The sequence below is a fragment of the Petaurus breviceps genome, unplaced genomic scaffold (genome assembly GCF_028583685.1).
Source record: "Petaurus breviceps papuanus isolate PSGF00001 unplaced genomic scaffold, PetGlider_PUasm1.0 90849, whole genome shotgun sequence".
NCBI classification, from domain to species: domain Eukaryota; kingdom Metazoa; phylum Chordata; class Mammalia; order Diprotodontia; family Petauridae; genus Petaurus; species Petaurus breviceps.
The window spans coordinates 13,024,569-13,091,576 of NW_027187361.1; the positions used below are offsets into that span (position 1 = coordinate 13,024,569).

General features: G+C 36.1%; 1 long non-coding RNA gene and 1 pseudogene across 1 annotated transcript; one reads left to right on the forward strand and one right to left on the reverse strand.

Moving 5' to 3' along the window:
• The first annotated feature begins 28,993 nt into the window (after positions 1-28,993).
• On the forward strand, positions 28,994-30,093 carry LOC138149801 (cellular tumor antigen p53-like; annotated as a pseudogene).
• A 2,839-nt stretch (positions 30,094-32,932) lies between these two features.
• Positions 32,933-44,917, reverse strand: LOC138149845 (uncharacterized). The gene is made up of 4 exons (XR_011165435.1): positions 44,802-44,917; positions 38,572-38,719; positions 35,612-35,708; positions 32,933-33,279 (listed from the first exon to the last, which is right to left on the reverse strand). It is a non-coding gene; the product is annotated as an uncharacterized lncRNA (long non-coding RNA).
• Positions 44,918-67,008: the final 22,091 nt, after the last annotated feature.

The window sequence follows — 67,008 nt, forward strand, 5'->3', positions numbered from 1 at the left end:
TCTATCTATCTATCTATCTATCTATCTATCTATCTATCTATCTATCTGCTTGTCTGTCTGTGTATCTGTCATCTATCTATCTAGTTTGAGGGGGCTAGGTATCACTGTAATGCTAGACTTATAGTCAAGTATTGGTTTTCAGACACTAACTGGGTGACACTGGGCAAATTGCTTCATAATAAATCCCTCATATGTAAAAAAAAATAATAATGATAGCACCCATATCAGAAAGTTGTTATGAAGATCAAGTAAGAAAATATAGTAAAATATTTTGCAAGCCTTACATCTCTATGAAAATATTAGTTATTTTTATTGATTTCTTCTAACTAGGTCTGTATATTTCAAAATATTGTAATGTTGTCTAATTTTGATAATGAGAATGTTTAGTATAAGCATCTCATTTCACATAAAAGAGGTACACAAGGAAAAATTTTTACAGTGGAGGAGAAAAATGACAGTGGTGAGACAGACGGAGCTTGAAGCTTACACACTTGCAAATTGGTTCAAAAAGGGAAAAATTATACACACACATTTATATATACATATCTACACACATATATGATTGATAATAGCAATCTATCTTCCCCAACAGAGAAGTAGGAAGGGAAGGTGACAAAAGAAAAGAGGGGAGTGATAAAATGGAGGGCAGATAAAAGAAGACTGTGGTCAGAAGCAAAAGAGACTTGAGAGGAGGGATAGGAGAGAAAGGAAGAGAAGGGATAAGCAGAATAAAATAGGAGGGAGAGAAATGCACAATTAGTAATCACGAATATGAATAGGATGAACTCACGCACAAAATGGAAGTAGAAAGAAATCAGAATTCAATAATATGTTGTTTACAAGAAACACACTTGAAACACACATATGCACACAATTAAAATAAAGGACTTAAACAGAAACTATTATGCTTCAACTGAATTAAAAAAAACGATGGGTAAGCAATCATGATTGCAGACAAATAAAAAGATTTAATTAAAAGTAATAAAGAGGAAGCTACCACATAGACAATAAAGTAATATTTATCCTAAACATATCATATATGCATTAAATGAAGTAGTATTCAAATTCTTACAAAAAAAATTAAATGTATTACCAGAAGAAATAGACAATAAAACTATATTAGTGAGAGATCTCAAATTTCCCCTCTCTAACCTAGATAAGTCTGACCATAGTATAAATTAGAAAGAAGTCAAAGAGATGAATCAGTTCTTAGAAAAATTAGCTATGATAAACTTCTGGAGAAAATGGATTGATAATAGAAAGGAATATACCTTTTCCTTGGCTGTTCAAGACACCTTCACAAAAATGAACCATGTATTAAGGCATAAACATCTCATAACTAATTGCAGAAAGGCAGAAATATTAAATGCACCCTTTACCAAATTGCAATAAAAATTAAATATAATAAAGAGCCATGGAAACACAGGTTAAAAGTTAATTGGAAACTAAATAATCTAATCCTAAAGAATTGAGTGAGTCAAAGAACACATCATAGAAGTAACCAATTATTTCATTAAAGGGAATGACAATAATGAGACAACTTACTCAAATTTATATGATGCTGCTGAAGAATTTCTTAGTGGAAAATTTATATCTCTTAATACATATATCAATAAAAAAGCAAAAAAGCAGGCCAATGAATTGGGATTGCAATAAAAACAAGCCTTGAAATAGAATAAATTAAAAATTTCCAAATAAATACCAAAATGAAAATCCTTAAAGTCAAAGGAGAGATGAATGAAATTGAAGGTAAGAAAGTCATTGAACTAACAAGTAAAGCTATGAACTGGTTTTATGGAGGAAAAACACAGCAAAATAGATAAACCATTGGCTAATTTGGTTTAAAAAAGGTGACAATGAAATTACCAGTAACAAACCTGAAAAGAGTAAATACACCACCAATGAAGAAGTTAAAGCAATTATTAAGAGTTATTTTGCCCAATTACCTGCCAATAAAACTCACAATCTAAGTGAAATGGATATGTATTTACAAAAATATAAACCACCCAGTTTAATAGAAGAGGAAATAGAATACTTATGTATCCCTATATTAGAAAAAGAAATTGAAGAAGTCATCAGTGATCTCCCTAAGGAAAAAAAATCTCAAGGACCAGATGGATTTATAAGTGAACTCTACTAAACATTTAAAGAATAATTAATCTCAGCCCTATACAAACTATTTGGAAAAATATGTAAAGAAGGAGTTCTGTCAAATTCCTTTTATAACATAAATATGGCTTTGATACCTAAACCAGAGAGAGCAAAAATGGATAAATTATAGACCTATTTCCCTAAGGAATATTGATGCAAATATTTAAAATGAAATACTAGCAATGAGATTACTGCAATATATCACAAAGATCATATACTGTGACCAGATGGGATTCATACCAGGAGTGTAGGGCTGGTTCAATATTAGGAAATGTATCAACATAATCAACTGCATCGATAACAAAAGTTTTATAATTATTTCATTAGAAGAAGAATAAACATTTGACAAAATATAACAGCAATCACTATGAAAGAACATTAGAAAGCATAGGAATAAAGAGAGCCTTCCTTAAAATGATAAGTACTATCTATCTAAAACAATTATAACCATTATTTGTAACTTAGATAAACTTAAAGCCTTCCCAATAAGCTCAGAAATGAAACAAGGATGTCATTATCATGATAATTATTCAATATTGTAGTAGAGTTGCTAGTTTTCATAATAATACAAGAAAAAGAAATTAAAGGAAAAAATAGGCAATGAGAAACCAAAACTATCACTCTTCAAAGATGACAGGATGATATAGTTAGAAAACCCTAAAGAATCAACTTAAAAAACCAATCTAAGCAATTTACAACTTTGGCAAAGTTGCAAGACATAAAATAAACTCACATAAATCAGCATTTCTATATAGTACCAATGTAACAGTAAGCTATGGGAAGAAAAATTTTATTTAAAATTAATCCAGACAAAATAAAATATTTTGGAGTCTATCTGCCAAAACAAACCCAGGTATTATATGAATACAATATAAAAAAAAAACTTGTCATACAAATAAAGGCAGATCAAAACAATTAGAGAAATGTTAATTTCGCATGGAAAGGCTGGCCTGATATAATAAAAATGAAAATCCTACCTAATTTGCTTTCCTTATTCAGTGTCATTCTGATCAAACCACTAAATAATTATTATATAGAGCTAGAAATATTACTGACAAAATTCATCTGAAGGAACAAAAGTTCAGGAACATCAAGGGAATCAATGGGGGAAAAACGGCTAAGGAATGTAGCCTAATAGTTCCAGATTTTAAACTATATTACAAAGTGACATCAAAACAATCTTTTACTGGTAAAGAAATAGAGTAGTGGATCAGCAGAATAAAGTAGGTAGTACTTAGTAGTAAATGAACATAGTTATCTAGTATTTGATAAATGCAAAGATCCAAGTTTTTGAGGTAAGAACTCACTATTTGAAAAAAAAATTGCTTGGAAAACTGGAAAGCAGTTTGGCAGAACCTAGGCATACACCTCTGACACCATATACCAAGATAAAGTCCAAATGGGTAAATGATTTAGACATAAAGTGTTAAAGCATGAGTAAATTAGGGGAGCACAGAAAAATGTACTTGTTTAATCTATACATAAGGGGAAAGTTTATGACCAAACAAAAGACAGAAAGGATTATGGAAAGTGAAATATATAATTTTAATTACATGAAATTAAAAAGCTTTTTGCCTAAGCAAAACTCATTTCGGCAAAATTAGAAAGAAATCAGGAAACTAAGGAAAAATTACAGCAAATGTCTCAAATATATACTGAGTATAGAACTGAGTCAAATTTATAAAGAATAAAAGCCATCCCCAGTTTATAAATAGTTAAATTATATGAATAGGCAGTTTTCAGAAAAAGAAATCAAAGCTATCAACAGTCATATTAAAGAATTCTCTAAATCTCTCCTGATTTGAGAAATGCAAATTAAAGCAACACTGAGATACCACCTCACACCTATCTGACTGATTAATGGGACAGAAAAGAAAAACAAACAAACAAACAAATACTGCAGAGTGGGGAAGGATAAATAAAAATTGGGACACAAATTCATGGCTCGTGGCATGGCATCAAGAACTAATCCATCAATTCTGGAGAACAATTTGGAACCACACCCAAAGGGCTATAAGGCTTTGTATACATTTTGACTCAGCAATCCAAATATGGAGCCTGTATCTCAAAGATATCCAAAGAGGGACAAGGACTTATTTGCACAAAAATATCTGTAGCAGCTCTTTTATCTTGGGAAAGAATTTGAAACTGATGGGACACCCATCGGAACAAGTTTTGGTATGATTGTGACTAAAATATTATTGAACTATAAGACATGATGAGCAATATGGTTTCAGGAAGACCTTGGAAAACTTATATATATAGTCTTCCAAGTCTATATATATATATAAACTGAGGCAAAGTGAAATGAGCTGAAGAACCAAGGGACCACTGTACAGAGTAAGCAATATTGTAAGGATGAATAACTTTGAAAGACTTAGTTACTCAGATCAAAACAATGATCCAAGATAATTCCAAAGTACTTATGATGAAAGATGCTATCTACCTCTAGAGAACTGACAATCTTTGAATGCAGTGCAAAACATACTTTTATTTTCACTTTCTTAACTTTTATTGTTTTATTTTGTTTGTGTTTTCTTTTGCAACATTGCTAGTATGGACATGTATTTTCATGACATCCCATGTATAATAGGTGTCAAAATGTTTGTCTTCTTGTTGAGAGGAGAAAGTAGGGAGGAATAGAGATAATTTGGAACCCAATATTAAAAAAACCAGAATTTTAAATGTTTACATGTAATTGGGAAATATTTAATGAAATAAAAAAAACTAAAATATTCTTATCTTTAATTTGGGTCTAAGTTATGTCTAGGTGACTATGGTCAACAGTTTTATTTGCAGTAATGTTCCAATTTTGGCACGATTAATTTGTAAAATTCTCAAGAGTATTTCAAGGTTTTTTTTTGTAGTGTGGGGAATTTGTTATTTGTCAGTATATGAAAACTATAAATATAGCTACCAAGTTATATCATATAAGGTATTTGATAAATCCTAAATTTTTACAATTTATGAGTGATATTGTTATTATCATTACCATTATTATAGAAAAATTCTTCACATTTTCTTCAATGGAATTCATGTTATCTGAGTTTTCGTTATAATACTTTCCCAGCTTGTAATGGTTCATTTTGTTTTTCCAAAAGTGAATATTTATTATAGATATTAATTATGTTAAATGAGTTCTTCTTATTTAATTTTGATTTCAAAATACCAATAAGTTATTTGTTATATTCCATCTCAACCCTCTCTTTAATATTTTTGCATGATAGATATCCATAGACATCTACAGGTATCACCCTCATCCATTGGTTCAATGTGGTCATGAGAATTAAGCTTACAGCCTTCAACCTCTAGCTTTCTTTGGCATGCATCAAAATTTTATACTTAATGAGTCTAAATGAAATTCTGATATCATTGGAGAAATGCCCCCATTAAGTGCAGAAGCTTTTGAATGTATTTCTTGAAGGGACTCACATATCTTTATGTTACCTGAGTATAATATTCAGTCCAATTTTCCCTTTAATTTGATAGCCACATTGAGTTCTATTTTGGAAACAACAGTGGATTTAAAGCTTGAAAAAAAAAACAAAAATAAACAAACCATATTCATGAAAAATGGTACATTTTATGACAGCTGTTTTTGACATAATTTGTTGGTAGTGTGTTTTAGATAGAAAATAGTGGTCTATGTGTTCATCACATTGTCTAGTATTTTCACTATAAATGCTTCTATTTTAAGAATTTGAGTTCATTAATTAATCAAGAGTGCAGAACTGTCAAAGACTTTACAATAATAAACAAAGGCAATATAAATGCTTTGGTGAGCTTATTTAATAATTACCAAATGAATAACGGGGTAGGCTAGACAGTGCATTGGGCAGAGTGCTGGGCCTGGAGTCAGAAAGATTCATCTTCCAGAGTTCAAATATGGCATCAGACACTTACTAGCCATGTGACCTTGGGCAAGTCATTTAATATTGTTTGCCTCAATTCCTTATCTGTAAAATGAGCTAGAGAAGGAAATTGGAAACCACTCCAGTATTTTTGCCAAGAAAACACCTTATAAGGTCATGAAGATTTGGACATGACTGAAATGACTCAACAAGAAAGAATGGATGATGATTTAATCTTTATAGCTCTGAAACTTTCTGCAATGCTCTTATTGATCTTAAACTAATATATTGTTTTCTTATGAATGTCTATCTATTCACATAAACATACATATGCATATATGTATATACTCCTTGAAATAGGGTATATGTATGTCTATTCTATTCTATTTATATATCCATTGATCTATGTATACAAATGAAAGATGAAAACTTCAACAACTACTTTACATATATTATGAACATAGTAATGTAATTACATTAATATGTTAATGTGTAAATATGTATTATATATATTCAATGAAAACTATTAATGATTTCTATAAAGTACATTAACATGTAATGCGCTTATTTTTGAAGAGATCACTGACATTCTAACCTTTTGGTAAAGTAAGATAAAGCTGGCATCTGAGAGGAAGCTAGTCAAGTTCCTTGTTAGTAATTGATGAATATGAATTAGTAATGTAACTTAGTAATACAACTATGAAGTATTTGTACCAAATATTGATGACCTTTTCTGATCCTACTAAATTTCTGGTTTTTCAGAGCAACCAGAATTTCAGGCACCTCCCTTCATGTATCTATCGTTGCACAAGTTCTCTGCTTTTCATTTAATACAACTTCAGTTTTTTCATGCTGCATTTCATGCTACCATATGACAACAAATATATAGATGACAACAAATTTTTTCATCCTTATTCTTTAGAGTTTCTCTCTTGATATTGATTTATTTACTTCTCAAGACTATGTAGAAATGCATTTAATCAACAATTTATTTATTTGCATTGCTTAGACTGTTTTATAAATTTCTGACTTTTTTTTTTTTACTTAGTGATCTAGTGCAGGGCTTCTTAAACTTTTTCCACTCATGATTAATCCCTTTTCCTGTTTTGGCAGTATTTAGCAGTGTCCCTTGGAGTATGGCCTGAGGGCATGTGCAATGTAAAGTGCACATGCTTTGTGTTCAAAACCAAGGCTGCCAGGGGCAGCCAGGTAGCACAGCAAGTAAGAGCACCGGCTCCAGTGTTGGGATGACCTGGGGATCGAATCTGGGCTCAGATACTTAGCACCACACCCAGAAATAACTGGCCATGTAACCTTGAGCAAGTTACTTAACCCCAATTGCTTAAAAATAAAAAAAAAAAAACAAGGCTGCCAGAAACACCTTGGATTCATTATGCATTTGATTTTGAATTAATTTTTAATCATTGCACATTCAGAAACCTTTTACTGTTGTCATTTTTTTGTGTGACCCCTGTGGGATCAAGACCTACAGTTTTTGTTTTTGTTTTTTTTTGCCTTTTGGAGGGCATTTGGGGTTAAGTAACTTGCCCAAGGTTACATGGCTAGTTTTGTGTGTGTGTGTGTGTGTGTGTGTATGGGGGGGGGGTGTTGTGTCTGAGGCCGGAACCGATCCCGGGTCCTTCCAACTCCAGAGCCAGGGCTTTACTCACTGCACCACCTAGCCACCCCAAGACCTACAGTTTAAGAAGCTCTGATCTAGTGAATATAGAATTTCTAATGTGCTTTCATTATCTGTTATTATCTATTATGCTTTTCATTATTCTTTCAATTTAATTCAATTTCATATATATTTATTAATTGCCTATTATGTGACAGGCACTACGTTAATCACTGAAGATACAGATAAGAAAAAGAAAGATTTTTTTTTGTTCACAATTTAATGAGGGCAGCAACATACAAAATAAAACTGAAAAGTGGGGTAGAAAAGGAGGCCATAGGTGGTACCTGCCTGGGGGCTTGACATTCCCTGGAGGGGAAACCAAGCATAGCTGATGGTGGTGAAAGAATTCTGGAGCTTTGGGAAGTGTTTACTGCTCTACCCTTCTCCAATTGAAGGGAAGAAAGAAAGGCAGCCAAGTGGTATAGCTGATAGAGATCTGGGCCTGGAGTCAGGAAGACTTGAGTTTAAATCCAGCCTCAGACATTGCTTGATGTTTATCCTTCTATTTTGAAGAGGACCAATGACATCATTTAGAGATATTTTGACTTATGCGTGAATTGGATTTAAGTGAGACAGAGGTGAATGAAGTCATTAGCCTTACTACATCTTCCAGAATCATCGAAGTCCAGTGGCAAGACAAAGTTAAGATGATTGGTGATGGTCCAGGATGCAGTGGATGACCTTGATGTCTTCTGTTCCTGGCCAAGTTCTAAGTGCTCTATAGAGCCTGTTTCAAATACTTTCATGACTGTGGAAACAAATTGTTCTCATTGGCCCATTTGACTAGAAAAAGTCTTCTCAAGCTTGGGGTAGACATCCCTCTAACTCACAAATAGATTTGAGGTCTGTTAGTTACCTTCAACCTGGTTTAGCCTGTCTGTCAAGATTATTTTGTGAGTGTATGGTCATTGTGCAAACTGCAGCTTTTGGAGCTATAGATGAGAGTTCAGTGACAGCTGGACACTGTAGCACCAACACAATATTCACAACACCTACGATGGCTACGAATATGCTGGTGTAATTCTGAATTGCAAAATGTAACAGACTCTCCACATGGAAGACAGAACAAAAATACTTAGTCAAACACCAGAAAGCCAAATCCATCATAGCAACAAAGAAATCTATACACAATAACAATGCAGAGGGCACCACCATCCCCAAGCTTTCCCCCTGCTAGAGCCTTCTCACAAATGAACACTCAAAACTTGCTGCCTGCTTCCTCTCTCTCCCTCAGCTCTAAGGGCTCTGACTAACTTCCTTTGGGTTCTTCTCCACCCTTCCTGCTCCACCCATTTGGCAAGTTCCTCCCACCACAGGCTTCATGTGACTCAAACTCATGTGTTGTAGGCTTCCATATGACTTAAGCAGGTCATATGGGTCTATTTTTTGGGGGGGGAAGGGAGACAGACAGGGCAGTTGGGGTTAAGTGACTTGCCCAATGTCACATGGCTAGTAAGTGTTAAGAGTCTGAGGATGGATTTGAACTCAGGTCCTTCTGATTCTAGGGCCGGTGCTCTATTCACTGTGCCACCTAGCTGCCCTGACATGGTTCTATTAATGGATGGGAATGATCTTCCTATTTACATTACCATTACAGATAGTAAAGTTTGAGGAGCAGCCCTGAAGAGGATCTCTCACACCAGAGATGCTAATCCTCACTGAACACTCCATACAACCCCCTCAGACACTTACTACCTATATTATCATTAAAAAATCAAGTAACCCTGTTGACCTCAGTGCCTCAGTTTCCTAATCTGTAAAATGATCTGGAGAAGGAAACGTCAAAGCACCCTAGTATCTTTGGCAAGAAAACTACAAATGGAGTCATGAAGAGTTGGACAGGACTAAACAATAACAAAAATTGAAAGAATTGAGAAGGTTCTAAGTATCATACAATAAATCAATCAGCATGATGATGAGATTGCATGTGGTCAGCTTATCCTGGGAAAAGGCATGATGTACTGCATGTTTCCTTTCTGCTTCTAAATGGTTTATATGGTCTTTCAATTTTCTACTTCATATAGCAGCTACCTCTACTTAGATCTTTCATCGTTATTTCAAGTCACTTCTGCCATGGTGCTGTTTGCTACTTTTCTTTATGGTTTTCACTGACAGTTGTGCCTTCCTTCCCATAGCTCTTATCATTGCAGGTACAAAGGATCCAAAACAACTTTACACTTTCTGACAAATGTTTCAGGAAAATGCATTAATTCTTGAAGGTTAGAGTAGATACCAATTTTTTTTTAATTAATGTGATATTACTTTGCTACTCATGTCTAATTGTCCTTCTAGGTGAATTCATGCTATCACACTTAAAAATGGCTTTTCTAATGGTAATCTGAGATGGAGTCTCCACTGTTCATCCAGTTAAGTTGATTATCATGATAGTTAAATGTAGGGTTGCAACTTTATGTGATTCATTTCCCTTTCAAAATACTTTGAAGATATCCATGCTGTCTTTTTCACCCCTTTAAAAATAATTATTGTTAGGTACAATTTCCAGAGTTTACATTAAGTGAAGATTTTCAATGACTTCAAGGTCTTCCTTTAACTTTTTCCTTTTCAGCTTTTAAAAGTCCCTTGATTTTTATCTTTTTTCATCTAATCTAGGCTTAGGGATATTTTAAAAAACATTTCTCTACACTGCTTTATCTTTGACAAAATATAATAGAAAGCATAAAGCAGCATGATATCTATTTCCAATTTTACTAAAATGTAGTGTCAATGTATAATGAAAGTAATACTGTTATCTATCCATTTCCTGTGCCTTTGAGGTCTGCTTACACCAATTGTTAGAGCCATCTGCACTGCAATACTTATAGCAAGAAGGTATTGGCATTTCTAATTTGTATTTTGTGGCACCAGAATATAATGGAGTACAATTCACTCCATTGTACTCCATGTCAAACTGATTATGGTTTCAAGGAGGAATAACATATGTCATTCCTTTTATTTCTTACATTCATAGAAGCAATTTTATCATGTTGACTAGGATACTATTTCAATTGGCCATCATTTCAAGCTGAAGTCTTTCACCAAAACAATTGCTCTCTGGACACCCATGTCCAGGCTGGTGTTTCCTTATGGAGCCCTCTTTTATGTCACTAGAGACTTTATTAGAAATTTGCAGGTTTTCTCTGCTGCTGAAATGGCCTACATTCACTTTGCCTTTGCTCCTTTTTTCTCCTAGACATGGACACTAGGTTGACTTTTGAGGGCACCATCATCATCAATATCATAATCAATATTCTGAATAATAATGATGATGTTATATACTATATAATATGATATATTAGTATGGGTGATTAATAAAGCTACTGCTGCTGTTGAAGCTCTTGGGACTTACTACACTCTTTCTGTGATCTCCTGAGCTTTTTGTTTGCTTTGTTTTCAGTCCTTAGCTCATCTAGTTTCAGACAAATGAAACATTTGGCTGAGATAAAGAATAAAGATCTTGGAAGAAAGAACTTGGATGACAGTTCTTTTGGAGCTGACATTCAGTTATGACACTGTAGAGGATGGAAGTGACTTTTTATTGAGACTAGAAATAAAACACCATGGGCTTTCCCTCCCTCTATTCGTGTTCTTTCAATATTTATTCATACTGGTTTTCTTTTTCCTCCATGATAATTACAGAAACTGTGAATTACTGGGTTTTATCACCGAAACTCAACAGCACAATTCTAATAATGAGGATGAAGCAGGAAGGAAACTTCCCCAGATCCCCAGATCATTCATGGTATTATTTTAAAGCAGATAATCAATTATAAGCCTGTCTGCCAATTTCTCTTACTTAAGAGGCTGTTATTGTCATGTGATGATCAATTATAGCAAGTTAGAATTTCAGATTCAAAATTCAAATTCAAAATGTTTGAATGAACTTTCAATGTTTTCTATCAAAAATCTAGCTGCTAATTAGAGAAATCATTTCTTACATTTCAGGCTTGAGTATCTCATCTATGATAGGAGGCCAGAACAGAAGACATCACAGCCCCGTGTTTTATACTTTCTCCTAAAGTAGAATTCTTTTCTACATTTGCTGTACTTCTTGTGGGATTAGAAAATTGCTGCATATGTTTGGTTTGGCTTTTTTTTAGGGGGAAAGGGTGTAGGATGGCAGTGGTGGGAAAAATGAGAAGGGCATGAGAGCTGAGTGAAATGCCACTTAAAAAGGTTTTTTTAAAAAAATATAATTTTTATTCCACTTTTGTGCAACAAAGAATTCAACTTTATCTGCTTGGCATTTTAAAACCCTACATGATATGGTCCCCCCTTGATTTCCAGTCTTTTATTATATTCTCCCCTTAGCACACTCATCATTCCATTCAAACTGGCCTTTGGTGTACTAAAATACCACAGGAAAGGACATTCTGTCTACCACCTCCTTGTCTTTGCCCAGATGGTTGGTCATGTCTGTAATGGACTTACTCTTCACTTCTACCTTGTGAAATTTCTCACTTCTTTAAAAGCATAGGTCAAGTGCCTTCCACGCATAGATTGATTTTTTTAACTCAGCTAAAAGAAGCTATTCTCAGGGGGTTGGCTAGGTGGTGCAGTAAATAGAGCACTGGCCCTGGAGTCAGGAGGAGCTAAGTTCAAATCCGGCCTCAGACACAACACAAAAACTAGCTATGTGACCTTAGCTAGTCACTTAACCCCAATTGCCTTCCAAAAAAAAGCAAAGAAGAAGAAGAAGAAGAAGAAGAAGAAGAAGAAGAAGAAGAAGAAGGAGAAGGAGGAGGAGGAGGAGGAGGAGGAGGAGGAGGAGGAGGAAGAGGAGGAGAAGGAGAAGAAGAAGAAGCTATTCTCTGCCTCATTTCTTCCCTAGCCTTTATCACTGAATGGGTGCTGCCTGAGTCAAACTGAGACCTGTTAAAGACCTTAGATTAATAAGGCCAAGGTCTCCCACTGCATCCAGGGCCACCTCCAGTCATCTCGATCTATATTTCACCTCTGGCTTGGGAGGAGAAAGTGAGGCTGGTGGCTTTTCACAGCCTTTCCTCACTTAAATCCATTTCACTTGCACGTTATGGCATCACCTCCTTGATGTCATAGTGCTCTTCAAGAACAACAGACAAACAACAGCAAAGCTTCAGTGCCAACACCTGCACTAAAGTTTTTCTGATTCCCCACTCAGTGTAATTCTTTCCTTTTAGAAATTATTTTAACACCAAAATCTTTAGAATTTTTTTTCTATTTCTACGACCACTTCTGTTTCCTTCTCTGACTTCTCTTCCTCTTGCAGCCCCCAAGAGTAAGTTAATATTACCACTGATACTGCTGAGTACAAATATAGGCACATGGATGTGTTCTAAGCCTCCTTCTAAGGCTCTCTTGTTTCTCTACATTCTTTCCCTTTACAATCTTAACTATTTCCATTATTTAAATGATAGCCACTACACAGCTGACTCTTAAATTTATTGAAACAGTCATAATCTTGTTCCTGAGCTCAAGAACTGAATCTCTATTTGTATGGATATGTGGCCTGTATATCCCACTAATAACCCAAATATACCTGTTGAAAAATAAATTTATTACCTTTTCTCCAAAATCTTTTCCTCTTCTTGATTTGCCTATATATGTTCGTGGTAGAAAGATTATCTGGGTTATTCACTGACTCCTCCTTCACTCTTCCCTTTTTTACATTATCAGTTACACAATTTTGATTTTTATTTAATTTATCCCTCTTATATTTACTCTTTCCAATCCTATTATCATCCCTCTATTCACAGCCCAAATCACTTCTCAATTGCATTATTATAATAACTTTCCAAGTATTCTCCCCATTTCCAGTTCTTTTTGATTCATCCTCTACATTGCTACTGGGATAATCTTTCTCAAAACACAACTGGTCACATCAGTCCACTGCTAAAATATATCCCCATTGTGTGCCATAGAAAGTCTAAATTCTAGTAGAAAATAAGATCCCTTGTGGGCAGGAACTGTTTCATTTTTGGTCTTTATATCTTCTGTTGCATATGTTGAGTGCTTAATAAATCCTCACTGAATTGAACTTAACTGAATTCTTGATTAGGAAAGAAAAAAAAATTTCCCCCCTGTGGGATTAGTCATTTATAGATACATTTGTATACACACACACACACACACACACACATTTTTGAAGGTATTTCTGTATCTGTGTATATGTGGATGGACAGACTGTGTTCACTTGAATTCAATGCAAGTCTACATTGTAGCCTCATCTATATACTCTGTGGCAAGTAATATGGAATTGTCACCAGTTTTCCACAAAAATACCACCTCTGCTTGCTGTCTCCATGTCTTTTCCTATACTATTAATTGTAGAATTCCTGCCTCTCTTTCTTAACCAGTTGAAATCGTATTGACCCTATAATGCCCTTTATGAATGCTATATCCTCAATGAAACTACACCTGCCCCTGCCCCATTTGGATGGGGGAAAGTAGGGCAATTAGGGTTAAGTGACTTGCCCAAGGTCACACAGCTAGTTTTTGTGTTGTGTCTAAGGCCACATTTGAACTCAGGTCCTCCTGACTCCAGGCCAGTGCACCACCTAGCTGCCCCAGGAGTGTAGATTTAAAGCCAAAAAGATACCCTAAAGGCTATCTCATCCAAGGAGGGTTGTCTCACTTTACAGATGAGTAAATGAGACCTAGAGATGCTGTGATTCACTCAAGGTCACATAAGTAATATATATAAGAGCCTGGACCCAAGCTCTTGCTCTCTGACTCTAAATCCATATACTTTCCATTATACCATGAAAGCAAGTTGTGTGTGTATGTGCATGTGTGTATGTGTATATACTATAATATACACATGATCGCTTAACATCCAGTTAATGCCGTGGGGGATAAAACAAAACAAAAGACCACAAACTGAAACAATAATAAACAAAAAAACCTAGTCAAACTGTTTCTGGATATCATGTAAGATCAAGGTTTTAGTGCTGAAACACGTGTGTGTGTGTGTATAATTTTAGAGATCATTTGGCTCAAACCGCTCATTTTAGTGATGGCTGTCTAAGGCCCAGAGATGTGAAATGATTTGCCTGTGGTCATGCAGGATACTTTGCTTTCTTACAAACCTATGAGAAATTATTTTATGTAAAAGATATTTGTGTATAGGTCGTCTCCCATTTAAATGATCAATTCCTTCAGGGCACCATGTATTTAACCTCCCAGTGCCTAGCATGGTGCTTTAAACATAATAGACATTTAATAAATGCCTGTTGAAGCAAATTGCAGACAGGTAACCATCCCATTTCCTACTAGTATTTCATGGATTTACAAATTAGGAAATTCACCCACACTAAATGAATCATGGATTTGTGAGTTACAATCTTTGTCAAGTGGCTCTTTATATAGCAGTACTACCTCAAACCTAGCAATTTTTTTCCCGGCCTATTGAAGTAATTGTGATAAGAAATTAGCAGGACCTATATTTTTCAAGTATTTTTTTAAAGGAAAATTAAGTGTTAGCTGTGTGGTGAGAGTCTTGTGTTGATATTCTGTACTTCTCCAAAGGATGAATTCTATTCTGTGCTGGATCAGAATGAGTTCAGTGTTTTTGCTTCCTGACCCTTAGTTTTTCCAGGTCTTTCTTAGTGACCACATCTTGAATCATGTAAAAGGCAATCATGGTGATCACATCATGAAATGAAGGTTTTGTTTTGTTTTGTTTTCACTCTGAATTATCTGCAATTTTAAATGGAAGAAAATTTATGAGGCTACATCCCTCTTTTCCTTAATATGAAGAGGCTGCAGCTGTATCAGAGACCAAAGAGAACCATAGGGATGGTTGTTGACTAAATAACAGACAAAAATTCATATAGAAAATCAGAAAGAGACTAATGAGATGAAATTATTCTGTAAGCAGTAAAGTAAACAAGCATACATTTCATAATAAGATGTCACCTAAGTCCTGCTTTCAGGGACTCCGTTCACTTCTAAAACACATGCTGAATTTGGAAGATGGCTAGCTGCCAGCTGCTTGACCAAAAGACACTGATTTTTCTGATAATCCTGGACTCCCTGTCTTTGAGGATTGTGAACAGTACTGGAAGATATGGCCTGATATTGACTTAAGTGATGCTTTGTGAAAATGTTGTGAATTATAGCATGTGGGAAACGGTGGACCAGCTATCCCAAGTCTTATAGAAAATCTTTTGTTGGTTTCAATTTTGGACTCTCAGCTGTAATTCCATTGGTATATAAAACTTCTGATGTACAAATCTATGCTTCTCCCCCTCCCCTTCCTTCACTGTCAAAGTTCTGCACTATAGTTTGAGACAATTGCCTCAGGCATTGAGAGGTTGTGACTTACCCAGGATCACATAGGCAGTTTATGTTAAGGGCAAGACTTGAACCTAGGTCTTCCTGATTCAAAGTCACAATAGCTATGTATTTATTAAATCATAGTATTAAAGGCAAATCGGAGGTAACAGATGTGGGCAATCACTTGTAAAGACTTATTCCACCAATACTGATCTTATTTTGGAGGGGGAACCAGACTTGTGAGTTCACTGCTATGGCTTCCCCACCCCAATAATACCTATTAAGTAGATGCAAAAGAAAGTTAATGAATGATCAATTTTGGTAAAATTCAATGAGTAGCTACTATCCTATCCTATCCTATCTATCCTTATTCCAACAGGATCATCTGCATAGTAAGAATTATGCTATCACAGCTTTTAAAATCTATGCAAAAAGAACACACACATATGTATCTGTATAGGCACACACACATATACATATAGTCCATATACACAAGAACATAAAGACATGTGTGTGTTTGAATATGTGTGTAGACACACACACAACCTGAATATATAGGTATATACATGTGTATATGCATATATGCCTACATACATGTACCTGTGAATATATGTATCAGACCATTTACTTTGACTTTTTTCATGTTAAAAATTCTGACTTGGAATCAGGAGACTTCGGCTGTAGTCTTAACTTGGTAACTAACTAGCTATGCAACCTTGTGCAAGTTGCTTCCTCTCTACAGCCTCTTTTCTGGAGCTTTAAAATGATGGAACGGTACCCTTTCAACTCTTTAGTCTGGTATTCAATGAAATGAGAGATGAAAAGAGCAGCTTCTTCCTCAGGGTTTGAAAGGATGGTTCCCTCATCTAGCTGCCTTACAGATGAATGTTCTTCTCTATTGGGCAATGCCTAAGGATTCATTACATCCTACTTTCCCCTTTCAGGCCGACTCTTCTCTTGTTATTCAATCATTTCAGTGGGGTCTGACTCTGTGACTCCATTTGGGGTTTTCTCGGCAAAGAAACCACTATGGTTTGCCATTTCTTTCTCCAGCTCATTTTACAAATGAAAACCTGAGGCAAACAGAGTTAAATGACTTGCCCAGGGTCTCACAGTTAGAAGTGTCTGAGGCCATCTGGTCTTCCTGACTGTAGGCTCGACATCCTGTTCTCTGTGCCACCCCCTTGCTGCCCCCTCTGTTCTTCTCTAGAAGTCCAAAGAGAGAGTTGTGAGCATCTGTTTAAACAGGAATTTCTCAGGCAAGCTCTCAAGGCTGTAAGATACTGAGTAGAGAAAGATCTGACTTACTTAATTGCAGGTTAGTCTTGCAGAAGAGATAAATGCTGGGAGACTAATCCCTGGCAATGTGGACAAGACTCAAAAATAGAAAAACCTTTTCTAAAATCCTGAGAAATGAATCAGTGGCTAACAGTATTGAGAATAATATTGATTCCTCCACTAAAAAGAAATTATTAAATACCTGATACAGTGCCTGCCATTTAAGTGACTCTGTCCCTGCCTCCCCACCAAACCAGCTTATATTATAACCAGGAACAAAGCCTGAGAAAATATAGGTGTTACAGAAATGCATGTATTTTTAGAAGATTAAAAGATGTATTATTCACTTGATTCTGGACTGGTGACTTTATTCTATAGGACAAGCTAACATGTTGTTGGGTATTCACTTCAAGCTCATTCTTCTGAGTGTTAAAATCTGAAGCCAGCTAGTAGGGTGTAATGGATGGAGAAGTCTAGTGTCAGGAAGGTTTGGGCTGAAGTCTTGCCTTTGTCACATCTGGCTGTGTCAACCAGAGTAAATTGTTTAATCTCTCTCTGCCCCAGGCAACTCAAAGGCTATAAGCTATAGAGTGTCTGATTTACATTAGTGGTAGGATTTTTGCTCTAGGAATTTCCTACACTGAAGAAATCACATCACTCAACTCCCCCCTACCTAAACTATGAATCTCTGTACTTTCAACACATTTTCTGTGACTTGCTCTCCTCCCTCATCATCTTCCCATTTTAAGCCATCCTTTCTCAGTAGTTGATTGCATTATCCTTAGTGCTGATTTTATTTCATTTCTGGATCCTGTTTGTAATCTTTCCTAAGCATTATCAATCTTTGCTGTTCCTTATTTCTTGTGTTCATCATTTGCATTCCTCTTATTTTTTTTCAATAATGACTGGCATTCATACAAAACCTTAAAGTTTGCAAATCACTTTACATGTGCTATTTCATAAGGAGGAGAGGGAGATAATAAGCATTTATTAATCACTTATCATGTCCCAGGCACTTTATTAATATTATCTCATTTGATGCTCACAACAATTCTGTGAGGTAGGTGCTATTATTATTGCAATTTTTCAGTTAAGGAAACTAAGGCAGATGGAGGTTAAGTGGCTTTCCCATGGTCATATAATTAGCTTCTAGTAAGAGATTGGATTTGAACTCAGCTCTTCCTGCCTTTAGGTCCACTGGTCTCTCTACTCTGCAACTTAGCATTTGGGACATTGAGCCAGTCCTTTTAGTCAGTTACTTACAGAGATTGCTAATTCCATTTCTGTTCATGAAGAAACTGAGGGTCAGAGATATTGAGTCACTTGCCCATGATCAGAAAGCTGGAAAAGGCCAGAGACAGGGTTTGGAGCTGAGCATTCCTGAATTGAAGGCTAACATTATTCTAGGTTTCTTTTTTGGCCCTCTTTGTTTCTCTTCAGTGGATTAGGTCTAGGGACAAGGGTGAGCAGAGGCAAGTCTATCCTTTCTTTGCTGGAAGTACTGATGAAGAATAAAGGGGAACAAGGTAGACTCTAATGGCTAATATGAAAACTAGAGATTACCAATAATTATTCTAAGATCGAGGCAGCTAGATGGCACAGTAGTTGGATAACTGAGCCTGGAGTCAGAAGGATCTGAGTTCAAAGCCAGCCTCAGACACTTGTTGCCTGACCCTGGACAAGTCACTTTACCCTGTTTCCCTCAGTTTCCTCATTTGTAAAATTATCTGGAGAAGAAAATGGCAAAACCACTCCAATATCTTTGCTAAGAAAACCCCATATGGGGTCCCAAAGAGTCAGACATGACTGAAATGACTCAAGGACAAATTCTGAGATAAGCAAAATCGATATGTCTTAGATGTTTTTTATAGAATCAAAAAGCGAACTCGGTCATATTCCTGCTAATGGTAATGACAATAATAAACAATGTTTTGGCTCTCCAGTCTATGTATAGACATCTTCTTTTCAAAATTCTTTGAGTTGTCATTATTTTTGTTATTAGGTATAATTTTTGGAGTTTACATCAAGGTGGATATGTTCAATGACCTCACATTCTTTATTATCCCTCTTCAGTTTAAAGTAACTAATCAAGCCTATATCTGTTGTCTAATCTAGGTTTAGGAAAGAAGCCATTTTTTTAGTGATTTGAATGCTCTTGTGTGCAATACATCGTTGTGTGACTTGGCAAAAAAAAAAAGTGTATGATAACCATGAGACCTGATTCTAATTTTTTTTTTTAAGAATATTTTACTGGTACCTAAGGAGTCACTCTGTCTTCAGTCTATCTCATGCACACATGAGACGTGTCCACTACCCCAACACACTTCCTTCAGACATATTGGCAAATTTGTTCTCTAAATTTTGCCTCTTTGTGTAACCCAGTAAAAAGGCATGTCACTTATTGTGCTTGACTTAGTGTCGAATTGATTTGCATCAGTGTTCCGAGTAGGACCAATGTGCAGCCTATGCCCTCCTTTCTGTATCTTTGATCTGTAAGAGCAGTTTAATTACATTGGCCCAGGTCCTCCGAAGTTAATCAGCATTCTGCCAGAGCCAAAGTGGCTGAAGTTGAAAGGTTCTTGCCAGAACGTCACAGCTATTTGCAATAGTTTCAGGGCATACAGAATCCTTGTGATTTCTCATCCTGGTCTGCATTCACTGGGGCTTGAGAGGCTAATGTTCTTTGTTGTTGTTCGACACCCTTTGTGGTCTTCTTTGCAAAGAGAGTGGAGTGGTTTGCCATTTCCTTCTCCAGTTTCTTTTACAGATGAGGAAATGGAGGGACGCAGGGTTAAGTGTCCCCCCCAGGGTCACGCGGCTCATAAGTGTCTGAGACTGGATTTGAACTCAAGTCCTCCTGACTCCAGGCTCAGTGCTTCTTCCGCTGGGCCAGCTAACTGTCCTGGGTATATTATTATCCTATCGAAATCGTAACTTTAAAGCTCCAGATTGTTAGCACTGAGCAATATTGATGTAGTGAGATATGAACAAAAGGAGTCAATCATTTCCATAAAGCATTCGGTAACTATCTTTCCAAATCTCTTAATGTTACCCCCTCACACTCGGAAGAACATCAACTATATGTTGATATTATAAGGAAAAGAGTTATCAATGGCATCTTTTTTCTGGTGTAATGCATCTGGCTGTTGAATTGAGAGTTTTTTTCTGACAGGATTTTTTTATCAGTTCTTTTAACAGACATTTATATATAATTCATCAAACTGCCTATGCAGTAATACAAACAAGTTCAGAAGACAGTTGAAATGATTGTTTTGTAGTCTAGTTTTAGAGGGAATAGGTATAGCCACATAAATATTGAAAAGACAGCCTTACATTCTATCTTTCCAGTATATAATGAGAAATGAAGCTATGACAAATAACCAAGGAATTTAATCAATACAGATGTTTTTGCAAATAAGATCTTCAATAAATATATAACTAATAAATAAATGGACAAAAGAGGAACTTTGTCCACACAGCCTGAACCTCTATGGGTTTTCCTGACAATGTTTTCTCTTTGTTCTCCTTCTTCCTGTCATTCTCAGTCTCTGTTGTAACATGATCTTTATCCTTTCTCCTAATTGTGCATATGCCACAGGGTTCAGTACTGGCCTCTCTTCTCTTTTCTCTCTATACTCTTCCAGGGACCTTATCAGCTCCTATGGATTTAATTTTCATATCTATCCTGATAACTATCAGATTTCTATATCCAGCAAGCCCAGTTGCATTTTCACCTTGGAAACATTTCTGCCCTTCTAGCCCCTACCTCCCAAATGATCTTGTATCCATTTTATATGTATATAATATATATGTATGCACATATACATATATATTATATGGATACATGTATAGGCTCATATTACTTCCCCTAGATTTATGTTTATGTTACCTCTCCAAGATGAAATATAAACTCTCAAGAACTGGTGTAAATTTACAATTATTTTTATATATACCTCCTAACACAGTTCCTGGTACTTAAGAAATGTTTGTAGATTAATTGACACAGGTTTGGTTTTCTAATCAATCATTTATTCAAAAAACATTAAGTACTTGCCACGTGCCAGATATTGATGATTTGGAGACCAAAATTAAAGCAGTTTCTGCCTTCATAGAACTTACATTCTACTGAAGGAAACAATACATAAGAATTTATGATGTTCAAAATGAGTTATCATATAATTAATTAATTAATAAGACTTTGTTAAGCATTTGCTCTGCACCATAGTATTATGTTAGTGTAAGCTGAGTCTCAAAGCTCATTTGCATTAGACTCTCCTTATTGATGAAATTGAATTATTAGATGCTTCTTACATATATAAGGGACAAAGTTGAATACAGGAGAAGTGAGATATTGAGTCTTTGAACTTTGAAAGAGAAGACACATAATTTTAAATAATCTTTAGGCAAAAGACCCTGAAGAGAGAGAAAGACTCTGGGAAGCAGTCGATATGCAAAGAAGTTGGCACTTTGATTACAACCTCAGTGTCCACTTATTACACTACAGGCACTGGGCAGTTTTCCCCTTGGGTGAGGTCTTGTTCTCTTTTTCTTTGTTCCCTTCCCTTCCCTTCCCTTCCCTTCCCTTCCCTTCCCTTCCCTTCCCATACCTATAACTCTCAGAACTATATGCTGAAACACAGTCTCCTCCCTTTTGGATGTGCCAAAAGAATATTAGAAGTATTGGGATTGTTGCATTAGTTAAAAAGGAGAGACAGCTTCTAAATTTTTTCCCTTCTCTCTTTAATTAGCTGATCATATCAAAATTTTTGAGGCACCCTTTAGAAGGATGAGAGCTTGGGTGGTGCTCCTATCCAAATGATAGCTATGGAACATATAACCACAGGCACATATCCATATCCAGCTAAGGCAAGATTGAGCCTTGGTCTTTGGATACCTCTTCTGTTTGCTTATTTACTTTGTTTATTGACCAGTGATCCTGGGATTGTTTTTATTTTCTGGATAAGAAGGCAGAATTGTGAGTTCAAGTGATCAGGAGTTCTGGAATTTTCACTTAGTGCCAGCTGAGCTATAAGAGAAACCCCCTTCAATTGCTATAGAATTTCTTTGAGAAGATAGCTACCTTCAGGAAGATGAGTCTAACCCCTGGCCTGACTTTTTAGGAACTATGGAAATGGTGATATTTGTATGGATAGTACAAAGCATAGGTGAACATAAAACATTGAGTTAACAATCTCATGAAATAGTTAATTCTTTGACGCTTTAAATTTCATCTCCCTGGAAAGTATAAAAGTAGTTATATTACTGCTTATGCTTGTGTCAGACAAACTTAGTTCAGTGACTCCCAAGAGTCTCTCATGTTAAGCATTTCCTTTGTGTGACAGAAATGAATGGCTGACCTATACCATTAATTACACTGTACAATGAGTATCTGTCTACTCTCTCTTAGGAAACCAAAAATGAATTTTCCTAGGGATTTGGGGTGGAGGTATTAAAACCCAGAAAGTCTGAGAAAGAGCTCGAGCTGTTTCTTTAGAAATCAGATCTCCCCAGAGCCAAACCCTTCTGTGATAATGGGTCCAAAGTCAAGGGGACCTCATAGTAAAGAGGGAAAGTACAAGTACTCCAGTATAAACAGGCCTAATGGTTGAGTTCTTATTGTTATGCAAATGATCTTTTAAAATTCTTGTAAATTTTTTATTTACTTATGGCTTTGGTCCTTATCTATATAAGTGACTTAGAAATATATAGCACTTTTTAGGTTTTGAATGAAACCTCAAATGGGTTATAAACCTTTTTCTCTTATAAATCTTGACTATAGAATTTAGAATTTTCCTTTCAGTAGCAGCAGTTTGGGGAACAAATTTCTCATGCTTTGATTTTGAACCTCAAAATGTACTTAATTGTATTAAAGAGAAAGTTAGATTTTGACAAGGAAGTGAAACCCATCCTCTGGTTTAAAATACATAGCAAATGTTATTAGTGGTTAGATTTCACAAACATTTATTTTCTGAAAGCTTTCACAATATTCATCTCTGAGGCATATATAAAATTTTGTATCATAATTGTGGGGGGGTTATAAAATGTTTTTATTATGATAATATGAAATACTTAGGATTTTATAATTGATGCTTCAGTTTTTCTGTGGTAACCCTAGATAAAGTGGCCAGGTGTCCTAGTTTCTACAGTGACAAAGCTGGTTTAGTAATCACCCCCTAATTTGTCTATGGCAACCTAGTTTTTATGCCACTAGGGCTTTCTTTTTCTACATGTGTGCTAATTTTTGAAATACTATCTTGAGAAAAAGGAGGAAGGTTATGAGAGGGAGTGGCACACTGATATTTATGGAAAAATCTTTTCCATCACTTGTTAGAATGGAAAATTTCAAAGAGGAATTCACCAGTAATCCAGCTGACCTCTAGATTCATATGGAAGCATTTTCTCTCCACTTCCCTATTTTCTCATGTGCAATAGAAAGGATTACCTCTTCTCAAAAATCAGATTCAAAGACTTTTTTTAAAATCCTGCTTGGCAATCAATGTAAGGGATTAACCTAACCTAAAGCTTTCCAGAAAACAGACAAATTTGAAGAGGGCAGTTGAGTGATGACTGACTAGGAGCCATGGAGGATCTTTGATGTACATATATAGGGAAATTTCAAAACTTGGGGAACTTGGGTTTTATTATAGTTCATTTCTCCTTAGGGTTTGTGGAGAAGGAGGTGGAAAAGAGAAGATTTGGATGGGAACCAAGACATCATATACAAGGTATTAGAAATAAGTAGAGCACAGTAATAGGTAAAGTTGATGCAACCATAAATTAGGTTTATGGTATGGAAATGAAAGGACTGAGCCCAAGTGGAAAAGATGAGAGGAAAAGTGAGGACCAGGGAACTTTTTAATCATGGGGTCTTGGGATCCAGGTAGACTTCTTAGTTCCAACTTCTACATAGCTCCTGTGACTTTTGATAATTGACAGAGACCCCAAATGAGTTTTAGACAAGATGTTTAAATAAGGTATGATCTCTTTCCAAGGATTTTTATCACTTAGTAAAGAAATGAAACTGAAACAATTATAAAGCATAACATTAAATGACAAATGCCTTAGAGACAAGGTGCTACTTGAGGTATTACTGAAAGAACTCTAAATCCCAAGGTTATGATTTGTTTGAGAAAGGGTTTCCAAACATCAATTTCATTTTCATTTAAATTCATGAAAACTAAAAAATGCTATGTATTTAAAAATAAGTTATATGGATTAGCAAAAATCAAAATCATAAGTAAGTAAAACATCCTCAAAAGCTTGAAAATATTACTTGTGTAATTTTGGGTTCAAGGGAGGTGGAGTACCTGTACTCTTTTTCTGTACTGAAGCCCCATTCAGCTCTGTAATAACACTTGATTTGATCCTGGAGAAGCCTGGTGTGTAATGAGAGATGTTAGGACCTTTTTGAAACTCTCTGGTTTTTTTACACTTCCCCCTTGAAACCCTAGGGAAAGTCACTTTTGGTCTCCCTAAAAAGAAGTAGAGCTGGTTCAATATCAGAAAAATTGCATAATTGGGCATATCAATAACAAAACTAAGAGAAATCATATGATTATCTGAATAGATGCAGAAAATCTTTTGGTAAAATACAGCATCCATTCCTATTGAAAACACTGGAGAACATAGGAATGAATGGAGCTTTCCTTAAAATGATAAGTAGTATGTATCTAAAACCATCAGCAAAAAATTATCTGTAATGGGGATAAGCTAGAAGCCTTCCCAGTAAGATCAGGATTAAAGCAGAGATGCCGATTATTACCACTATTATCCAATATTGTACTAGAAATGTTAGCTTTAGCAGTAAGAGAGGAAAAAGAAATTGAAGGAATTAGAATAGTCATTGAAGAAACAAAAATATCACTCTTCGCAGATGCTATATGGTATACCTAGAGAATCCTAGAGAATCAACTGGAAAACTACTTGAAATAACTAACAATTTTATCTTGGTTGCAGGATATAAAATAAACATATATACACTATATATATATAGTCAACAAAGTCCAGCAGGAAGAGATAGAGAAATTCCATTTAAAATAACTGTAGATAATATAAACTTGGGAGTCTACCTGCCAAAACAAACCCAGGACTTAAATTAACACAAATTCAAATCACTTTTCACACAAATAAAGTAAAATCTGAACAATTGGAAAATTTTCAGTTGCCCTTGGGAAGGCTAAGCCAATATAGCAAAAATAAGAATTCCACCTAAATTAATTAATTTACTCAGTGCCATACCAATCAAATTACCAAAAAGATTACTTTATAGAGCTAGAAAAAATAATAAAATTCATTTAGAAGAAGAAAGTTCCAAAATTTCAAGGGAATTAATGAAAAAAGATGCAAAGGAAGGTAACCTACATATACCAGATCTCAAACTATATTATAAAGCAATAATAAGCAAAATTATCTGGTACTTGCTAAGAAATAGAGTGGTAGATCTGTGGAATAGATTAGGTAAAGAAGATACAGTAGTAAATGACCATAGTTATCTAGTGTTTGATAAACACAAGAAATCACTATTTGGCAAAAATTGTTGAGAAAACTGGAAAACATTATGACAGAAACTAGGTATACACCAACATCTTACACTGTATACCAAGATAAGGTCAAAATAGGTACATGATTAAGACTTAAAGGATGGTACCATAAACAAATTAGGAGAGCAAAGAATAGTTTCCCTGTCACATCTACAGAGAAGGGAAGAAATTATGACCATAAAAGAGAAGAAAATGGGGGGATATAAAGTGGACAATTTTGATTATATTAAATTAAAAAGTATTTCCATAAACAAAACCAATGCACCCTAGATTAGAAGGAAAGCAGAAAGCTGTGAAACAATTTTACAGCAAATGTCTCTGATAAAGTACTCATGTCTCAAATATATAGAGAACTGAATCAATTTTATAAGAATACCTGTCATTCCCCAATTGATAAATCGTCAGGTATGAACAGGCAGTCTCCAGATGAAGAAATTAAAGCTATCTATAGTCATATAAAAATGCTCTAAATCATTATTGAGTAAAGAAATGCAAATTAAAACAGTTCACACTTACATAAGATTGGCTCGCATGACAGAGAGAGAAAAATGATAAATGTTGGAGATGATTAGGAAAATTGGGACACTGATGCACTGTTGTTGGAGTTGTGAACTGATCTAAACATTCAAAGGATCAATTTGGAATTATGCCCAAAGGGCAAGAAAACTATTCTACCTTTTGATCTTGCAATATCACTGCTAAGTCTGTATCCCAAAAAGATCATTAAAAAGGGGAAAGGACCTACATGTACAAAAATATTTAGAACAGTTTTTTATGTAGTGGTAAAGAATTGGAAATTGCAGGGATGCCCATCAATTGGAGAATGGCTGAACAGGTTGTGGTATATGAATGTAATACAATACTATTGTCCTATATGAAATGACAAACAAGCAAATTTCAGAAAAACCTGCAAAGACAAATATGAACTGATACTGAGTGGAGTGAGCAGAACCACAATAACATTGTAATAGCAACATTGTGAAACGATCAATTATGATTGACTTAGCTATTCTCAGCAATACAATGATCCAAGATAATTCCAGAAGACTCATGATGGAAAATGCTATCCACATCTGGAGAAAGAACTGATGGAATCTGAATGCAGATTGAAGCATGCTATTTTCACTTTCTTTCTTTTTTCTTTTGGCCTGTTTCTTCTTTTATAGCATGACTAATATGGCAATATGTTTTACATGCATGTACATATATAATCTATATCAAATTGCTTACCATCTTAGAGAGGGACTTGAGAAGGGAGAGAGGGAGAAAACCTAAAACTCAAAATTTTATTTAAAAAATTAATGTTAAAATTGTTTTTACATGCAATTGGAAAAAATAAAATGCTATTATATTATATATAAAATGCTAAAAAAAAATTCTCAGCATCTAAAAATAAATAAATGAATGAATGAAAAAGAAGTAGAAAGGTGAATGTTTATATTACATATATTAATATATTAAATGTAATTTACACATAAAAATCATGCAGAACATGATTAGAATTAGAGAAGAAATGATTAATTAGGGAAAATCTTACCAGTACATTTCTGATATAAAGATTTAATAGCTAAGATAAAAAGAATTGATACAGATATATATATGTATATATATATACATACACACACATATATATATATACATACATATATAAAATAAAAGCATATCGAACAGAAAAAGGTTTAAAAATGGACAAGTAGTTTTTTTTTTAATTTTATAAAGCAATTGGGGTTAAGTAACTTGCTCAAGGTTACACGGCCAGGTGTTTCTGGGTGGGTACTAAGTGTCTGAGCCCAGATTCGATCCCAGGTCATCCCGACTCTGGGGCTGGTGCTCTTACTCGCTGTGCTACCTGGCCACCCCAACAAGTAGTTTTCAAAGCATTAAATACAAGCCATCAGGAGCTGTATTTTTTTAAATGCTCTGAATTACTTAAAAGAAGAGAAAAAATACTTTAAAAAAGTTGATGTTCCACTCTACCATGATCGAATTCACAAATATAATACAAATGATTTTACAAAATTTTAATTGTTGGGGAGTGTGCAGGAAGGCAGAATTACTAATGCACTGTTGGTAAAGATATATTTTACCATTCATTCTGTAAAGCAGAATATTTTGCTTTGTTTTACTTGCTTTTAAGAGGGGAGAACTCTTTCTTTGAGGAATGGTATGTGTGTGTGTATATGTGTGCATATGTGACATAATAAAAGAAGAAATATTGTCCATGAAACACTAATCATACATATGTTAATACATACACATGTGTACTATATAATAGATTTCATATACATAATACAACATGATGCATGTATTCATAATACAATATGTATGAATACACACAAAATACATTCAACATACACAAATATGGGTGTATACATATATGATGTATTATGTGCATGTGTGTATTCAGAAAGGACATAGAAGCTCAGCAACGTTGGTAATATTTTAAATTGAATTTTATCTTAACTAACTGTTCATAATAGATTGGTTTTTTTTTTTTACTATTCTTTGTACATGAAAATGATCACATTTATTGATGTTAAGTTCACAATTAAGATTTTTAAATAAAAATGTAAAATTATTTTGGAGAGAGTAGTATCAGCTGAGTGGTGAGGTTGTAAGCTTTATTTTATTTATTTATTTTTAAAGCAATTGGTATCAAGTAACTTGCTCAAGGTTACCCGGCCAGTTATTTTTTGTGTAGGTGCCAAGTATCTGAGGCCAGGACTGATCCTGGATATCCCCACCCTGGGCTGGTGCTCTTACTCACTGCGCCACCTGGACACCTGGGTAGTAAGCTTTATTGACAAGTGAATTAGAGGAGAAGAATTGGAAGCAGTAAGTAGACATTTTTCAAGGAGTTCTACTATGAATGGATGATAACTTCAGGGGACAGTGGAGGGGAGTGAAGGACTTTTTAAATAGTGGGGAACACGTGGTTGTGCATTTAGGATATAGTGTAGGAAGCAGTAGATAAAGATAGATTGAAGGGGGAATAGTTGTGGGGTTACAATATGCCTGAGGACACAGGAAGTCATGGGACTAAGGCTACATATAGAGAGTTTGCTTAGAAATTATTTCAGGGGATGGCATTGAGGGTGTAGGTAGAGAGTTTGATGCATCTACAAGAAGAATAGGGAAGTAAGAAGCAGCTTAAGAGTCACATGTGCACAGGATGGTGCCCTTGCCCCTTCTGTCACCACCTTGCCAGTCACAAAACTTGCCAGTCACAAAACAAGCCAACCATGGAGGAATCACTGTCAGATCTGGAGAACTGGCTGGGCCAGGAAATCTTCTCAGACCTATGGAATTTACAATGGAACAATTTGCCAGATGATTTATCGAAAATAGATATACAGTTGGCCTCAGCAGACAATGTGAGCTGGCTAAAAAATGAGAAAGAAAACCCTGGATTTCAGGCATCTGTACCCCCAGTTAATGTGCTCACATCATCCACCAGTCCATTCCAAAAGGACTGTCCTGGGGAGTATGACTCCTGGCTTGGTTTTCCACAATCTGGAACAGCCAAGTCTGTCACCCGCACATACTCCCCTGAGCTGAACAAGCTGTTTTTCCAGCTGGTCAAGACCTGCCCTGTCCAGCTCTGGGTCACCTCACCACCACCTGCTGGTGCCCAAGTCTGCACTATGGCTATTTATAAGAAGTCAGAACACATGACCGAGGTGGTTAAGCTCTGTCCCCACCATGGGTGATGCACTGAGCACATAGATGCCCTGGCACCCCCATGGCCCCTGATCCGGGTGGAAGGAAACCTAAGGGCAGAATACCTCAGTGATATTACCACCATGTGACAGTGGGTCCATGCCTTGTGAGTCCCCAGAGGTTGGATGTGATTGTACTACAACTCATTGCAATTCTATGTGCAACAGTTACTGCACACGGGGCATAAGCTGGCACCAGATTCTCACCTTCATAACCCTGGAAGACACCAGCGGTCAGCTCCTTGGACATATGGCTTTGAAGTATGCGTTTGTGCCTGTCCTGGAAGAGACTGTGAACTGAGGAGGAAAATTTCCTCAAGAAGGGAGGTCACAACCCACAGTCACCCTCTGAGAGCAATAAGTCTGCATTGCCCAGCACTCCTGGCAGCACCCACAAGGCTAAAAAGAAGCTAATGGAGAGAGAATATTTCACCCTCCAGATCCGAGCCTCTCTGGGGAAAAAAAAAAATGAAGCCTTAGAACTGAAAGATGCTCACAGTGGAAAAGAAGCTGAGGGGAGCTGTCCCCTCAGCACTCAGCTGAAGCCCGAGAAAGGAGATTCTATGCCATGTCAAGGCAAAAGACTCCTGGGGAAAAGTGAAGCTCCCGACTCCCACTGAACATATGTACCCCCAGCCTAGAGAACCTCTGTTTTTTTTTTTTATTTCCCACAGGCAACCTCTCCTCTAAAGGCTTACCTTGAGAGAGTCCCCATCTTCAGCCCTCATGCCCCTTCCAGCGTTGTGTCTAAGTCTCAAACAATATTTAAGGTGTTCTTTGCTAAAACAGATAAAATAAGGGGGAAGGGGGGGCTTTCTCTACTAGGCCATGCTCTTTGACATTGTTGTTCAGTTGTCCACCTCTTCATGGTCCCATGGACCATAGTGCTCCAATACTATCCATGGGGTTTTGTTGGCTAAGATACTAGAGTGGTTTGCTGTTTCCGTCTCCAGTAGGTTAAGGCAAGCAGAAGTTAAGTGACTTGGTCACACAACTACTGAGGCCAGTTTGAACTCTGGTCTTCCTTATTCCAGGTACCATTTTATATCTACTGAGCCTTCCCTCACTTTAGTGTCCCTGTAAAGGAGAGAAAAGTTATCTGAATAAATCTGATAAGAGTGTTCTGAATAAAAATATTAGGGGCATTGGAATCATAGACTTAGAACTGAGGGAAGGGACCTCAAGGGCCCTATAGGTGAGGAAACTAAGGCCTGGAGAACAATCTAATTTCTCACAGTGAGAAATAGGATTTAAACCCAGAACTGTAAAGCGATACTTCCATTCTACCTTTCTAGACTAGAGGTTTTGCTTAGAGTCGTGATGGTTTCTTGAAACTGCTACATGTATTTCTGCCATTTTGGGAAGTATATTCATTCAGGTATGTGATCCTGGTAAGGTGGGGGAAGGTGGCAGAAGGATGTCAGGAAAGTGGGTGTTCACAAATAGTTGTGAATGGGTGATAAAAAGAACTGCCCCACCCCCAGGATGTAGTCTCTGAAATGTGGAATGTGCTTCTACCAAAATGTTTTGTACCCTCTAGGCTAAGCGAGACTCTGACATTTGATTTTCACTCATCTCTACTTAGCATTTACTTTCATGATGAATGTAGGCAACAGCCATTTTGAGAAGGGAGTCATAAGTTTCACCAGACTGCCAAAGGGGTTTGACATAAAAATGGTTAAGAACCCCAGCTTTAACCACAAATTCACACTTTAGTGTAAGGTGAACTTTATTCATTCCCAGAGATTCCACCTTTCTCATTTTCTCCCTGTTTCTCCCCTTTTCTGTTCCTTTTTTTTTTGCAATTTTTATGGAATTTATTTTCAAATAGAGTTAATACTGATTTAAAAAAAAGAAGTAGGCACAGTGAATAGAGCACCTGCCCTGGAGTCAGGAGTACTTGAGTTTGAATCTGGCCTCAGACACTTAACAAACACACAAAAAAGTCCTAGCTGTGTGACCTTGGGCAAGTCACTTAACTAATGTAAAATAGAGATAATAAAAACTGAAATACCTACTACACAGGGTTTATTGTAACTGAAATACCATATGTTAAATGCCTTCAAATCTCAGATAGTGTGTAAATGTCTCTTATTGTTATTGTCTCTTTGTTGACCAGACAAAAATCTGAGATTATACAATGATGCTGAAAAATTATGAGGAATGAAATGGGAGAGCTGAAGTAGCATATGACCAGAGATCATCTTTTTCCTCCCCTTTTCCAGTGATTTAGGAAACTACAGTACCTACAAAATTAGTTGGGGACTGGAGGAGGGATATCCCAGGGATTTGAAGAGAAATAAAAATTTTTAGAACAGTCACTGTTATGAATAAACTAGTAAGTGTAGACTTAGGGCTATTGAGTAGTAATAAGAGAATAACTGAGGTCCTTTAGAGGGAGCTACAATGATGAAGTGATAAGAATGCCAGTCCTGGAGTCAGGAAGACCCGAGTTCAAATCTGGTCTCAGATACATTAGTTGAACGATTTTGGGCAAATTCATTAAACTCTGTTTTCTTAGTTTCTTCATCTATAAAAATGGGAATAATAATAGTACTTATCTCCAGGGGTTGGTGTAAGGATCAAATAAAATAACATGACTAAAGCATTTGATATAGTACCTGACACATAGTAGGTGCTATAGAAATGTCAGCTATAATATAACATATTATGTGATATATAATAGCCAATAGAACATTAGAATCTACTTCAGCCTCCTCAGGAAGTGGAGAAAAGGAATCTGAAAAGAAGACACCCTAACGAGTCATAAGTTTTGGATCTTGGTTGGAATCTAACAAATCCAAACATCATTCAACAATATTTCAGACAAAATAGGCAGCGAGAAATACCAAATACATAAGTGATGCAAACCCCTTTTAATAAGAGGAAATGTACTGAGAACAATCCACTTTACTAATACACTAAACCTGATAATGAGAAAAAATGTGTTAGCTCTAGTTGGGGGCAATTATTTAACCTCCCTGGGTTATTCATAAGTAATCCTTGACTGCAGAGAAATGATGAGGTATTTAAGCTTCAGCAAGAAGTCTCAGCCTCTGCCTGTTGGTGTAAGAATATTTCACAGCAGATGAAAACCAGAGAAGTTCTGCAGTGTCTACTGCATGCAAAACAAACCCAGCTATTTCTGGTAAATAGCATTCCAATTTGTTGAGCTCCCAAGGGGCAATGGGTCTCAGCCGCTAGTTATTTGACATTAAAAAAATGACAATCTAAATACAGGCTGTTCACAAGATGTACCCAGATTGCAATTAAGAACCTTCAACAAGTCTTCCATGTTTCCCACCTGTTTCAGCATGTTAGAGCAAATCACTGTCAGATTCCTCAGAAGCTCTGTCAGCTTTGCCTTTTCAGTAAAGCCCTTCTGTCTTGGTTTGTTTCAGGTGATGATGAGAGACAGTTTAAATGGAAAATGCCCACTATCAGCCTGAAAGCCAACTCTTTCATTGTAATCAGTGTAGACATATTTTATTGGAATAAAATACTGGCATAAGAGTTGAGGAGTTATCTATACAGATTCTATTGGTGTAATCCAAAGACAGAAGAAACATGGCACAGTGTGTAGAAGGCTAGGATTTTAGTGAAGAAGACTAGAGTTCAAAATCTGTCCCTGACATCTACTGAGTGACCCTGGTCAGGATACATAACTTCAAGCAATGCCCTGGAACATAGCTACTGATAATAGGGTGCAATCTGGTATGGTAAAGAGAGCTCCCATATTGGAGATTCCTTATGCTGATGAAAGCATGGATCCTTCAGTTTTTCTTTTCACACTGTGGAGAGTGAGGCTGAAAATAAAAAAAGATATGGATTTAACCCATAGTTCTGCCAGTGACCTAATTAGTTAACTTTCAGTGAAATTACATGTCTCTTCCTTTTTTCCATTTCACCTTTGAACAGGAAAGTTTTGCACCTGTTGGAGTGCAGGCCTCACTAATATGGTGCTTGAATAATGTAAATTTCTGATATATGGATTGCCCATTCCACCTCTATATCTGGGATTAAATAAAGTAGAAGGAGTTTTTCCCACGCATATATCCAATGGTGTACTGCTAAATGTTTAACAATTGAGTCTGTGAAGGAAAAAAAAAACATGTTTGCATGACAGACTTTTAAGTTTGATCAATTTTTTCACGTTTTCTCCACCACTTTCTTAAGTCTGGAGACTGAGTCTCTAGAGGGGGAGAACCTGCAACCTTGAGGCCACCTGTGGCCCTCCAGGTCCTCAAGTGTGGCCCTTATGAGGTGTATTTGCCTTCATTCAAAGGGTTGCACTTGAAGACCTAGAGGGCCACATGTGGCCTTGAAGCTGCAGGTTCCCCAGCCCTGGAGACAATCAACAAAACAAATCAAGCCCTAATTTGTAACCTTTTCCAATTAACAAGATATACATACGTACACTGAAAACTTAATAACTGGCTATCACAAGTTGCCCAGAGTGACTCCAATTCACCCCAGCTTACATCATAATTAAGGCAGGCCATAGCATTCAGGCCCAGGTGTAACACATTAAGTTTTACTTCCACAATATATGTCTATGTCTATATATTCCTCTTATGGTGGCAAGAAACACTCAGAGGCCTTATGATGAATTTTAATGTCACTTTTACCAGGTATTGCTGGGTCCATGATGAGAGATATGACTGGGAAAAATACTAATACTTTAATTTCTACTGCTTTGATTTTTATATGCCTAAATGTTGTTGGCAGGAGCCTGATACTCCATCCTGGGGAACTGGAAGCTATCAGAGTCCTTTGTTCAAGGGCGCAGATTGCAGCAAAAAGGGATTCTGTTGAAGAGTTGTTTTTTTTAAGGGGGGGAGGCAAGGTAATTGGTGTTAAGGTAATTGTGCCCAAGGTCACACAGCTAGTGCCAAGTGTCTGAGGCTGAATTTGAACTCAGGTCCTCCTGACTCCAGGGCTGGTGCTCTATTCACTGTGCCACCTAGCTGCCCCTGAAGAGTTTGTTTATGTAAAGACAGGTTGAATTGAAAGGTGGCTCCTGGTTTCAAACGGGCTGCTGGACTTAGTCACCATAATCCCCTTATTTGTCCTTATGTGTCATATAAAACCCAAGTGCTTTACCATTGGTTAAGACCATTGTTGTGCAAGATCCAATTTGTCTGTTAGATAAAAAACTCAATTTCATTTTTAAAAAGTATATATATATATATATATATATATATATATATACAGATATATATATATATATATATATGTCCTAGGTAAAAAGCTCCATTTCATATAAAAAATATATTTCTGGTCCAGCACAGGAAGGTAAATATTACCCAGATAAAAACCATGATATTGGGAGCTTCCTGTAAAGCTAGTGTGTTCCATAGGGAAGTGATCCCTGTTTCCTATTCCACTCCCCATCACATTAGAAATATAGATTTTCCCCCTCACTTCTCTTTTATCATTTTTCTATTTAAAAATTTTTTTTCCAATACTTGAAATCTGATGCCTCCCTCCTCCTTATAGACAATATATAGGCATTCATAAAGGGTACACAGTCTCACAAGAGCTTCCTTCCTCACTGCCTCTTTCCATATTCTATGCTTTCTTTACCTTTCACAACATGAAAGTGGCCTCATCCCAAGTTTACTCCCCTGCCCTCCCACACATACTTTTACTGAGCTTCTATTCTCTGCTTGTCTTCCTCTTCTCAGCATTGGCCATTCCTTCTGGAAAAAAAATCACTAATTTTCCCCTGGTCCCTTTATAGTTAAATATAACTGCACCCATGCACCAGACAATAGATATTTAGAAATACACTAAAATTCCCCCTAGAATCTGTCAACTCACTTGTTTTATGAACGGTGCAATTTAATTTACAGAAGAAATTTTAGAGATTATTCCTATATCTGCTGAAATATTCAATTTCAGTATTTTTAGAATTAAAAAGAAATAGATTTGCTTACTGATCTGTAACTTAAATTTAGACCAAGGAAGCCTTGACTTCTGAGGTTATCTAGGTGTTGAGGTGGTTCTATATGTTAGCAGTTTGAAATTCAAATAGAATCAATCAAACTTACATAAACATGTTGACTTAGAAAACCACATATTAGCATTATCTATATGATATTATATTTTTATTTATCTTAAATATTTCCCACTTACATTTTGGTCTGGTTTGGGCCACTTAGGAATGTCTGCATATTTCTTCCCACCTGTTTGGTACCTTTGTTCTGGGTGACCTCCATTTTGCTTAAGGGCACTTCAAAAACAAACCACAATGAAAAATAAAGTGTGGTTATTTCCTGAGGTTGTAAAGCACAAGCAAATGCCACCAGTTTAACTAGGGAAAGGACATTAAGATAATTATTGGATAGAGCATTGGACTTGGAGTCAGGAAGACCAGAGTTTGAATTTTGCCTTAGATATGACAGGCTGTGTGGATCTGGGTGTAGCACCAATGCAATATATTCACAGTGCCAATGGTCACTATAAATATACCTGCGTGGTACTCAATCACAAAATATAACAGACTCTCCATACAGAAGACAGAAGCAAAGCATTTATTTGGACACCAGAAAACCAAATCCCCAAACCAGTAAGCCAGTTCCATCACAATAGCAAACAAGTTGATAAGCCATAACAGCACAGAGTCACATCATCCTTTAGCCTTCCCATAAACCAACACAAGACAAATATTTGCTCATAAGTCTATCTGTCGTTGAAAGCATCTTCTCTCAATAGTCTAGCTTGCTCTGACTCCCAGCTTCCTGTGGACTCTGCTCCACCCTTCTCCAAACTTCTCCCACCACAGTCTCCATGTGATTACATTGAGCCTTTTAGGGGGTCAAATATATTTTCAAAGCAAGGAAGGTCTTCAAATTCCCTTAGGCTTATTAAAGGGAAGAGAAGATCTTCAAATTCCCATTACTATAACACTGGGTAAGTCACTTAAGTTCTCTCAATTATAGTTTCTATATAATTACAGATTCTATAACTGGAGCATAAAGGTACCAACCTTCCAGGCTTGCTTTGAGGATCAGTTGAGATTAGAAAACAAAAAAATGGGCTTTTCAAATGTTAACTGTTATTATAATTATTATTAAACTTTAGGGTTGGAATAGAATTTAGATGGGAACAAATCTCAAAATCAGAACAAAGAGTAAATAAATCTGGCTGCCACCCAGGATGTACTTCTAAGGAGATATAACAAAGTATACTTTTAAAATTTTATGTTTTATCAATCTATATACTTTTAACACCATGAAATTCTATTTTCTGAAGAACATAGGAATGAATTTTGTGATGTCAAATACATGTGATAGTGAAAACTGAAGGCTGCAGTGGGGAGTAACACGTAATGATCCATTCTGCTTCCTACTTCCATTTTATGGGGGAGTTTATTCCATTCACATTCACAATTATGATTACTACTTGTGTATTTCCCTACATCCTATTCTTCCTCCTGTTTTTCCTCTCTCTCCTTTCACCCTTTCCCACCTCACCAGTGTTTTGCTTCTGTTTACTACCTCCCCTGATCTGTCCTCCCTTCTGTCAGTCTCCATCCCCTTCATCTTCTCCCCTCCTCCTTCCCTGTTGGGTAAGATAGATTTCTGTATTCAACTGATTGTGTATATCATTCTCTGTTTGAGCTAATAATGAGGAAAATAAGGTTCAAGCATTATCCCTTGCTCCCCTTCCCATCTTCCCCTTCACTGTAGTAGGTCTTTTGTACCTCTTCAAGTAAAATAAATGTACTCCATTCTACCTCTCTCTTCATTCTGCACCCGTTGTACTACTCTTTCTCATCCCTTGATTTTTATTATCATACCCTCAAATTCACCTTATGCCCATACCTTCTGTCTGTGTATATTCCTTCTATTTTTACTCTTAGTGATACAATTTTTGAGTTACAAATATGGTCTTCCCATGTAGGGATCTAAACAGTTTAGCTCTATTGAATCTCTCTTGTTTTCTTTTCTCTTTTTACCTGTTTATGCTACTCTTGGGTCTTGATACTACAGGTCAAATTTTTGGCTTAGTTCTGGTCTTCTCCTTATGATGGCTTGAAATCCTTTTTCATTGAATGACCATTTTCCCCCTTGATATATTATGCTTAATTTTGATGAGTAAGTGATTCTTGTTTGTAGTCTTTTCTCCTTTGACCTCTAGAGTATCATGTTCCATAATCTCTTATTCTTTAATTCTGCAGATGCCAAGTCCTGTGTGATCCTGACTGTGACTCCCCAATATTTGAATTGTTACTTTCTGTCCACTTGTAGTATTTTTCCCTGACCTGGTAGCTTTGAAATTTGACTGTAAATTTCCCTGGGGTTTTTATTTTGGGATCTCTTTCCTGAGGTGATGGTGGATTATTTCAATGCCTATTATGTCCCCTAGGTCCAGGATATCATGGCAGTTTCCCTTGATAATTTCTTGAAAGATGCCATCCAGATCCTCTTTTTGATTATGATTTTCAGATAGTCTAATGATTTTGTAATTGTCTCTCTGGGATCTATTTACAGGACAGGTTTTTTTTCCATGAGGCATTTTACATATTCTTCCATTTTTTTCATTCTTTTGAATTTGTTTGATTGAGTCACGATGTCTCATAGAGTCATTATCTTTCACTTGAACATTTCTAACTTTAAGAAGCTGTTTTCCTTAATTAACTTTTGTACTTTCTTTTCCATTTGGCCAATTGTACTCTTTAAGGAATAGTTTTCTTCAATGGATTTTTGAATCTCCTTTCCTATTTAGCCATTTCTACCTTTTTATTTTAATTCAAAAGCTTTATTAGGCACTTACAAAATATGCAAAGCACTGTGTAAAGTAATTCTCTACTCTGGAAAATTGCCATTTTTTTTAGCTGAAATATTTACTTAAGAGTAAAGTAGACTTTCTGAGCCACCATTTGTTAAATACATAATATTTTATCTACAGCACATTTTCAAACTATAACCTTACTACTAATATTTCAGTATTACACATGGTATGTAGAAATCTCACATGATATATATACAGTACTATGTCACCTTTCAAAACAAGATACTCATTAAAATAATGTTAATAATTTATGTTAAACTTATAATGATGAATGATTAAGTATAGTACCCACACCTTACCATAAAGTATACATATTTTTGTTTGTACATTTAATGGGCCTTGCACTGGACTCATATTTCCCATATTACTCAGGTTCATTGCAGGTGACATATATTATTCGATCCACCATCCAGAGCAGACTCTATTTCACAGACCAGGCAGAAACCACTAATAGAATAGTAAAAATTTGATTGAAACACATTAGAAAAGAGACTATGAGAAAAAACACAAGCTCATTTGTAGCAAAACCCATCCCCATCTACTCCTACTCCTTTAATTAGTTGTGAACAATTTTCCATTAATACACACCAATGTGGAAGAGAAAAAAAATATTCTTTCTGCAAAAATTCATATTCTGAGGTGAGGAAAGACTGCCTTGCATAGAGGCTTTTGCTAGTGATTAGGCTCTGATGCAGTCATTCTCAAAAGCCTTTTCTACATTGATGCTCACAATCTCTAAAGATACTTCTTGGCCTATACTTTCCAATGCTTATTTACAACCATTTATCTTACTTCTTGGTCACTGCTACTTTTAGTAAGTGTTATTTCTCTTATATTCTCTCCCAAGGGATTTAGGCAACACAGTAGGGGAAAAGCACTTGGTCTAGAGTCAGAATCTTCACAAGCCCTCCTAAGTAGGTACCATTATTATCACCATCCCAAAGTCAATGAATCAGAGGCAAACAGAGATAAAGCAACTTGCCTAGGGTCCCAAAGTAGCAAGGATGTGAGTCCAAATTTTAACCCAGATCTTCCTGACTCCAGATACAGGACTCTACTGTACAACTTAGCTGCTCCAGATTATTAGATTATAAGATCCTTAAGGGCAGGGACTGTACTGCTTTTCATCTTTGTAACATATTCTAGTGTTCAGCATAATATTTTGGTCTTAATAAACTCTTATTGTTGGATTCAATTGCCTTAATTTTGCACCAATTACACATATTGCTATATGATAATATTTATAAAGCTCTTAGTAGCATGTCTGTCACATAGTAGGTGCTTAATAAATAATTATTCCCTTCCTTTACTTGAGCTAGATAAGACATATACATAGATGGGTATCATATAAGGTAGAATGTGATATGGGCAAAGGACAAATCAAGACAAAATACTGTAAGGAATATGAAGAGAGATCATATTAAGCTAGGTAATGTCTATAGTAAAAAAAACATCTTGAAAGAGGTGGCACTACAACTGTCCTTCAAGGAAAAGTAGGAAGGAGAAAAATATAAATAGGGGAGAGTTACTAGCTGTGTGACCCTGGGCAAGTCACCCAACCTCTGTTTGCTTCAGCCTCCTAAACCATAAACTACAGATATCATCTATACCCATCTGAGAGATTGTTGAGAGAAGCAAATAACTTAACATTTGTAAAGTGTCTACCACAATGCCTGGTCCGTAGTAGGTGCAATACAATGCTTATTCCTCTCCTTTCTCTGATTGACAGTTTCATTCAGATACTTAGAATTTGGGAATGAACTCAGGTGAGTGCCAGTCTTTACTGCACCATCTTGGATCCACCCTCCCATTTCTGCTTTTTAAGCAGTTTTCCAAACTATTGAATCTTTTTTTCATAATTCTCTTGCATCACCCTCATTCTTTTCCCATTTTTTCTTTTGCTTCTCTTATATGATTTTTAAGCTCCTTTTTGAGCTCTTCCATGAGTTCTTTCTGGGCTTGAGACTACTTTGTTTTTCTCTTTGGGGTTTGCTCATAGGTGTTTTCACATTGTTGTAGTCTTCTGAGTTTCTGCCTTGGTCTTCCCCGTCACCATCATAACTTTCTACAGTCAGATTCTTTTTGTTGTTGTTGTTATTGTTGTTTTTTCCTCGTGGTTTTTTAGGCCTTTTTACTTTCTTTTAAATTTGATCTTTCCTTCCAGGGTGAAAGAGGCACTGACCCAGGGTTTTGTGCCAGTGGCTGCAGGCCATGGCTATTTACCTGGTGCTGTGCTGATGTTGCCCTGAGGCTCATGGGGAGAAAGGAAGGAAGGAAGGAAGGAAGGAAGGAAGGAAGGAAGGAAGGAAGGAAGGAAGGAAGGAAGGAAGGAAGGAACAAAGGAAGGAAGGAAGGAAGGAAGGAAAGAAAAGGAAAAAAACTAATATATGCCCCCTAAATTTCTAACGCTTGATAACTTGCTTTAAGGATCAAGATAAAAATGATTTTAAATGTCTCAATTTGTCTGATTGCTTCTGAAGGACTTATGCGGAACATATTGTAGAACTTTCCTCTCCAATTTTATTTACCAGGCTTTGTTTTTATCTTCCTAAAGCTTTTTGAAGCTACTGAAATTGGAGAGGGGAAAGGGAAGAGGATCTTTTTTTTTAATTAAAAAAAATTAACAGTAAGAAATAGAATTCAAACCTGAAGCTGGGAAAATTCAAATCCAAAATCAAATTCTTATATAACTTGACTCCAAGTCCTACTCATTACTTGGCACTGTGCCGTGGTTATCCTGCCCTTCAATTTTTTTTACACTATTTATTTATAATTACGAAATAGTAACTAAGTAAATGGAGGGAAGTCAAGCAATCCTTGGTAAATTGAGCAAAGATTCAGAATTTGTGGAATTCAAATAACTGAGATTTTACTGAGTGGTTTTGCTTTCCATTAGGAAAATTCACTGCAAGAAAAAAAATTAAATTCAATCAAGGAGGAATGGAATTTTTATAATTCAAAATGACTATTTTTACAAAAGTATTTCCCACAGGGTTCTTCTTATGAATTTAAAAAATATATTTTTCTTGTGCATTTCAAAGGTTGTATTCATAAAGATCTGATTTATACACAATTCTCCCAAAACATGTCCACTGCTTGCTTTCAGATGTCCATGAAAGATGCTGAACTAGCAAAAACAAGGCAGGCATTTAACCATAAAATCCAAATTTGGGGGAAAAAAATGTTTCTTTCTCAGAAATAAATTTCAATGAATCTTTGTCTTACAGGCTCAAAATAAAAAGGCTCTGTATCCACAAACAACTCTACATGCATGAGGAGATATGGTAAGTTGGGGTAAAGGATGCAGCTAGAACCGGTGATTGATTGTGTAAGTGATGCCATTACTCAATTCTCAGACGATTACAGTTGCTTTAACTGAGTTAATATTATGCTGAAGCATGAAACAATATGACGGTCTCTAAGATCTTGCTCATTTACTCCCTGTTGCTTTGCTATCGTGTTCCCTGCATAGCGTTTGGCAATCTTGATCATTTTGTCTGGCATGCTTCAACTTGTCAAGGTTTTGTTTGTTTTATGCTGTGTGTTTGGTAAGCCTGATTTATGATGGAATGTATCTCTTTCTCTCTCAATGTTGTAGATTGCTCTTAGGATCTGTATTGTGGAGCCAGTAGGATAGCATAGGCTTACAGAATGTTAGACCTGGAAAAGTTTTTGCTGTGACCTAGATCTAGGCCAAACCCATCATAGAAAAGATGAGGACACAGAACCGTAGAGAAAAAGGGACTTACCTAAGATCATTTAGATATAGCACAAAACTTTTTATCTCCATTTATAAGCTCTTTTGTTGATAATTTTAAAAAATTGAGTCTGAGTAGACATTTTTTGAGGGAGGGGTAAGAAGGGAATATTAGAATGTTATTTTCTAAATGAATATTTTGTTAAAATTTACTTTAAGTATCTCTGCTACATAGGTTTGCTCATTCTTTGGTGCTAACACTGAGTTTGTGTCTTTCCTTTTAGACATTAGGAAAGTGAGTAAACTAGATATGTGGAATTTGTGTTGTGTAGTAGTCAAAAAGGAGTTTTGTGGCTTCAGAACTCTTTGGAATATGGTTTGTATGACCTTTGAAATTTAAATAATAATCATGGCTAACAGATATTGATAGAACAACACATACACATGTAGGTCATTGTATCATTCATTATGTGTAAATTTGATGTGCTCCTGCATGAGGTGATTCATTTATAATTTGGCACATATGTTAGCTTAAATAAATTCTTCTTAACCAGAGTTCCTTTTCCAGCTTCTCAGACTGCAACCATAAATCTGAGGACAAAGTAGTGAAAAACCTTCTATTTCTTCTGTGTGAAGGCCTTTAGAAGGCTCCCTTTGAGGTTCTATAGGTTTGAATCCTTGACTTCTAACTCTTCCCTAGCATACATAGTAAATCTTGCCATTTCCACTTCTACAACATCTTTCCTGGACTTAGATTTAGAGTCTCTAAAAGAGTTTGCTGGTAATCACAGCCATGTGTAAGGGTTATGGGATTTAAAGATCTCCCATGCCCCATGGACGTGCTGACATAGCAGAGCAAGAGAAAGTGAAAAGCCGAGCTAACGGTCCTGCGGTTGGCAGTTGGTGGCAGTTGCCCTTTTTTTTTTTTTTTTGAGTTAGGATTCCGGCTGAGCACTGCCAGGGGCCGGAGCTGCTGGGAGCGCTCTTCCAGGACACTGGGTGGTTGCTGTGAGTGGGGAGAGGAGGACCTTTGCCTGAGGTAGCCTGTTCTGTTTTAAAGGCTTGAAAATGTGGGTGCTTTCTACTTTATCTACCTGTGCCAATATCATAACTACTCTGATGGCTTTCACTTTCTGGTTTTGGGACTCAGTCTTTTGGTATCTTAATAAATTTTCTAGTTTATTTCCCCAAATAGCAAACCTGATGTATTTTGTGATGGATAATTATATCAGCATATTAGTAATCTCTATAGGCATTGTGAATATGGCATTGCTGATACACCATGTCTGATGAGGAGCCTTCCTAGATAAGCAAACTGTGTGACACAGATCATCTGCGACATGGCTAGAGAACTGATATATCACATCCTGCCAGGAAGGGAGTCACTTTGATCAGGAATACTGAACTAAGAAATTACCTCAATGGGTGGGGGAGAAGGTGGGGATTTTTTATAGCAACCACTCTAAGCTTGAGGTTACTATCTCCAAGTACCAAGATGGTAGAAGAGAATATAGTTCTGGTTTGTAGTGTTATTATACTTTGGCTTCTGCTGTACCTTCTATGACAGCATCCCCATGTAAAATAATATGTAAAAACTGATAAATTTTATATTGGCCATCTATTAACCAGGTGATTGATAACTGTGTGGTAAGAAACAGGATAAGAGTTACTGAATAATACTAGTAGAACATCCCCATCTCCAGTCCCTGAGGGTTACTTCTAGAACCTTGAGGGAAGATGTAGCCATCTACACTCTGGGGGTTCTACCTGTTGGTCTAAATGATGTTGGGAGGGCCACACTCAGAGTCTACACCCAATTTCCCTCTTCTCTGCTTCTAGTTGATCCTAGAAACATTCTACTTACATCAGGTCCCCTTTTTTCCTAGCAATTGAATTCTGAATCATTGAATCACCAGGGTCCAAATTTTTTTTTATTTTTTAAGGCTACTACTGTGTAGCTTGAGTTACAGACTCAACTTTGCTATTGCCATTGCTAACTGAAGTCTTTCTTTAAATGAGTCCCACTAACCAAGTAAGTCAGTTTGGAATTGGATTATTTTGTTTATCAGCAAGATTTGCCCTGATCAAAATTGTGAATTAGATAGAGTTTGTCATTGGGACTTTCCATCCCCCTCATTCTTTATGATTCTTTGTCTTTTGTCACAACAATAATATGCAAGAGTGCATGTATGTGTGTATGTATATATGTATGTGTACACATAAGTATATATATATATATACATATATATATATATAACTGAGGCAAAAAATATTTTTGACCATCAACCTAAACTTTGTTCACATTTTCCAAGACTTACTAATTTGCTATTCAAGTCAAATTACTATCTTCTTATGTTAAAAAATTGAGGGAATATTGTTATTGAGGTTTTTTTTTCCCTCCATCACTTCGCAAGATTCAGTCTCTCTAGCATATGTATAGAAAGTTCATGAAAACTAGAGATATGCTCACCCAGATAAAGGTGGTCAGATGGCTAAGTACTTTGAAAAAGGGAATATTGACTTTTGCAGAATTGAGATCTCCCCCGCAAACACACACACATTCTAAATCAATTTAATGTCACAAATTTCAAATAAAAAAAAATTAGTATTTCCCAGTCCTGCTGCAGCAAAGTTTTCTGTCATTCTTAGGTCTTTTACTCAAGTCCAATTCCACACCTTCTCCACACACACACACACACACACACACACACACACACCTTTGCCAATATTTATTTAATTTTTATTTATTTAATTTATTTATTTAAATTATTTATTTATTTATTTAAATATTTTATTTAATATTTATAAGGACTAGGATCTCTAGTTACTCACAATCTCCTGCAAAATATAACTCAGGAAGGAAGGCTAGAATTGTCTCAGAGTTCCCAGGAACTACAATATGGCAAGCCCCAAATAGTACTGAGTTTTTGTACTTCATGTATCATCATGATGAATCAAGAAACTAGTAAATTTGACTGGTGTCACTAAACTGACAGATCTGAGCCTGGGGCCAGTGCCTAGATATACCACTAAATAGGACACTCCCAAACATCAAAGCAAATAATATCTCAATGATGACTTTAGAAAAGTTACCCAATAGACAATTTTTTTTAAGTCATGGAGGAGCTAAAGCATTTCACAAGTACATGTAATACTTTGTCATTTTATCATTTGTCCTAAATTATCCTTTATGAAATTTGGTTGCATAAGTCCTGATTTTCTGAATTAAATGGAAGGGTAGGGTAGATCCTTACCTCTTTAGAATCTTCTTTTCAGAATAAAAAAAAATAAAAAGACCAAAGTCTGTTGTTTTATGCATTTGCTTTAGAAAGTAATTTCTTAGACTAGGGCAAAACCTGCATCTTTTTCCGCTAGAGCAGAAAGCAAATATTACTTGAGAAGCAGGAGGTAGCTCCTTCTCTGATGTCCCATTATAGTATGAAGGTGACCCTGAGTTCTTATCATTATGGTCAAGTATTTACTTTGCATGATATTTATATATTTATGTGTGCACATATTCTACTCTCTATATAATGCAAGTTCTACCTTACATTCTATCTTAAAAAGAGTAATAAATTCTTGGAAGGGGGAGGACCCCTTCATTTTTGTCTTTGTATCTCCAGTATATAGCTGTAGTTCCAGTGCAATATTTACAGCACCAACCATAACTATAAATAGACCCATACAGTGCTTGATTGCAAAATATAACAAACTTTCCATATAGAGGACAAAACCAAAGCTTTAATTTGAGCACCAGAAAACCGAATTCCAAAACCAGTAAGCCGATTCCATCATAGTAACAAAGAAGCTAATAAAGCATAAGGACACAGAGAGCCACAGCATCCTTTAGCCTTCCCACAAACCAATGTAAAGGTCAATATTTACTCACACACTTCTCTGTCTCCTTGCCTGAGCTCCTCTCCCTCCCACCCTCTCTCTAGCTTGCTCTGACTCCCAGCTTCCTATGGCTCTGCTCTACCCTGCAGCAAACTTCTCCTACCACAGGCTCCATGTAACTACATTCAACCTATTAGGGGGCAGAGTTTACTTTCAAAGTAGGGAAGGTCTTCAAATTCCTCCCTAGGCCTATTAAGGGGCAGGGGAAGGGGCAGCTAGGTGGTGCAGTGAGTAGAGCACTGGCCCTGAAGTCAGGAAGACCTGAGTTCAAATCGGCCTCAGACACTTAATTACTAGCTGTGTGACTTTGGGCAAGTCACTTAACCCCAATTGCCCTCCAAAAAGCAAAAAAAAAAAAAAAAAAGGGACAGGGAAGAGCTTCAAATTCCCATTCCCATTACACTAGAACAGTGACTATCATATAGTGGGTGCCTAAAAAATATTTATTGTATGATTGGTTGAAGCCTTGTCGCTAGAACTTGTGTTCTGATGATTCTGCCAAGTTAGAAAGGCTTCAAATATTGACTTGTTTTGATGGATGCTATATTGGTTGTCTGAGGACCAATCTAGCTAAGTCTGGATAGGCTTAGCCCCAGACTGGCTAGGGGATGACTTTTTTGACTCTGACAACTCATGAAGACCATCTACTAAGTACAATGGCAGGAATTTTCAACTTTTTTATGTCATGGCCTGCTCTTGCAAGTCTGATGAATGTTATTGACCCCCTTTTAAATATGAGGATTTTTCAAAATCATAATTGAATGAAATGTTACATTTCAGTTAAAAGTTAGTGAAAATAAATGTTTTAAAAAAATTTTTACCCAAGTTTATGAACTCCTTGAGAATTGGTGAATTCTAGGTTAAGAACTTTTGGTATATAGGAACTGGATGTGCATTGGTGGAAAGAATACTTAGAGCAGTGAACTTATGAACCACTGAGGTCTATACAAGATACCTTGCTGAGATGCTGCTATCAATGTTGAAAAATGATCTTTGCACATGTCATGCAATAAACCCAGTAGACTTTCTGGCAATAAAAAAGTTTCCCTTAAAATTTGTGGCTGCATTAAAATCCTATTTCAGTGTCTCATCATGGCATGGTGTTGACTTGGGGGTCTCAGAAGCTCATTAATGAACAACTTTCAGCCCATACTATGTATTTGTCATCCAAAGAGAAGCCTTGCTAAGAGAGAAGAGGAATGCTCATAACCTGAAACTTGGATACTAAGGAAATGAATTGTTTTTGGCATGTTACCATAGTAACTAAGACTCCACAGAAGAGTTATTGGCAGAGTCAGTGGAAGTAATAGGTACACTAATAAAGTTTAGCAACGTTTTAGAGTATCCAAGTTGGTACCTGACATCAAATAAAGTCTTGTCTTTGACTTCATACTTCCAGTAATTTGAAATGTATGAGTGTTATAGGCTCGAGGACAGGGGTGGGGAATGTGCAGCCTCAAGGCCACATGTGGCCTTCTAGGTCCTTGAGTGAGGCCTTTTGACTGAGTCCAAGTTTCCAAAAGAACAAATCCTTTTATTAAAGTAATTTATTCTATGAAGTTTGGATTCAGTCAAAGGGCTGCCCTTGAGAACCTAGAACATCACATGTGGCCGGGAGGCCACAGGTTCCCCACCCACCTATCCAATGCTCTCTCCTGCACAGTGGTCTCATTACTTAGCTTCTGCCTTGACTTAAGTACAGTGTGTTCAGAAATAAGATTGTGGAAAGGGAAATTAAAGGGGTAGGGTGCGGGTCAAATGAGGAGAATTCTATTCAGCTTTTTTGCCTTTTCCACATTTTCTAATTTATTTTAAAGGCACTGGGGTTAGTATCTATACCAGCTAAAGTATCTAACACTGCCCCTTCCTCCAGCTGGGACGCACTGTTGGAATTAAAACCAATAAAACTTAGTCTTGCTTCTATAGAAATACAGTAAATTTCTATCTTTATATACAATATAATTTAAAGGATTTTTATGTCTTCAGTTTATTCCTCACTTCCAGCTCCTAGAGTGTCTACATTCCTTTAAAGCTCAGATTAAATGCCATCTAGTGCTGGAGGCCTTTGCTGATCCTAAAAGCTAATTAGCTTGTGCTTTTATGGGTGTATGTATACATATGTGTGTATGTGTATATATATATATATATATATATATGTATATATATATATACATATATATGTAGTACAGTTATACTTTCCACATCAAGACTTTCCCCAATGTGGTTTCAATATATTGTAGGATGGCATAAGAAATTGAATTGGAATTTTTTGGGAGATTTGCAGAAGTTGTAGACAACACATAAAGGCTAGCAAATGACACAGAAAAAGTTTAGAAATTCAGAAATGCATAAAATATAGGTATAGTATTTCATAATATCAGCATGTTTTATCTTTTAATGCCATAATAATTCAGACTTCTTCTCTGGTATGAAGGGAGGGACAAAAAGGTTTATAAGGATTTTCCAGATGGTGGGGGTGCAATGCCCCTAACCCCATCGATGTGACAAGGATAACTTTACATATATGTGTGTATGTCCATATACACATGTACATGTTATTTTCCCCCATAAGCTCATTGAAGGCAATGACTATTTGATTTTTTGTGTTTGCACATTTCCTCCATATAGCTCTCCTCCACACATACTTGTCAATCGACTAATAAATGTCCACAATTGATTAGAAAGTGAATTTGAATGATGTTTGGGGATATTTATGTAATTTTATGAATTGAACTTTTTTGAATCATAATTGATTAATAAAGAGAAAACAGAAGAGCATAGGCATATTTTATTCTCCCTGATTGTTGTTATTTTCAAAATATAATTTTAGAACTGTTTTCTGGCAAATTGATTTTATAGAACAAACTTGGTCCGTAAAAATGGGATTTAGCAAAACTATTATCAGATCATCTGGAGAAATAAAATTCAAGCAATATGTCCCAAGTGTGCAAGTTATGAATGTGAACTAAATTGCCCCAGCTGCTGAGGAGATGTACTATATGCTCAACCACATAAACACTGTCAATGAACTGAACTCAAGTGGTTTCCGTAATCTGTCTTCGTTCAGTTCGTATCATGAGTACTACATATGGGGTTTGAAGTTCATTATCGCAGAAACCTTAGCAGGATTCACTTAATGGATATGAACACACAAAGTTAGAGATTAAAGAAAAAGTACAGATGATAGATTGTGTGATGCCATGGAGGTCTGAGAGCAGAGCAAGAAATTCACACACTGTTGATGGCAGTGGGGAAAAGAAGCAGATACAGTGAAAGTGTTGCATATATATAAACTGGAGACAGATCCCTCTTGTGCTTTCATCCTCTGTGTGTTTGCTAATTTTCTTTTCATGCTGCTACAATGAGCAAACAGGAAATGAAGCCTAAAAAGCGTGTGCATTTTGACCATGCTAATATCATGTGAGGTTGAGGATCAGCACTTTTTACAAGATTCCATAAGAAACAAACAGCCCAAAGAGGAAGCCTTGGGTAATTATCCCTGATCAAATGGCCTTCTTCAAATGAGAGATGTAAGCTGTACCTTGGATGAATCCCAGACATGAATGAAAATTAAAATGCAGAGGCATCAAGCAGTTCGACCTTGAGAAAGTCATTCTCTGTCTCTCTGTCTCTCTCTGTCTCTCTGTCTCTCTGTCTCTCTCTGTCTCTCTGTCTCTCTGTCTCTCTGTCTCTCTGTCTCTCTCTCTCTCTCTCTCTCTCTCTCTGTCTCTCTCTCTCTCTCTCTCCCTTTCTCTCTCCCTGTCTCTCTCCTCTTTTTCTTTCTTTCCCTCCCTCCACGTGTCTCTCTGTGCCTCTTTGTCTGTTTCTCTCTCACACACACACGCGCGCGCACACACGCACACATTCTTGCTCTCTTGCTGTTTCCTCATCAGTAAAAAACAATCCTTTCCATCTCTAAACTTCTATGAATACATTTTTCATTGTAGAATAATGCTCAGCACTGCCCTTCCATCCCCCAACCCCATTTTGTGCTGTTGCTCCAGGTTCCATGGCAATAGATGAAGATGTGAACAGGTGGTGATAGTTAGGCCCTAAAGCAGTTATAAAACTTGGGGCCAATGAGCCAGACAGATGTAGGGATTTTATAGATTTGGGCATTTTACTTGCCAAGCTATATTTGATTAATGAGGCATAAAGCCTAAATGATAGAAAGGGAAGTAATATAACTTTTATATGAAACTGTCAGTTATCACCATTGTCACCATATGTTTGCTTCTTGCCAAGGTTTTCATGTCCTTAGTTTGTGGTCTGTATTTTGGATTTTAGAATGATTACTAGCATATTTTTGCAAATGCCCTCTCTCCTGTTTTTATGAGATTGTCTTTGAAAAACGGGGTGGGAAGCCAAGGCAATTATATGAGCATCTGGATTTTGTGTCTTTAGTACCATCAGCCATCTTAAGGAGCAGTGAATCAATTTTCAAATATAGTGATTGTTTCATTCTAAGATTAAAAGCTCTAGACCTGGAAAAGACCTCAAGGGATCAACTAGCCCTACACTTTTATTTAACAGGGGAGGAAACTGAGGCTAAGGTGAAAGGGGGAGAGTCTTTCCACTAGTTAGTGGAAGATGTATAATTAGAATCAAGGTTGTACTTCTAAATATTTAATAAGCAGCTCTCAAGAAAACAGACAAACAGGGGTCAGAGTCAAGATGGCAGAGTAGAAACAGGGCTTCTGCTGGGCTCTGGCTGCCACCTCCCCCAATTCATGTAAAAGGTGACTATGAACAAATTTTGGAGCTACAGAACTCACAAAATGACACAGATAAGCTAATCTCCCGCTGAGGATAACCTGGCAAGCCTGCAGGGAGCAGTCAGCCTAGCACTCTGGGAGCCAAGCCCAGTCCAGTGGCAGCCAGAGGTTTTAGCCCCAGGGCAGGCCTGACCAACCACCAGCTGGAGGGACTTCAGATCACCAGCAGCTGTGGGAGATTCCAGAATTATCAACCCATAGATACTAAGGACAAAGTGAGAGGTCAGTGCAGTGTGGACTTTGGGATCCAGTAGTTGGGAGTGTGGTCAGCCTTTATTCCCTGGAGCTACAAGCTTCTGTGGTGCTGTGGCCATGTAGCCACTGCCGCTTGGCAGCTTTGGCTCCTGGACTGCAGATGGTAGGGGGCCCAAGAGACCAGTCTGAGGCATAATTGCTCTTGCTTTAACCTTCTTGTATCTGGATTGTGGTCTAGGGTGGAGGTCCTGGGGAGTGTGACCACCTTGCCAGAGCATGTGGAGGCTTCAGAAAGGGCACCCAACTAATACCTTCAGCAGCTGAGAAAACCCATGTGTTTGGGATAAAGCTCCCCTGTTTGGTAGCAGAGTACTATTGTGGTAAAAATCCCAAAAGTCAAGTAATTGAGTTGCAAAATGAGTAAATGAGGGAAGCAAAGCAAACAGAGGAATCCAACATTAGACTCCTATTTTGGGGACGAAAAGAATCAAAGCATGGAAAAGGAGAAAGACAGTGAAGTCAGAACTCCTGCACTAAAAACTTCAAAGAAAAATATGAGCTGGTTACAGGCCATAGAGGAGCTTAAAAAGGATTTTGAAAATCAAATAAGAGAAGCGGAGGAAAAATTAGGAAGAAAAATGAAAACAATGCAAGAAAATTATGAAATGAGAGTCAACAACCTGACTGAAGAAAATAATACCTTAAAAAATAGACTAACTCAAATGGCAAAAGAGGCTGAAAAGGCCAATGAGGAGAACAATGCCTTAAAAAGTCGAATTTGCCAGATGGAAAAAGAATTTCAACACATTATAAAAGATACTTTACAATAATTATGGCTACACAAAACCAGAATGACCTGTTTCAGGTCATTTTAGTGAATTGCTGGAACCCTTTAATAAAAGGTGGGGGGAAAACACAGGTTAGATGACCACTGATAGAGGATATTACAGAAGATACCTGTTTCAGGTGGCCTTTGACCTAGAGGTCATCTTTGAACTAGAGGTAGCATTCAGTCTTTAGAACCCATTATGGATGCGATCTTGGGAAAGGTACACACTCTATGGAACTTAATTTCCTATTTCATAGAATGATAGATTTATTAGATTATCTCTATGGCACCTCCCAGGTCGAAGTCCTATGGATCTAAGAGGTTCCTTCCAACTCCTTGATATGATTCTGTTACTTTATTTTATTTTTCAATTTATTAATTTAGTTTTAGTTTTCTACATTCATTTACATAAATTTTAAATTTTCTCCCCCTTCTCCCCTTTCCCTCCCCAAGAGTGAATGCAATCTGATATAGATTCTACACATACATTCCTATTAAACACATTTTCACATTAGTCATGTTGCATAGAAGAATTATAATGAATGGAAGAAACCACGAGAAAGAAAAAGAAAACAAAAATATAGTCTGCTTTGTTCTTCTCCATAGTTCTTTTTCTGGATAAGAATGGCATTATCCATGATGAGTCCTTTGGAATTGTTTTATGTCCTGGCATCAACTTCAGTTCATATAAGTCTTTCTAGGTTTTTCTTAAGCCTGTCTTTGTATTCCATTACATTATAGCACATTAGAATTCCATTGCATTGATATACCATGACTTTTTCAGTCATTCCCCAATTGATGGATATCCCCTCAACTTCCAGTTCTTGACCACAACAAAAAGAGCTGCTATAAATATTTTTTGTGCATGTAGGTCTTTTTCACATTTTTATGATCTCTTTAGGATACAGCCCTAGAAGTGATTTTGCTGGGTCAAAGAGTATGTACATTTTTATAGCTCTATGATCATAGTTCCAAAATGCTCTCCAGAATGGTTGAATCAGTTCACAGCTCCACCAACACTGAATTAGTGTTCCGACTTTCCCACATCTTCTCCAATATTTATCACTATTTTTTTAAGTAATCAGGGTTAAGTAACTTGCTCAAGGTTACACAGCCAGGTGTTTCTGTGTGGATGCTAAGTGTCTGAGCCCAGATTCGATCACCAGGTCATCCAGACACTGGAGCCGGTGTTCTTTCTCGCTGTGCTACCTGGCCACCCCTATTTATCACTTTCTTGTTTGCCATGTTAGCCAATCTGATAGGTGTGATGTGGTACCTCAGAGTTGTTTTGATTTACATCTCTCTAATCAATAGTGATTGAGAGCATTTTTTCATGTGATTATGAATAGCTTTAATTTCTTCCTCTGAAAACTACCTGTTCATATCCTTTGACCATTTATCAATTGGGGAATGACTTGTATTCTTATAAATTTGACTCAGTTCTCTATATATTTTAGAAATGAGGTCTTTATCAGAGACACTAGTGGTAAAAATTCTTTCTCAGTTTTCAGCTTCCCTCCTAATCTTGGTTGCATTTGGCATAGTTTGTGCAAAAACTTTTCAATATAATGTAATCAAAATTATTTATTTTGCATTTCATAATGTTCTCTATCTCTTGTTTGGTCATAAATTCATCCATTCTCCATAAATCTGGCAGATAAACTATTCATTGCTCCCTTAATTTCTTTAAAGCATCAGTCTTTATACCTAAATTTTGTACCCATTTGGACTTTATTTTGGTATATAGTGTCAGACATTGGTTTACACTATTTTTACCATACTATTTTCCAGCTTTTCCAGGAGTTTTTCCTCAAATAATGAGTTCTTATCCCAGAAGCTGGGGTCTCTGGGTTTATCAAACAGTAGATTTCTATAATCACTGATTACTATGTCTTGTGTACCTGACCTATTCCACTGATCTAGCACTCTATTTCTTAGCCAGTACCAAGTAGTTTTGATGACTGGTGCTTTATAATACAGTTTAAAATCTTTTATGGCTAGAACCATCTTTCCTAGCATTTCTTTAAATTAATTCCCTTGTTATTCTGGACTTTTAGTTCTTACATTTTAGTTATTATTTTTTTATTATATGATAATAAATAATGAATTTTGTTATTATTTTTTCTAGTTCTATAAAATAATTTCTAAGGGGTGGCCAAATGAGCACTGGCTCCAGTGTTGGGATGACCTAGAGATCGAATCCCAGGCTCAGACACTCAGCACCACACCCAGAAATAACTGGCCGTGTAACCTTGAGCAAGTTACTTAACCCTGATTGCTTAAAATAATTAATTTCTGGTACTTTCATTGGTATGGCACCAAATAGGTAAATTAATTTAGGTAAAATTGTCATTTTATTATATTAGCTTGGCCTAATCATGAGCAAGTGAATTTTACCCAGATATTTAGATCTGACTTTATTTGTGTGAAAAGTGTTTTGTAAATGTGTTCATATAGACCCTGGGTTTGTTTTGGCAGCTAGACTCCCAAATACTTTATAATGTCCACAGTAACTTTAAATGGAATTTCTCTTTCTGTTGCTGTTGGGCTTTGTTTGTAATATATAGAAACGCCAATGCTTTATGTGGGTTTATTTTGTATCCTGCAACTTTGTTGATGTTGTTTATTATTTCAAGTAGTTTTTTTACCTGATTCTCTAGGATTCTCTATGTATATCATCATATCATCTGCAAAGAGAGATAACTTAGTTTCTTCTTTGCCTATTCTACTCCCTTCAATTTTTTTCCTTCTCTTATATATAAAGTTAATCTGTCTAATACAATATTGAATGACAGTGGTTATAATGGACATCCTTTTTTCACTCCTGATCTTACTGGAAATGCATCTAGCTTATCCCCATGACAGATAATACTTGCTGAAGGTTTTAGGTAGATGCTACTTATCATTTTAACGAAGGCTTTGTTTATTCCTATGCTCTGTAGGATTTTTAATATGAATAGGTGTTATATTTTGTCAAAAGCTTTTTCTGCATCTATTGAGATAATCATATCTACTAGTTTTGTTGTTGATATGATAAATTATGCTGATAGTTTCCCTAATATTGGACTAGTCCTGCATTCCTGGTACAAATCCTACCTGATCAAGTTGTATTATTCCCATGATAAGTTGCTGTAATCTTTTTGCTAACATTTTATTTAAAAATTTTGCCTCCATATTCATTAGGGAAATTGGTCTATAATTTTCTTTCTCTGTCAAGACTCTTCCTGATTTAGGTATCGCTACCATATTTGGATCGTAAAAAGAATTTGGTAGGACTCCTTCTTCACTAATTTTCCCAAATAGTCTATGTAGTAGTGGAATTAATTGTTCTTTAAATATTTGATAGAATTCACTTGTAAATCCATCTGGTCCTGGAGATTTTTTCCTAGAGAGTTCATTGATGGCTTGTTCAATTTCTTTCTCTGAAATGAAATTATTTAAGTATTTTACTTCTTCTGCTGCTAATCTAGGCACTTTATATTTTTGTAAATATTTATCCATTCCACTAAAATTGCCAAATTTGTGGACATACAATTGGGCAATATAATTCCTAATTATTCTTTTAATTTCCTCTTCATTGGTGGCAAATTCACACTTGTCATTTATGATACTGGTAATTTGGTTTTCTTCTTTTTAAAATCAAATTAACCAAAAGTTTATAAATTTTATTGTTTTTTTTCCCTAAAAGCAGTCATTAGTTTTATTTATTAGTTCAATTAATTTCTTAATTTCAATTTTATTAATCTCTGCTTTTCAATATTTCTAATTTGCTATTTAATTGGGGATTTTAAAGTTTTTTTCTGGCTTTTTCAATTGCATACCCAATTCATTGATCCTCCTTTTCTCTATTTTATTCCTTTAAGCATTCAGAGATATAAAACTTCCCCTCAGAACTACTTTCACTGCATCTCATAAGTTTTAGTATGTTTTCTCATTATTGTCATTCTCTTAAATAAAGTCATTGATTGTTTCTATGATGTGTTGTTTCATCCACTCATTCTTTAGGATAAGATTATTTAGTTTTCAATTAATTTTAGTCTATCTTTACATGGTCCTTTATTACACATAATTTTTATTGCATTTGATCTGAAAAGGATATATTTAATATTTCTGCCTTTCTGCAATGGATTGTGAGACTTTTATACCCTATACATGGATGTGCCTGATAAAAAGGTATAATCCCTTCCATTTCCATTAAATTTTCTACAAAGTCTACTATATCTATCTTTTCTAAAATTTCATTCACTTATTTAACTTCTTTCTTGTTTATTTTGAAGTTAGATTTATCAAATTCAGAGAGGGGAAGGTTGAGGTCTCCCATTAGTATAATTTTGCTGTCTATCTCTTCTTGTAACTACCTTAACTTCTCTAAGAATCGGGATGTTATACTTCTCAGTGCATATATATTTAGCAATGATATTACTTCATTGTCTATGGTGTCTTTTAGCGGATATAGTTTCTTTCTTCTTTTAATTAGATCTCTTTTTGCTTTTGCTTTGTCTAAGATTAGGATCGCTACCCGTGGGTTTTTCTTTTAACTTCAATTGAAGCATAATATGTTCTACTCCAGCCTTTTACCTTTACCCTGTGTGTATCCCCCTGTTTTAAATGTGGTTCTTGTAAACAACATATTGTACAATTATGGTGTTTAATATTTTCTGCTGTTTACTTCCATTTTATGGGAGAGTTCATCCCATTTACATTCACAATTATGATTAATATCTGCATCTTTGTCTCCATCCTATTTCCATTCCCCCTCCCCCATTTATGCTTATTTCTCCTTTCTCCCTTAGCCTCCTCAAAAGTTTTGCTTTTGGCCACCACCTCCCTCAATCAACCCCCTTCCTTTTTCTTTCTCTTTTCCCTCACTACTTCTTCCCTCCCTTCTAACCACCTCCTCCCTCTTGTTTCCCTTTTCCTCTCCTACTGCCTATAGGGCAAGGTAGACTTCTATACTTAGCTGATTTTGTTATTGCCTCCTTGAACCAAATCCCATGAGAGTAAAGTTCAAACAATTCTCATCTTCTTCCCTTCTTTCCCCATAGTATAATATGTTTTTGTGCCTGTTGAGGTGATATAATTTATCCTTTTCTGCCTGCTCCTTTCCTCCTCTCTCATTACAATCCCTTTACACCCCTTAATTGGATTTTTTATCGGCACATGAGTTAATTTATACCCACAACCTCTGTCTATGTATATCCCTTTTAAACGTCATAATAAAGATATAGTTCTCAAGATTTCCAAGTATTGTCCCCCCATGTAGGGATGTAAACAGTTTCCCTTATTTAATAACATGTTTTATTTTTCATTTTTTTCCTGTTTACCTTTTTATGCCTCTCTTGAATTTTGTATTTGAAGACCAAATTTTCCATTGAGCTCTGACCTTTTCATCAGGAAGATCTGAAAGTCCCTTATTTCATTAAGTATCCATCTCCTTGCTTGAAAGATTATACTCGATTTTGCTAGGTAGTTGATCTTTGGTTGTAATCCAAGCTCCTTTGCCTTATCATATTCCAATCCATTTGATCTTTTAATGTAGAAGCTGCAAGGTCTTGTTTGATCTGTCCAGCCTCTTTTTTTCACTGTAACTTTCTGGTAGCTTAATAATTCTTAGATTGTCTCTCCTGGAACTATCGTCCAGGTCATTTGTTTTTCCAAAGAGACATTTTACATTTTCTTCAATTTTTTTTCATTCTTTAGATTTTGTTTGACTGATTCTTAATGTCTCATAGAGTCCTTACCTTCTACTTGCCCAAATTTAATTTTTAATGGTTTTCTTCAGTTGGTGTTTGCACCTCCTTTTCCATTTGACCAATTTTACTTTTTAAGGAGTTATTTTCTTCAATTAGGTCTGTACCTCTTTATCCATTTGGCCAACTTTACTTTTTAAGGATTTATTTTCTTCAGTGATTTTTTTTTTGCATTTTGTCAGTTTTTTTTTAAAGAGGAATGGATCAATTTTTCTTTTACCTCTCTCATTTGGCTTTTAAAACCCATCTTGAACTCTTCTAAGAAGGCTTTTGGGGTTTGAGACCAGTTCATATTCCCTTGGAGGTTTCAGATGTGGGCATAGTATCAATGCTGTCCTCTTCCGAATGTTGTCCCCATCGTAAAAATTTATGTTCTTTGCCTTTCTAATTTCCATTTGCTCATTGTGACTGTCTTTCTCATGGCTTTTAAAGTGGATCTCTACTTCTGGGGCGGAGGGAACAACAATTCTTTTGCTGGGGCCTAGGGGCCTGGTTACTGGGTTTGTGTGCTCTGATCTCTGGTTCTAGCAGTTGGAAGTTATATAATACTGTAGCTCACCTGGAAATCACTGATGTGTGTCAAGGCCAAATGAGGTCTTTCTGCATTTCTTCAGGATTACACAGAAGCTCAAGGCATGAAGTGTGGGGGAGGGGTGATCTGGCCACTAGAGGTCTCCTCCTTCGCTAGAGCACAGGTAAGCTCAACTGCTGGTGGATGCCCATCCACACTGGTGTCTGAAGATTGGCTCTGGAAAGGCATGCCTGGGGTTCTGGTGTTGGCGCTTGCCAGCTCCACCATCCTGGGGCTCAGGATCTCCTGCTGGTCCACTGAGGTGGGGTTTGCTACTGGCTTGTTAGAATGTCTCCCATCCCCCTTCAGTCACAGCAAGAAGGACCTTTCCCATTAAGCCCCCTAACTTCCCCAACTAAAAGTCTGCCTTACCCTTTCTACTGGCTCCACTATTCCAGGATTTTTCCTGGAGCAATATTCTCTGGGTTTTTCAAGGTCAATAAGGGAGGGTGAGAACAGTAACTGTTTATTCCACCACCGTGGCTCCTGCAAGTTTAAATAGGTGACATTCAAACATTTAGTCTCTGGGTTGATAGCCCCAGCAGTAGGTGCTGCTGTTGCCACAGGCCCTGTGCAGGGCTATACTTCTCTCTCATTCAGTTCTGAAAGACACCCCCCCATAGTGTGCTGAGAGGTCTGGGAATCACCACTGCTGGGGTCTGCTCTGGCTTTGCTGGGGTGGAGTCTGCTCTGCTGCAGGCTGCACCCTAGACTGTGCTCTGCTCGCAGCCTAGTGCAGCAGATGCTTCCTATTAACCTTCCAGGTTGTCTTGGACTGTAAATCTGCCACACTCTGTCTTTGAGGATTCTGTCACTCTAAAATTTGTTCAGATTGACTTTTTAGAGGTATTTGAAGGAATTTGTGGGAGAGCTCTGCTATGGGAGTCCCTGCTTTTACTCTGCCATCTTGACTCTACCCCTGGAGTGGAAGATCAATTCTGTTATTTTAGCTATTAATTTCTAAAAATCCCTCAGTTTATAAATGTCATCCCAAATTCTTATTTATTACATTATTTTTATATTTTGAAATTATTATTAATGAATTTTGACTCAACTGTGCCAGTGAAAATGTATATAAAGTAGCACCAAGTCCATTGCTGTCACCGAAAGATGTTTAACTTACTGAATCTGAAAGAAGTCATAGAAATTACAAGAGTAAAAAGAACCTTAGAGATCAATCAGTTCCAATTCTTCCTTTTGCAAGTGAAGAAACTGAGGTCCATGGAGTCAAAATGATAGTAATAGTGGTAGTAGCAGCAGCAGCAGTAGTAGTAAACACAAAATTTCTACTGTGTCAGGCACTGAACCCAGTTCTTTGAATTTTTTTTTATCCGCACAACAACCATGGAAGGAAGGTATGATTATTATCCCCATTTTATAGATGAGGAAACTGAGTCAAACTGTGGCTAAATGACTTTCTTTAACATGACTAGCTAGTAAGTGTCTGAGGCTGGATTTGAACTCAAGTATTCTTGATTCCAACCCTGGTGCTATATCACCTAGACATCCTTGGTCACATAGGTTCTCCTCCTAAGAAAAACAAAACCAAACAACAATGAAAAAAACCCAGCTCCTGGGAGAAGTAGAAATGAGTAAAACAATTACCTCAAGGATTTGAAGAGATAGAGAATCTATACAAGATTTTACTAATTGGTTTCTAGGGAAGCTAGTGAGGAGGACTGAAAACCGCATTATGCTCTTGAAGTGTGCTACCATGTCTCTATTTAATAATTTGTAAGGACAGGAGTATTTATTGGATACAGAAAGGAGTTCCCCTGTTAAACTAATTTTCTCTAAATTCATAATTGTATTGCTTCATGATAAACTTACTAATAAATACAACATTTGTGGGCTATCACTGTGGTAAAACAGAGAGGACAGAAAGCACAGGAGGAGCTCCGTAAAGCTATTCAGTAACTGAATACCTCTCTTTTATCCACAGCCCCTGCTGTGTGCTTGATAATTAGGAGGTTATTAAGCTGAAAATGATTTGCTTCTTTCCGTCTTCTTCCTACCAGTCTAATTATGCCAGATAATTAGTTCAAAGACTGTGTGAAAGAGACGCTTCATATGCTGTCAAATAATTATTTTCAAAGGCATCAGTTCTCTTCATACTGTTCAGGATGTTTTGGCTGGTTGAAACAGTGGCAGTTATACAGTATATTAACCAAAAAGGAGTCTGTGATCCTTAGGACTGTGTTTCTTTTCCTTAAACCGAGGAGGTGCTATAAATTGCTTAAACTAGCTCTAGAAGTACTGGCATGTTACTACGGGCTCCCCTGCAGCAGAATTTCCAATTTACTTACCAAGTAATTAATGGAGAACACCATAGCATTTCATAGCACATCAGTAAATACAGTGACTTATGTTAACACTGAGTAAACTGTACCAGCTGTGATCTGCTCAAGTGCTACATTGTTCCTTTCATTGCTGATTCTTATGAAAGTAGCGAAATTAGCAGCCGATTTGCTGTATCTAACTGCTCCAACGCCTATAGGTTAACTTTCAGCTGCCTAACCAGTAGACAAAGGAGAGGAACCTCTCCTATTACATTTAACCACTAGCTTGGTTTTTCAGCCCACTGAGTGTATATTTGCAAGAGTTCTATAAATTTTAACTGTCAGGGACCCGGAACCTCTGATAAAGGGACATTCAAAGAATAAGGAAGACCCCAGAGTTATCGATTGGAGTTTTAAATACTTTGATGCATAGTCACAATTACTTAAATTCTTTTGTATCTTCTGTCTTTCCTCTTTATTTCTCCTCTGTGCCCAAGACCTCTAGTAACTTAAAACATGAATAGGCACACACATGACCCAGGAAAACGCTGAAACACAGAAGGGACACCCACGAGCAAGGGCTATCCAGATACTTTTTGGCTCCACAACAAACTATTTTCTCCATCTCCTACAGATAGCTATGCCGAAGCAAGGAAGTGACAACAGTCACTAACTAGTTAGTGAATCTTTCTTCCCTCTGCTTCTCCCCTTTTGTGTAGCTCTTTGTCTTCTTTTCATCATTTTGTTTCTTCCTCTTTCTTTCCCTCCCTTCTTTCTCATTCCTATCTAATGTCTTAATTACACATACTATGGCATAGCTATATAATTAAAAATATGCCATGAATACAATAAATCGAATTAAAATATTGTCTTACATTTTATCTTTTTGCAGTTTAGTATTCACCATCTAGTGGTTATGGTCTATCTGACCTGAAAAGATTGGAAATGGTCCTTCCTTTTATACAAAGGGGCTATGGCTTGTGCCTGCAATCTTCTACTTGGCCACCTTGAGTTTGAGTGGAAAGTGGTTTTGACAGGTCCAGCTGAAAGCACTTATATTTTGGCTCTGTCTGAACTTGAAAAATAAGTTTAAATTGAATTCTGTTTTTTTTTTTTAACAATTGGAGTTGCAGAATGTTTTATAGACCAGATCTAGTCAGATCAACAAACAGCTCAGAGGTTCTGTCTCTTCTTGTGTTAATCTGCTTCTTTCAAGTAGCCTCAGAATGGAAGAGTATAGAAGGAAGATTGAAGAGATAATAAATGTTACATAAATGTTAGCTCTCATCAACTGTATTACTGTCAGCTGCTGCTTGCTACTCATGACTAAAGGTTTGTAACTATACACATAGTTCCTCAGTTTCTCATGTGACGGTGCTGTTCCAGTAGGTGTAAAGCTTCCTGAATTTTCCTTTAAAACAACAGAATTGGTTAGTTATGAAGATCTCAGAGGACACCTAGTCTAGTTCCTTACTTACTGAAACAATCCTCCATACAAAATCATTAAACAAGTGGCCTTGCTTGAATATCTCCAGGAATGGAGGTACTTATTACCTAATGAGCAGTTATCATTTTTGAATAAATTTAATTGCTAATAATTATTTTTATGCAAAATCAAAATCTCCATCATTGTAAGCATTATCCTAGTCCAATTTTTTTTATCTCAAGCTACTATGAAGAACTGCCTTTTATAGGAAATAGATCAAGTGTTCAACAAAGCATTTCAATCATATTTTACCAGAGTCACATTGTCAACCTTTGGTGAGGGCTTTGTTCTAAATTTTAATTCTTTGCTAGAAAAGATAAAGTTATGAATCACTAGAGGTCCAAATAATCATTTTTTAAAATTATTGGCACAAATAAATGGATAATAGAAATGGGAATGACATGTTATAATCATTTTATCAGATGTTATAATCTCATATATTTTATATATAAACTCCAAAATCAAGAAGTGGTCTGGAAAAAAATGAGCAAACAATAATGGCAATTACAAAACAACACCTGAACATGTAAAAATCTAGTGTGATGACATAGAAGCTCAATACACAAACACAAAAGAATAAAATTACTTGAAAATATCTACAAACAAGGCCTCTAATCCTAAAAAGAGGAATGGGTTAAAGAAAAATTTTTTAAAAATCAATAATTTCATTAAAGATTATGAAAATGATGGGAGAGCATATCAAAATTTGGGGAATGTAGCCAAAGCAGTATTTAAAGAAAAATTTGTATCCTAAATATGTTGATAAAAGAGAAAAAGAGCAGATTAAAAAATTGTGCGTGCAACTAAAAATTCTTCCTCCAAGAAACAAATTAAAAATCTCAAGTTGGACACCAATATAGAAATTTCTTTAAAAAGGAGAGATTAATAAAATTGAAAGTTAAAAATATCTATTGAAGTAACAAATAAAGCTAAAAATGTATAGATATATATCTATATATAATATATAGTATACCTATAATATATCTCTATATAATAATATATAGTATATAACATGTCTATGTATAATATGATAATATATAATATATCTATATAATAATATAATAAAACTGATAAATAAAACTGAGTTAATTTATGAAAAAAATAAAATAGATAAACCATTGGCTAATTTGATTAAAAAAATAAAGAAAAGAAAGTTACTAAAATCAAAAAAGGAAAGAGTGAATGTGTACCCAATAAGGATAAAATTAAAACAACTATTGGGAATTATTTTGCCCAACAATATACCAATAAACATTACAATCCAAATGAGATGGATGAATATTTACAAATATATAAATTATTCGAGATTGATAAAGAAGTAATTAGATTACTTAAATGACCCTATTTTAGAAAAAAGAACTTAACTCCCTAAGTGGGAAAAAGCCCAGGACAAGAAATATTTGTAAGCAATTTCTAACAAATGTTTAAAGAGCAATTTATTCCAAAGCTATATAAATTACTTTTTAAAAAATAGGTAAAAAAGAGTTCTACCAGATTAATTCCTCAACATCAATATTGTTTTAATACCTAAACCAGGAAGGACAAAAAGAGAGAAAGAAAATTATAGATTAATTTCCCTTATAAATTATGATGCAAAAATTTTCAATAAAATGCTAACAAGGAGACTATCATATTATATTACAAAGATCACACACTATAACTGGGTGGCATTTATAACTGGAAAGCAGGACTGGTTTAATATTAGGAAAACTATAAACATCATTGGCCATATCAATAACAAACACAACAAAAATAACATGATTATATTAATAGGTACAATATCAATTATATCAATCAAAAACCCTTTCACAAAATATAACACCCCTTCTTATTTAAAACACCAACAAGCATGGGAATAAATTTAATTTTTGTTAAAACGATAAGTATTATCTACCTAAAACCAAAAGTACTATCTGCAATGGTGATAAAATAGAAGCCTGTACAATAAGATCAGTGCTGAAGGAAGGATATCCATTATCACCATTATCATTCAATATTGCACTAGAAATGCTAGCTATAGTAATCAGATAAGAAAAAGAAATTGATGATATAAGAACAAGCATTGAAAAAATAAAGTAATAAATTTTGCAGATGATATGACAGTATGTCTAAAGAACCATAGAGAGTCAACTAGAAATTTGGGTGAAACAATAACTTTAGCAAAATTGTAGCATAGTAGATAAGCCAAGAGAAACCATCAGCATTTCACCTAGCAGGAAGAGAAAGATAAAGAAATTCCAACTAACAATTTTAGACAGTATAAAATACTTGGGAATCTATGTGTTAAAACATGCAGAGGAACTTTATGAACATATTTACAAAATGCTTTTCATCCAAATAAAGACAGATCTAAGCAATAAGAGTAATATTAATTGCTCATAATAAAAATAATACTACCAGAATTTACTTACTTATTTGGTACCCTAGCCATTGAACTACCAAAGAATGTCTTTATAGAGCTAGAAAAAAAGTAATAAAATTTATCTGGGAAAAGCAAAAAAAAAAAAATCAAGAATATCAAGGAGACCAATGGGGGGGAAAGTGTGAAGGAAAGAGGTCTAGCAGTACCAAACTGTACTACAGTATGAAACTATACCACAAAGTGGTAATCATAACAAAAATGGCACTGGATGAGAAACAGAGTGGTTGATCAATGGAATTGATTAGGTATACAATAAACAGTGCTTGATATACCCAAAGTTCAGAGTTATTTGATCAAGAATTCATTGTTTGAAAGAACTGTTGGGAAAATAAAGTAGTATAGCAGAATCTAGTCATAGACTAACAGTTCACACCATATACAGATGAATTCAAAATGGGCCCATGATTTAGACAAAAACTGTGCTGTCATAAGCAAATTAGAAGAGTAGAGGAAAAAATTCCTATCAAATCTATGGATGGGAGGAAAATCATGACCAAAAAAGAGATAGAGAACTTTACAGGATGTTAAGTGGATAATTTAGGTTACATTAAATTTTAAAAGGATTTGCACACATACACACACACACACACACACAAACACAATGCAGCTAAAATTAGAAGAAAATCAGGAAACTGGGAAAAATTTATGACAAGTTTCTTTGATAAAGGATATTAACATATGTATATAAATACAATAATATATATATTTATTAATATATGAGGAATTGAACCAAATTTATATAAATAAGTGTCATTCCCAGATTAATAAATTGTTAGAGGATATGAAAGGCAGTTTTCAAAAGAAATGAAAGCTTTATAGCTTACTTTATAGAAAAATGCTCTAAATCACTAATAATTAGAGAAATGCACATTAAAACATCTTTGAGGTACCATCTCACAGCCAACAGATTGGCTAATGTGACAGAAAAGGAAATTGGCAAATGCTACAGGAGAAGCTAGAAAGTAGAAACGCTGATTCACCATATAGGTGGAACTGTGAAGTGCTCCATGCATTCTGGACAACAACTTAAATTTATGCCCAAAGGTCTATAAAACTGCGCATATCCTTTGACCCAGAAGTATTGCTGCTAAGCTTGTATCTCAAAGAGACCAAGGAAAGAAGAAAAGTGTGTGTGTGTGTGTGTGTGCGCACACGTGCTCACACACACACATGTGCATATGTAATATTTGTAGCAGTTCCTTTTATGTGGTGGTACAGAATTAGAAAATGATGGGATGCCCATCAGTTGGGGAATGACTGAACATATTGTGATATATGATTGTGATGGAATATTATTGTTCTATAAGAAGTGATAAAGGGGATGGTTTCAGAAAAAGCTGAGAAGACTTAAATGAACTGGTTGTAACCCCAGTGTGATACCCATGGCAGCCGCTATGAATATGTATACGTATTTTTAGGGTAGACTTGCAATAATACACTCTCTACCTCAAAGGCAAAAACAAAATCTTTATTTGAATCATTAGGATACCAGGGGGAAAGATTTAACAAGGCATTTATCAATAATCTAGGGAGCACAGATATCTTAAACCTAGTTATAGGATCCATGTGACTGAGCTGGGTCAGGGCTCAAAGAAGGTCACATAGATCTATTAATGTGTGTGGAAGATCCTCCTATTCCATTAACATTATACTGGTACAGAGTGAAGTGAGAAGAACCAGTAGAACTATGTGCAGTTGTGATCAGCTGTGAAAGACTTAGCAATTCTGATAAATGCAATCATACATGACAATAGCTCCCTAAGTCTTGTTTCCTCATCTACAAAAAAATGGTAATAGCATTTACCTTGCTTCATTGTTATGGGAAGCAAATGAGATAACAAAAAATAAAATGCTTTGGAAGGCTTAAAGAACTATTTAGAGGTTATTATTGTTATTATAGATTGGAATTCTGCATAAAGATATTTGTAACCATTAGAGTTAATGAGAAAATTAGGAAGAAATAGAGAGAAAAGTGACCAGGATTGAGCCTTATACAATCATACATATGTAGTGGGATATTGATGAAAAACCTAGAAAGGAGTTGGAGAAGCATCTGGCTAAAACTAGAAAGGGAAACTAAATAAAACATTCATGAAACCTCAGGGAAGAGAGATAATTTGGAGGAAAAGGAAGAATGTGGAAGTTTCTATACCTGTAGCAATGACCAGAATGTTAAGTCCTGAGAAAAGAGTAATGGAAATGAAGAGACTTTTGATGGCGTTGGAAAGAACCCTTCTAGTTGAATGGTGAAGTAGTTTTGAGTGATAGTGTCATTTGATGGATGACTAAAGTGGGATGAAGACAGGCAATTTGAGAGTTGGAAAAATTGTTCAACTCCAAGATCTTGAATTCTGAAATTCTTTCTTCTCACAATACTCATCTTCAAATGCCATGCCGCTCCCACTCCCTCCCTTATCCTGCACAATTTTTCATATTTATCATAATCTCCTGTACCTCAATTTCCCTTTATTTTTCCAGTCACCTATCACCTTTGCTTTGACCTTTCTTGCCTCCTTACACTGCATGGACTAATGATCAGTCATTTCTATGATAGACTTTCTACCACCTGAGAATCCCTTATCCCTTAATTATTTTCTGTTTGTGCCTTGTAACCTTCATCTCTGAGTAATATGTTTTGTCCCTTTCTACTTGTAGATCATTGAGAATTATTTAAGAAAGCTGTGGGGCGGTTAGTGGCACAGTGAGTAAAGCCCTGGCCCCAGAGTCAGGAGGAGCTGAGTTCAATTCTGGCCTCAGACACTTAACACCCACCCAAACACACCCACATACACACACACACACACACACACACACACACACACACACACACACACA